This window comes from Somniosus microcephalus, chromosome 4 (assembly GCF_052327205.1).
Source record: "Somniosus microcephalus isolate GS21.2 chromosome 4, FLI_Smic_1.0, whole genome shotgun sequence".
Taxonomy (NCBI): domain Eukaryota; kingdom Metazoa; phylum Chordata; class Chondrichthyes; order Squaliformes; family Somniosidae; genus Somniosus; species Somniosus microcephalus.
The window spans coordinates 19,496,093-19,559,131 of record NC_140990.1 but is presented as its reverse complement, the minus strand read 5'-3'; the positions used below and the strand labels follow the sequence as shown (position 1 = coordinate 19,559,131).

At 47.8% G+C, this 63,039-nt stretch overlaps 1 protein-coding gene and 1 long non-coding RNA gene across 2 annotated transcripts in view; one reads left to right on the top strand and one right to left on the bottom strand.

Moving 5' to 3' along the window:
• The first annotated feature begins 27,488 nt into the window (after positions 1–27,488).
• Positions 27,489–37,387, top strand: LOC147118363 (uncharacterized). The gene is made up of 2 exons (XR_015077815.1): positions 27,489–27,654; positions 36,747–37,387. It is a non-coding gene; the product is annotated as an uncharacterized LOC147118363 (long non-coding RNA).
• Positions 37,388–61,399: 24,012 nt separating this feature from the next.
• The window catches only part of mrpl52 (mitochondrial ribosomal protein L52), a 16,089-nt gene continuing 14,449 nt past the window's right edge, over positions 61,400–63,039 (bottom strand). The window contains exon 5 of the mRNA XM_085983895.1: positions 61,400–61,436. Coding sequence (XP_085840021.1) covers positions 61,400–61,436 — 37 coding nt within the window. The remainder of the gene's footprint in view (positions 61,437–63,039) is intronic.

The window sequence follows — 63,039 nt, the reverse complement described above, 5'->3', positions numbered from 1 at the left end:
GCGGTCGGAGGGCTCGCAGCCAAGTCGGCTGCTGGGGCTGGTCAGTCATTTCAAAATTTAGCCAATAAAATTGATATACCTATCAATTCATTCCATGAAAAGTGATGAGTTAAGATAGTAACTATAGGCTTTTATTGGCTAAATAACAGAGCCCACCCTCATGGGTGATCGGTTCCAGCAAGGAAGAATACTAGCCAAGCAATCACCTTTATACCTGGGCAAGCAGGCGGAGCCATGGGCGGAGTCAGCTGAGGTATGCCTAGGTATAACAGTGTGCGAGGCAAGAGGTAACCTTGTGTAGGTGATAACAACAGTGTAACAATAACAGTGGTTTACCACAGCCGATAAGGCTCGTCTACTCGGCACTTCTGGCTGAAGATGGTTGCAAACGCTTCAGTCTTGTCTTTTGCACTCACCGAGTGATGCATCAAGGAGCCCTAGTAAAACTGAAGTCAATGGGAATCCGGTGAAAAACTCTCCAGTGGCTGGAGTCATACCTAGCACAAAGGAAGATGATTGTGGCGGTTCATGGTCAATCATCACAGCGCCAGGACATTGCTGCAGGAGTTCCTCAGGGCAGTGTCCTAGGCCCAGCCATCTTCAGCTGCTTCATCAATGACCTTCCCTCCAACATAAGGTCAGAATTGGGGATGTTCACTGATGACGGCACAGTGTTCAATGCCATTCACAACTCCTCAGATAATGAAGCAGTCCATGCCTGGACGACATTCAGGCTTGGGCTGATAAGTGGCAGGTTACATTAGCACCTCAGAAGAGCCAGGCAATGACTATCTCAAACAAGCGAGAGTCTAAACACTGCCCCTAGACATTCAACGGCATTACCATCGCCGAATCCCCCACCATCAACATCCTGGGGGTCACCATTGAACAGAAACTTAACTGACCAACCACATTAATACTGTGGCAACAAGAGCAGATCAGAGGCTGGGTATTCTGCGGCGAGTGTCGCACTTCCTGACTCCCCAAAGCCTTTCCACCATCTGCAAGGCACAAGTAATGCGTGTGATGGAATACTCTCCACTTGCCTGGATGAGTGCAGCTCCAACAACAGTCAAGAAGCTCGACACCATCCAGGACAAAGCAGCCCGCTTGACTGGCACCACATTCACCACCTTAAATATTCCCTCCCTCCACCACCGGCGCACCGTGGCTGCAGTGTGTACCATCGACAAGATGCACTGCAGCAACTCGCCAAGGCTTCTTCGGCAGCACCTCCCAAACCCGCAACCTCTCCCACCTAGAAGGACAAGGGCAGCAGGTGCATGGGAACACCACCACCTCCAAGTTCCCCTCCAAGTCACACACCATCCTGACTTAGAAATATATCGCCGATCCTTCATCGTCGCTGGGTCAAAATCCTGGAACTCCCTCCCTTACAGCACTGTGGGAGTACCTCCACCACACGGACTGCACTGGTTCAAGAAGGCGGCTCACCACCACCTTCTCAAGGGCAAGTAGGGATGGGCAATAAATGCTGACTTTGCCAGCAAAGCTCACATCCCATAAACAAATAAACTAAAATGTATTTAATTAACTTGATTTAAATTGACAAACTGCCATGATGGGATTTAAACTCACATCTCCAGATTTTTAGTCCAGACCTCCAGGATTACTAGTCCAGTAACAGAACCACTGCGCTACCGAACCTCCTAACCCCACAGTTTAGGGCCCAGGCAGCAGAAGAAACGGCCACAAATAGAGGATCGATTAAAATCGTGGATGCGCGAGAGGCCCGAATTGGAGGAGCGCAGAGATTTCCGAGGGTTGTGGGTTGGAGGAGGTTACAGAGATAGGGAGGGGGGAGGCCATGGAGGAATTTAAAAACAAGGATGAGATTGTTAAAATTGAAATTATAAGACTTCCATTTCCTCCCTCAGGAAAGTGTAATCGTCCTCCAATATCTGCCTCTTCCTTCATTTGATAAATGTCAGGAATTTGCATTTTGAGACCATTTCATCCTGGTTCAGCTTTGGCCTATTATTTAATCGGACCTATTATTCTCCCTCCTGTTCTTCAGTCCCATCACGTATACGTTGGGATGTGATTTACTCAGGCTGAATCTGTTGTTCACAGAAGCGTGTTGCACAGATTTCAAGTTAAGTTTTAATCGGATGTATTAATGTTACGACAGTGAACATTATCTTCTGTTTAACATCATAAACAGAGATCCCTATTAAGGACCATTGACTGGAAAGAAATTCACTGACTGGAACCATAGAATCATAGAACGATACTGCAAAGAAGGAGGCCATTCGGCCCATTGTGCCTGTGCCTGTGCCGGCTCTTTGGTAGAGCGATCCAATTAATCCCACTCCTCTCCTCTGTCCCCACAGCCCTGTCATATTTTTTCTCCTCAAGTATTTCTCCAATTCCCTTTTGAAAGTTATTATTCAATCTGCTTCCACCAGCCTCTCAGGCAGCGCGTTCCAGATCACAACAACTCGCTGCGTGAAATTGTTTACCTCATGTCGCCTCTGGTTCTTTTGCCAATCACCTTAAATCTGTGTCCTCTGATTATCGACCCTTTTGCCAGTGGAACCGGTTTCTCCTTATTTACTCTATCAGAACCATTCATGATTTTGAACTCCTCGATCGAATCCGAAGTCCCTCATCCCTGGTACCATTCCAGTAAATCTAGACTATTGTAGCGTTTGTGTTGCACAGATGGAGAAGATCAACTTCACAGCTTAGAAAGATAGGAAAGAAAAATGAAGTTAAGCTGTTGGGGTTTGTAATGGATGATGGCAAATTCATGTGTGACACTGTCAGTTTAGTGGTCTTACAGTGCCCCCTGATGACTTGTATTTATAGAGCGTCTTTAACATAGTAAAACATCCCAATGCGCTTCACAGGAGCGTAAATCAGACAAACTTTGACACCGGGCCACCTAAGAAGATATTAGCACAGGAGACCAAAAGCTCGGTCAAAGAGGCAGCTGTTAAGAAGCGTTTAAAAAGAGGAGAGAAAGTTCAGAGAGGTTTAGTGAGGGAATGCCATAGCTTAGGGCCCAGGCAGCTGAAGGTACGGCCGCCAATGATGGAGCGATTAAAATCAGGGATGCTAAAGAGTCATAGAGTCATAACGACACAGAAGGAGGCCATTCGGCCCATCGAGTCTGTGCCGGCTCTCTGTAGAACAATCCAGTCAGTCCCATTCCCCTGCTCTATCCCTGTAGGCCTGCAAGTTTGTTTCCCTCAAGTACCTATCCCAGTCTCCCCTTGAAAACATCGAGTGTCTCCGCTTCCACCACTTCCGTTGGCAGCGAGTTCCAGGTCCTCACCACTCGCTGCGTAAAAAAGTTTTTCCTCACATCCCCCTGTATCTCTTGCCCAAAACCTTAAATCTGTGTCCCCTAGTCCTTGTACCATCAACTAGTGGGAACAGACTTTCCCCATCTAGCCTATCCAAACCCTTCATAAGAGGCCAGAATTGGAGGAGTACAGATACCTCGGAGGGTGGTGCGACTGGAGGAGGTTACAGAGATAGGGACCATAAACTCAAGACCATAAACTGGCATCGCTTCGCGTATGAATTTGTGTTGATTTTTGTTTAAATTATGACATCATCCATTACAAACCTGAATCACCCTAACTCCATTTTTCTTTCATATTTTACTAAGTAGGAAGTTTCTGTTCTCTATCTCACAACACCCCCTCTAACCACTGCCCCTTGACATTCAACGGCATTACCATCGCCAAATCCCCCACCATCAATATCCAGGGGGTCACCATTGACCAGAAACTTAACTGGACCAGCCACATAAATACTGTGGCAACAAGAGCAGGTCAAAGGCTGGGTATTCTGCGGTGAGTATCTCACCTCCTGACTCCCCAAAGTCTTTCCACCATCTACAAGGCACAAGTCAGGAGTGTGAAGGAATACTCTCCACTTGCCTGGATGAGTGCAGCTCCAACAACACTCAAGAAGCTCGACACCATCCAGGACAAACAGCCAGCTTGATTGAACCCCCATCCACCACCTTAAACATCCATTCCCTCCACCACCGGCGTACCGTGGCTGCAGTGTGTACCATCCACAAGATGCACTGCAGCAACTCGCCAAGACTTCTTCGGCAGCACCTCCCAAACATAGAAACATAGAAGATAGGAGCAGGAGTAGGCCATTCGGCCCCTCGAGCCTGCTCCGCCATTCAATGAGATCATGGCTGATCATCCAAATTCAGGACCCTGTCCCTGCCTTCTCCCCATATCACCTTGATCCCTTTAGCCTTAAGAAATATATCCAACTCCTTCTTGAATATATTTAATGAATTTGCCTCTACTGCCTTCTGTGGTAGAGAATTCCACAGGTTCACCACTCTCTGGGTGAGGAAATTTCTCCTCATCTCTGTCCTAAATGGCTTACCCCTTATCCTTAGATCAGGCTTGGGTTGATAAGTGGCAGGTAATATTCGCGCCACAGAAGTGCCAGGCAATGACCATCTCCCGCGACCTCTTCCACCTAGAAGGACAAGGGCAGCAGACGCATGGGAACACCACCACCTCCAAGTTCCCCTCCAAGTCACACACCATCCTGACTTGGAAATATATCGCCGATCCTTCATCGTCACTGGGTCAAAACCCTAGAACTCCCTCCCTAGCAGCATTCTGGGAGTACCTTCACCACACGGACTGCAGCGATTCAAGAAGGTGGTTCACCACCACCTTCTCGAGGGCAATTAGGGATGGGCACTCAATGCTGGCATTGCCAGCGACGCCCACATCCCATGAACGAATAAACAAAAATGCATTTAATTAACTTGATTTAATTTGACAAACTGCCATGGTGGGATTTAAACTCACATCTCCATATATATAGTCCAGAACTCCAGGATTACTAGTCCAGTAACAGAACCACTGTGCTACCAAACCCCCAAATCCCACAGTTTAGTGCCCAGGCAGCAGAAGGCACGGCCATCCATGGTGGAACGATTAAAATCGTGGATGCAAAAGAGGCCAGAATTGGAGGAGCGGAGAGATCTCGGAGGGTTGTAGGGCTGGAGGATGTTACAGAGTTAGGGAGAGGCGAGGGCCATGGAGGGATTTAAAAACAAGGATGAGAATGTTAAAATTGAAATTATAGGACTTCCATTTCCTCTCTCGGGAAAGTGTAACCGTCCTCCAATATCCATTTGTTAAATGTCAGGAATTTGCATTTTGAGACCATTTCTTTCCAGTTCAGCTTTGGCCTATCACCTAATCGGACCTATTTTTCTCCCTCTTGTTCTTCAGTCCCATCACGTATATGTTGGGATGTGACTTACTCGACCGTGTTGCACAGATTTCAAGTTAAGTTTGCATCGGATGTGTTAATGTTACGACAGTGAACATTTTCAGTCTGTTTAACATCATGAACAGAGATCCCTATTGAGGACCATTGACTGGAAGGAAATTCACTGACTGGAACCATAGAATCACAGAACGATACAGCACAGAAGGAGGCCATTCGGCCCATCGTGCCTGTGCTGTCTCTTTGGTAGAGCGATCCAATTAATCCCACTCCTCTGCTCTTTCCCCACAGCCCAGTCATATTTTTTCTCCTCAAGAATTTCTCCAATTCCCTTTTGAAAGTTATTATTGAATCTGCTTCCACCAGCCTCTCAGGCCGTGCGTTCCAGATCACAACCACTCGCTGCGTGAAATTGTTTACCTCATGTCGCCTCTGGTTCTTTTGCCAATCACCTTAAATCTGTGTCCTCTGATTATCGACCCTTCTGCCAGTGGAACCGGTTTCTCCTTATTTACTCTATCAGAACCATTCATGATTTTGAACACCTCGATCGAATCCGAAGTCCCTCATCCCTGGTACCATTCTAGTAAATCTAGACTATTGTAGCGTTTGTGTTGCACAGATGGAGAAGATCAACTTCACAGCTTAGAAAGATAGGAAAGAAAAATGAAGTTAAGCTGTAGGGGTTTGTAATGGATGATGGCAAATTCATGTGTGACACTGTCAGTTTAGCGGTCTTACAGTGCCCCCTGCTGACTTGTATTTATAGAGCATCTTTAACATAGTAAAACATCCCAATGCGCTTCACAGGAGCGTAAATCAGACAAACTTTGACACCGAGCCACCTAAGAAGATATTAGCACAGGAGAACAAAAGCTCGGTCAAAGAGGCAGCTTTTAAGAAGCGTTTAAAAAGAGGAGAGAAAGTTGGGGAGTTTTAGGGAGGGAATGCCGGAGCTTAGGGCCCAGGCAGCTGAAGGCACGGCCGTCAATGGTGCAGCGATTAAAGTCGGGGATGCTCAAGAGTCATAGAGTCATAACGACACAGAAGGAGGCCATTCGGCCCATCAAGTCCGTGCCTGCTCTCTGTAGAACAATCCAGTCAGTCCCATTCCCCCGCTCTATCCCCGTAGCCCTGCAAGTTTATTTCCCTCAAGTGCCTATCCAGTCGCCCCTTGAAAACATCGAGTGTCTCCGCTTCCACCACTTCCGTCGGCAGCGAGTTCCAGGTCCTCACCACTCGCTGCGTTAAAAAGTTTTCCCTCACATCCCCCTGTATCTCTTGCCCAAAACCTTAAATCTGTGTCCCCTAGTCCTTGTACCATCAACTAGTGGGAACAGACTTTCCCCATCTAGCCTATCCAAACCCATCATAAGAGGCCAGAATCGGAGGAGTGCAGATACCTCGGAGGGTGGTGCGACTGGTGGAGGTTACAGAGATAGGGAGAGGGCGAGGCTTTGGAGGGATTTGAAAACAAGGATGAGAATGTTAAAATTGATATTATACAACTTCCATTTCCTCTCTGAGGACAGTGTAACTGCCCAGATAAAGAACAGAAACTTCCTACTTAGAAAAATATGAAAGAAAAATGGAGTTAGGGTGATTCAGGTTTGTAATGGATGATGTCATAATTTAAACAATAATCAACACAGATTCCTACGCGAAGCGAGGCCAGGTTAGTGGTCTTACAGCGCCCCCTGGTGATTTATCTTTATACAGCACCTTTAACGTAGTAAAATGTCCCAAGGCCCTTCGCAGGAGAAGTTCTCAAACCAAAACTGACACCGAGACACATAAGGAGATATTCGGACAAGTGACCAAAAGCTCAGTCGAAGAAGTAGGTTTTAAGGAGCGTCGTAAAAGAGGAAAGTGAGGTAGAGAATCGGAGAGGTTTAGGGAGGGAATTCCAGAGCTTATCCATCTACCGGGATGTTGTCGGGGCCCACAGCCTTTGCTGTATCCAGGGCGCTCAGCAGTTTCCTGAGATCCCGTGGAGTGAGTCCAATTGGCTGAAGAATGGCTTCTGTGATGGTGGGAAACTCAGGAGGAGGCCGATAAGCCTCGTCCGCTCGGCACTTCTGGCTGAAGATGGTTGCAAATGCTTCAGCCTTGTCTTTTGCACTCGCCGAGTGTGGCATCAAGGAGCCCTGGTGAAACTGAAGTCAATGAGAATCTGGGGAAAAACTCTCCACTGGCTGGAGTCATACCTAGCACAAAGGAAGATGGTAATTGTAATGTATGTACCTTTAAGGGGAGAACTACTTTTTACAGCTCCTGTATACTGTAGTACCGGCAGTGACCACACCTGTATATAAACCCTGAGTAGGGATCTGTTAAGTTAGTTCTAGAGTAACCCTCATTCAGTAAACACCTGTTGATTGTTCCCTGCAGTCTCTTGTCTAATTATTGAAGGACACAACATCAAGATACACGGATCTAACAGTTCTGGTGGTTGAAGGTCAATCATCAGAACCCCAGGACATCGCTGCAGGAGTTCCTCAGGGCAGTGTCCTAGGCCCAACCATCTTCAGCTGCTTCATCAATGACCTTCCCTTCAACATAAGGTCAGAAATGGGGATGTTCGCTGATGTTTGCACAGTTTTCAGTGCCATTCACAACTCCTCAGATAATGAAGCAGTCCATGCTCGCATGCCAGAAGACCTGGACGGCATTCAGGCTTGTTAATGTTAATGGCAAGTAACATTAGTGCCACAGAAGAGACAGGCAATGACTATCTCCAAGAAGCAAATGTGTAACCACTGCCCCTGGACATTAAACAGCATTACCATCGCTGAATCCCCCCACCACCAGCATCCTGGGGGGTCACCATTGACCAGAAACTTAACTGGACCAGCCACATAAATACTGTGGCTACAGGAGCAGGTCAGAGGCTGGGTATTCTGCAGCGAGTGTCTCACCTCCTGACTCCCCAAAGCCTTTCCACCATCTACAAGGCACAAGTAAGGAGTGTGATGGAATACTCTCCACTTGTCTGGATGAGTGCAGCTCCAACAACACTCAAGAAGCTCGACACCATCCAGGACAAAGCAGCCCGTTTGATTGGCACCCCATCCACCACCTTAAACATTCACTCCCTCCACCACCGGCGCACCGTGGCTGCAGTGTGCACCATGTACAAGATGCACTGCAGCATCTCACCAAGGCTTCTTCGGCAGCACCTCCCAAACCCGCGACCTCTTCCACCTAGAAGGACAAGGGCAGCAGGCGCATGGGAACACCACCACCTCCAAGTTCCCCTCCAAGTCACACACCATCCTGACTTAGAAATATATCGCCGATCCTTCATCGTCGCTGGGTCAAAATCCTGGAACTCCCTAACAGCACTGTGGGAGGGCCTTCACCACACGGACTGCAGCGGTTCAAGGAGGCGGCTCACCACCACCTTCTCAAGGGCAATTAGGGATGGGCAATAAATGCTGGGCTTGCCAGCGATGCCCACATCCCGTGACCGAATAATAAAAAAATAGTAAAGATCGAAGGGATCACTGGAGAAAGCCCAGGACACAGCATGGACCTGAGTGGGAGCAGCGCCAGTGGAGGCAGCAGCTTAAAGGGAGCTGAGCGGCGACTTAAAGAAAACCAAAGAAACAAGGAGCGACGTCACAGGACAGCAGGTGGCGGAGTATAAATCGAGCGGGAGGCCCAGAGAAAGCGCAGACTGGAGCAGTGGCAGCAGTGAGGAGGTGGAGAACCTCCAGCGAAAACAACAGCGACAAAAGCAACAACTGCAAAACAGCTAAAGCGACGTCACAACCGGGGAAGGAGCTGACTGGTGAGTAGCTGGTAAGTGTTTCTAGTTAATAGTCTATTAAGTAAAGGCATGGCAGGGCAGCTCAGTCCCGTGCCCTGGACAACCACGTGTGCAGGAGGTTTCAGAGTTTCGGAGCTTGAGCGGCGGCTGGAGTCACTGCAGTACATCCGCGAGGCTGAGAGTTACGTGGATAGCATGTTTCTAGAGGTGGTCACCCCGCAGCTTAAGAGTGTGCAGGCAGAGAGGGAATGGGTGACCGCCAGACAGAAGAGGAGGACCAGGCAGGTAGTGCAGGAGGCTCCGGAGTGCATCGTGTTCTCCAACCAGTATTCTGTTCTGAGTACTGGTGAGGGCGATGGTTCCTCTGGGGAGTGCAGCCAGAGTCAAGTCCACGGCACTGCGGGTGGCTCAGCTGCACAGAGGGGGAGGAAGAAGAGTGGAAGAGCAATAGTGGTAGGGGATTCGATAGTTGGGGGAACAGACCAGCGTTTCTGCGGCCATAGACATGACTCCAGGATGGTATGTTGCCTCCCTGGTTCCAGGGTCAAGGATGTCACTGAGCGGCTGCAGGACACTCTGAGGGGGGAGGGTGAACAGCCAGAGGTCGTTGTTCATATCGGTACCAACGACATGGGTAGAAAGAGGGATGAGGTCCTGCAGGCAGATTTCAGAGAGCTAGGAAAGAGATTAAAAAGCAAGACCTCAAAGGCAGTAATCTCTGGATTACTCCCGGTGCCACGCGCTCGTGAGTATAGAAATAGGAGGATAGAACAGATGAATGTGTGGTTGGAGAGAAGGTGCAGGAGGGAGGGCTTCAGATTCCCGGGGCATTGGGACCGGTTCTGGGGGAGGTGGGACCTGTACCTCAACAAGGCCGGAATCAATGTCCTCGTGGTGGGGGGGGTTTGCTTGTGCTGTTGGGGGAGGGTTTAAACTAATTTGGCAGGGGGATGGGCACCAGGATGTAACATTAGAAAGTGGAAATAAAGTGCTCACAGGACTGGGAGAGGCAGAGAGCACTAAAGTAAGAAATAGTACAGTATTAGTTGGGGTCAGACTAAGAGAGAATACAAGAAGGTCTAGGATGGGTTTACAGTGTATGTATGTGAACGCACGAAGCGCAGTAAACAAGGCCAGTGAGCTGCCGGCACAAATAGCCACATGGGAATAAGACCTGGCTCAAAAAAGGACAGGATTGGGTATTAAATATTCCTGGTTATAGAGTGTTCAGGAAGGATAGGGAAGGAAAGATTGGAGGTGGGGTGGCAGTATTGGTTAAGGAGAATGTTACAGTGCTGGAGAGGGAGGATGTCCTGTTGGGGTCAAGGACAGAATCTAGTTGGTTAGAGTTAAGAAACAGTAGAGGTGCCATTTCACTACTAGGTGTATTCTATAGACCACTAATTAATGGGGAAGATATGGAGGAGCAAATTTGCAGAGTAATTACAGAGAGGGGCAAGAACTATAGAGTAGTGATAATGGGCGACTTCAACTATCCTAATATAGACTGGGATCGTAATAGTGTAAAGGGCAGAGAAGGGGAAGAATTTCTGAAGTGTGTTCAGGAGAACTTTCTTGATCAGTATGTTTCCGGCCCAACGAGGGAGGAGACATTGCTGGATCTGGTTCTGGGGAATGAGATGGGTCAAGTGGAGCAAGTGTCAGTAGGGGAACATTTAGGAAACAGTGATCATAGAGATAAACATAGAGATAGGAACAGGAGTAGGCCATTCGGCCCTTCGAGCCTGCTCCGCCATTCAATGAGATCATGGCTGATCCTCGTCTGAGATCATAGCTGATCTTACCAGTTCAGTACCCCGTCCCCGCCTTTTCTCCGTAACCCTTAATCCCCTTAGCCTTCAGAAATATATCCAATTCTCTCTTGAAAATATTTATTGAATTAGCCTTCACAGCCCTCTGTGGCAGGGAATTCCACAGGCTCACCACTCTTTGAGTGAAGAAATTCTTCCTCATCTCTGTTTTAAATGATTTGCCCGCTATTTTTAGACTGTGGCCCCTGGTTCTGTGCTCCCTGGCCATTGGAAACATTCTCTCTGAATTCAGCCTGTCCAGGCCTGCCATAATTTTATATGTTTCGATGAGATCCCCTCTCAATCTTCTAAACTCCAGTGAGTACAAGCCCAAACTATTTAATCTCTCTTCGTAGGTCATTCCCGCCATTCCAGGTATCAGCCTGGTGAATCGCCGTTGCACTCTTTCCATGGCAAGAACATCCTTCCGCAGATGGGGCGACCAAAACTGTACACAATACTCCAGATGCGGTCTCACCAGCACCTTGTACAGCTGTAGTAAGGTATCCCTATTCCTATACTCGAACCCCCTTGATATGAAGGCCAACATACCATTTGCCTTCTTAATCGCCTGTTGCACCTGCATGCTCTCCTTCAGTGACTGGTGCACAAGAACACCCAGGTCCCTCTGCACTTCCCCATCTCCCAATCTATTGCCATTTAGATAATAATCTACCCTCCTGTTTTTACCCCCAAAGTGGATAACCTCGCATTTATCCACATTATAGTGCATCTGCCACGTATCCGCCCATTCCCCCAACCTGTCCAAATCGCACTGTAGCCTCCTGACATCCTCATCAGAGCCCACCCCTCCTCCTAGTTTAGTGTCGTCAGCGAATTTGGAAATATTGCATCCAATTCCCTGATCCAGATCATTTATATATATTGTGAACAGCTGGGGTCCCAGGACAGATCCTTGCGGCACCCCGCTGGTCACTGCCTGCCACTCCGAAAACGAGCCGTTTATTCCAACTCTCTGTTTTCTATCCGCCAGCCAGTTCTCTATCCACGTTAATACTTTGCCCCCAATCCCATGAGCCTTAATTTTGCATGACAATCTTTTGTGTGGAACCTTATCGAAGGCTTTCTGGAAGTCAAGGTACACCACATCCACTGGCTCTCCCCCATCTATTTTACCAGTTACTTCCTCAAAAAATTCCAGCAGATTAGTCAAACACGATTTACCCTTTGTAAATCCATGTTGACTCTGTCCGATCCTTTCCCCATTTGTCAAGTGCTCCGCTATTTTATCCTTAATAATGGACTCTAGCATTTTGCCCACAACCGATGTAAGGCTTACTGGTCTATAATTCCCTGCTTTCTCTCTACCCCCCTTTTTAAATATTGGGGTAACATTAGCTACCCTCCAATCCACGGGTACTGTTCCCGAGTCAATGGAGTTCCGGAAGATGATCCTTAGAGCATCTGCTATCTCCAGGGCCACCTCCTTAAGTACCCTAGGATGTAGTTTATCAGGCCCCGGGGATTTGTCGGCCTTCAGTCCCCTCAACTTACCCAACACCATATCCCTAGAGATACTAATTTCTGTCAGCTCCTCCCTCTCATTAGTCCCTATGTTTGCCGATATTCCTGGGAGGTTATTTGTGTCCTCCTTTGTGAATACAGAACCAAAGTATGAGTTTAATTGGTCTGCCATTTCCTTATTCTCCATTATATATTCTCCCGAATCGGACTGCAGGGGACCGACTTGGGATTTTACCAGTCTTTTCCTCCTGATATACCGATAAAAGCTTTTGCAGTCTGTCTTTATTTTTGCTGCAAGTTTACTTTCGTATTCTATTTTCCCCTTCCTGATTAATCCCTTTGTCCTCTTCTGCTGTATCTTGTACTGCCCCCAATCTTCCGGTCTGGTGCTTTTTTTTGCCAGTTGATATGCCCTTTTTTTTGATTTTATGCTGTCCCTAATTTCCCTCGTTATCCACGGTTGAGTCACCTTTTTAGGTTTATTTTTATGCCAAACCGGTATAAACATGTTCTGGAATTCTTCCATTCTATCTTTGAATGCTTGCTATTGTCTATCCACTGTCAATCCCCCCAGAAACACCACCCAATCAATCTTACCCAATTCCCGTCTCATACCCTCGTAATTCCCTTTATTTAAGTTCTGGACCTTAGTCTCTGATTCAATTTCCTCACTCTCCATCTCGACTGAGAGCTCGATCATATTATGATCGCTCTGACCCAAGGGGCCTCGTACAAGAAGATTGGTGATAAGTCCCTTCTCATTGCACAATACCCAGTCTAAAATGGCCTGATCTCGAGTCGGCTCCTCGACATATTGGTCCAGATAACCGTCCCGAAAACATTCCAGGAATTCCTCCTCCTCAGAATTTTTACTAATTTGGGTAGTCCAATCAATATGTAAATTAAAGTCACCCATGATGACAGCTGTGCTCTTATCGCACGCTTCTCTAATTTCCCTTTTTATGCCTTCCCTCACCTCCATATTACTATTTGGAGGCCTATATATCACACCCACTAACGTTTTTCTCCCCTTGCTATTTCTCATTTCTACCCATACAGATTCCGTTTCATCCGAGTTAATATCCTTCCTTTCCATTGCATTAATCCCCTCCTTTACCAGCAATGCTACCCCACCTCCCCTACCTTTTTGCCGATCCTTCCTAAATATTGTATATCCCTGGATGTTAAGTTCCCAGCCTTGCCCACCCTGCAGCCACGTTTCTGTAATCCCAATCAAATCATACTTGTTTACCTCTATTTCCACAACTAATTCATCCACCTTGTTCCTAATGCTTCTAGCATTAAGATACAAAGCCTTCAGGCTTGCTTTTTTCACACTCTCATTATGAATTAGTTTGGCCCTTTGTGTTTCTCTCCTTTGCTTATTGCTTCTCACCTTTCTACCATCTATTTCTGACTTCATATGACTTCCCTCTTTTCCACTACCTAGGTTCCCATCCCCCTGCCAAATTAGTTTAAATCCTCCCGAACCATCCTAGAAAATATTACCCCGAGGACATCGGCTCCCTCACAGTTCAGGTGTAGACCGTCCCCTTGGTACAGGTCACTCCTCCCCAAGAACTGGTTCCAATGCCTCAAGAATTTAAATCCCTCTCCCTTGCACCACTGCTCAAGCCACGTATTTAGCTTATCTATCTTACTCTCTCTAATCTTATTAGCTCGTGGCACTGGTAGCAATCCAGAGATTACTACCTTTGAAGTCCTACTTTTCAATTTAGCTCCTAACTCCCTAAATTCAGCTTGTAGGACCTCCTCCCTCTTTTTACCTACATCGTTGGTACCTACATGTACCACGACAACTGGCTGATCCCCCTCCCCCTTCAGAATGCTCTGCACCCGCTCCGAGACATCCTTGACCCTTGCACCAGGGAGGCAACATACCATCTTGGAGTCTCGGTCTCGGCCACAGAAACTCCTATCTATCCCCCTAATCCATAGATTAGCTATGGAAAAGGATAGGGAGCTATCTAGAGTAAGAAAGTTTAACTGGGGGAAGGCCAATTTCAGTGGGATGAGAATGGATCTGGCCCGGGTAAATCGGAATCAAAGATTGGCAGGTGGAACTGTAATGGAACAATGGGCTGCCTTTAAAGAGGAAATAGCTCAGGTACAATCGAGGCACATTCCCATTAGGGGGAAAGTCAGGGCAACCAAAGTCACGGCTCCCTGGATGACGAAAGAGATAGAGAATATGATGAAGCAGAAAAAGAGTGTGTATGACAGATGTCAGGTTGTAAATACATCTGAGGATCAGGCTAAATATAGAAAGGTCAGAGGAGAAATGAAAAAGAAAATACGAGGGGCAAAGAGGGAGCATGAGAATAGAATGGCAGCTAACATAAAAGGTAATCCAAAAGTCTTCTATAGACATATAAATAGTAAAAGGGTAGTAAGAGGAGGGGCTGGGGCCGATTAGGGACCACAAAGGAGACCTACGCACGGAGGCAGAGGGCGTGGCTGAGGTACTAAATGAGTACTTTGCTGCATCTGTCTTCACCAAGGAAGAGGATGCTGCCATAGACATAGTGAAGGAGGATGTAGTACAGATACTCGATAGGATAAAAATTGCTAAGAGAAGGTATTAGAAAGGCTGGCTGTACTTAATGTAGTTAAATTACCAGGAGCAGATGGGATACATCCTAGGATGCTGAGGGAATTGAGGGAGGAGGTACTGGCCATAATCTTCCAATGCTCCTTAGGTACGGGGATGATTCCAGAGGACTGGAGAATTTCAAATGCTACACTCTTGTTCAAAAAAGGGTGTAAAGATAAACCCAGCAACTACAGGCCAGTCAGTTTAACGTCGGTAGTGGGGAAGCTTTTAGAAACAGTAATCAGGGACAAAATTAACACTCACTTGGACAAGTGTGGATTAATTAAGAAAAGCCAGCATGGATTTGTTAAAGGCAAATCGTGTTTAACTAACTTGATCGAGTTTTTTGATGAGCTAGAGAGGGTTTATGAGGGTAACCTGGTTGACGTGGTGTACATGGATTTCCAAAAGGCATTCGACAAAGTGCCACATAATAGACTTGCCAGCAAAGTTGAAGCCCATAGAATAAAAGGGACAGTGGCTGCATGGATACAGAACTGATAGGAAACAGAGAGTAGTGGTGAACGGTTGTTTTTTGAAATAGAGAATGGTATACAGTGGTGTTCCCCAGGGGTCGGTACTAGGCCCACTGCTTTTCTTGATATATAATAATGACTTGGACGTGGGTGTGCAGGACACAATTTCAAAATTTGCAGATGACACAAAACTTGGAATTCATAGAGTCATAGAGTCATAACGACACAGAAGGAGGCCATTCGGCCCCTCGAGTCCATGCCGGCTCTCTGTAGAGCAATCCAGTCAGTCCCATTCCCCCGCTCTATCCCCGTAGCCCTGCAAGTTTATTTCCCTCAAGTGCCTACCCAGTCTCCCCTTGAAAACAATGAGTGTCTCCGCTTCCACCACTTCCGTCAGCAGCGAGTTCCAGGTCCTCACCACTCGCTGCATTAAAGTGTTTTTCCTCACGTCCCCCCTGTATCTCTTGCCCAAAACCTTAAATCTGTGTCCCCGAGTCCTTGTACCATCAGCTAATGGGAACAGCTTTTCCCCGTCTAGCCTATCCAAACCCGTCATAATCTTGTACACATCTATCAAATCATCCCGCAACCTTCTTTGCTCTAATGAAAACAAATCCAGCTTCTCCAACCTGTCCTTGTAGCTAATCCCCGGATCCATTCTGGTAAATCTCCTCTACACCCTCTCGAGGGCCTTCACATCCTTCCTAAAGTGTGGTGACCAGAACTGGACGCAATAATCCAGTTCTGGCCTAACCAGTGCTTTATAAAGGTTCAGCATAACTTCTCTACTTTTGTACTCAATACCTCTATTTATGAAGCCCAAGATCCCATATGCTTTGTTAACCACTCTCTCAATATGTCCTGCCACCTTCAGGGACCTATGCACATTAACTCCCAGGTCCCTCTGTCCCTGCACACTCTTTAAAACTGTGCCATTAAGTGTATATTGCCTCTCCCTGTTCCTTCTGCCAAAATACATCACCTCACACTGCTCTGTATTAAACTCCATCTGCCACTTGTCTGCCCATTCTCCTAGCCTTTCTATGTCCTGTTGCAGTCGATTGGTATCATCCTCACTGTTTACCACACCCCCAAGTTTGGTGTCATCGGCAAATTTAGAAATTCTACTTTGTATTCCAATGTCCAGATCATTTATATATATCAAAAAGATCAGTGGTCCCAGCATTGACCCTTGGGGAACACCACTGTCTACCATCCTCCAGTCTGAAAAACAGCCATTTACCACACTCGCTGTTTTCTGTCCTTAAGCCAATTCCTTATCCAAGCTGCCACTGACCCACCTATTCCATAAGCCTCAATTTTATTAATCAGCCTTCTATGTGGTACTTTGTCAAACGCCTTCCAAAAATCCATGTAGACAACATCCTTTGCATTCCCTTCATCGATCCTCCCTGTTACTTCATCAAAAAATTCAATTAGATTAGTCAAACATGATCTGCCTTTTACAAATCCGTGTTGGCTCTCCTTAATTAGCTTAAAGTATAGTGAACAGTGAGGAGGAGACTGATAGACTTCAAGAGGACATAGACAGGCTGGTGGAATGGGCGGACATGTGGCAGATGAAATTTAACGCAGAAAAGTGTGAAGTGATATATTTTGGTAGAAAGAATGAGGAGAGGACATATAAGCTAAAGGGTACAATCCTGAAGGGGGTGCATGAACAGAGAGACCTGGGGGTATGTGTGCACAAATCATTGAAGGTGGCAGGGCAGGTTGAGAAAGCTTACGGGATCCTGGGCTTCATAAACAGAGTCATAGGGCTTGATTTTGCCAGGGCCGAGGAGGTGGGATTGGAGGCGTGTGAGGTGTTAAAATCGCAAAAAATGGCAGGCGGGCCTGATCCTGCTTTCATCCTGCCTCCGAGCAATTTTCCCAGAATCGGAGTTTCAGACCCCATTTCCATCCCGACTCCAAGAGGTGAGATACGCCCTTAAGGCCCTTAACAACCACTTAATTGCCTCTATAATCCTATTCTGAGAGGCCTTTCTGATTTTAACACTTTTCCCCCGTGCTGCACGTCTCCTCTGGAACTCGCCAGTTAATCCTGGCGGCCTCACAAGTGGATTGCTTATTAACAGCTGCAGCTCCACCATTAAAAAGGAGTTTTCAGCGATCATCATTTACAGGTGGCAGAACTTTGTTGTTTCAGGTCTGGGAGAACTTTTAACAGGCCTACTCATTGTTCTGGAAGTTTGGAGCTTGACACCCATCTCCAGTGTGACCTCCTGGGAAACCCCTCTCCCCACCTTGACTGAGGTGTGGAGATGCCGGAGTTGGACTGGGGTGGACAAATGTAAGAAGTCACACAACACCAGGTTATAGTCCAACAGTTTTATTTGAAACCACAAGCTTTCGGAGCGCTGCTCCTTCTTCAGGTGAAGTGGAGAGATGCATAAAGACACAGCTTATATAGTCAGAGAATAATGTCAGATGATTACAGGTAATCTTTCTAACTGCCATTTATCACACCTCGGCAGAGGTGTGATTATCTCTCTGCCGAGGTGTGATAAATGGCAGTTAGAAAGATTACCTGTAATCATCTGGCATTATTCTCTGACTATATACACTGTGTCTTTATGCATCTCTCCACTTCACCTGATGAAGGAGCAGCGCTCCGAAAGCTTGTGATTTCAAATAAGACTGTTGGACTATAACCTGGTGTTGTGTGACTTCTTACACCTTGACTGAGCGTTTCCTCAACTGCGGTATATACCAGAAGTTTGGGGACCATTTATTTCCTTTCCTCCTGGACATCAGATTCAGACGAAGACCAGCTGTGGCTGCAGCAGAACCCTGAACAGCAGCAGCACCAACAGCAGGAACAACAACAGGAGCGGCAAGCTGCTGCTCACCCACCTGAAGCTGCACAGGCCAGAAGGCACCAACACACGACCACATTGTTGCCCAGGATGCAAGGGACGCACTCATGTTGGCCAGATTTGCTTAGCCTGCACAATCAAACACTTTTGTCTCACACCTTCTTACCAGAGCATCGACAATGGACAAGAACCTGCAGATTCCTATCACTCTGACCACCATACTGACAATTGCAAGTCACTCTAAGCCCTCAATGTGGAAGTTCCATTTGCGAAATGACACAGGCCACAACTTCAACAATTTGCCATCAGAAATTTTTATCACAACAAGCAATTGATGGCATTTCATAAATAAACACAACATTGCACCCAAGTGACTACCCTTGTGACTACTTGTGCATTATCTTCCTCTTACGCGTGCTCCTACGTGGTGCTTCCCCTGTGGCTTCAGCAGATGTGGAGGCCCCTTGCTCACTTTCTTGCTGCTCCTGTCTCAACACCTTTGGCGGGCATCCTCTGGGGTTACGATCCTGTGAGGGCTCGGCAACAGTCTGCTGTTCCTACGGCTGTGCAGGGGCTGAGACACCCATCTCATTTGGGTGAGGACTCTGGTGGGGCTCTGACCGAGGGCTTTGCAGTGGCATCGTCATGTGAGCGCTTGGAGAGGAGCTCCCACTTTCTTGTTGTCTGTCACCAACATCCCTCTCATGGGTCAGCCCCACTTCAGAGCTAGCAAGTGGCTTGACAGCACATTGCTGCACTTCAGGAGGCCCATGAGGACCCGTTTCTGCACTGTAAGTCCCACTCCAGAAGGTCTGGTTTCTATGCTCAATAGCTGACCATTGCTCCTCAAGAGATGCCAGTCTATTCTGAACAATGACCATGTTTTCAACACTCTGGCGACTTCCTCCTCCATGGCCATAGCCATCCTCTCCTCTACCGTAGCCATCCTTTCCACGGAGGTTGCCATCCTTTCTGTGGTGATGCGTTCATGCACCAATGCCTCCACAATGGCTCTGCTCATGTTCGCGATGGACTCCTTCATTCGCTCCACACTCACAGCGACCCTGGACACAAAACCTGCCAGAGACTCCTGCACCTGTTCCTGGAGTTCCAGCACCACTCCCCTTCTGGATGGACCCGGAGGCACAGGGCCGACATGCAGCTGAGCCGAGCTGGCAGAGTCCTGCACCCTCCAATTAGGACTCTCCACTGCTGTCCCTGTCTCCACCATCTGCTGATGCTCACTTGTGATCTGTGATACTCCAGGTGACAACACTACTCTATCTCGCAAAGATACCACTGAAGTGTGAGTGTCTGCGCTGATGCTGGGTGCGCTGAATTCTGCTGACACTGTGCCCTCAGAGGTTGCAGCTTCCTCTGAGGAGTCTGGAAGCTCAGGCTCTTCCTCCTGGACAGTGGGGATGGGGGCTCTCGATGGTCCTGTGGGGGAGTAAAGGAAAGAGTTAGAGATGTGAGGTCAAGGTTACATGAACATTGAATAGTGCAGATGATCATAAGTCAATCTGTTGGAGCATCAAATTCATTATCAGTCACTCATGCAATGTCAATGAGAGAGATGCCAAACTATTCTGTCACCAACTTGCTGTGATGCGCCCGTCTGTCCATCCCCCACTTGGGAAACCTCCTCAATCCCGGCGATTTCCAGGGCCGCCTCCTCCCAGGCGGTGAGCTGGGCTACTGAGGGTGGCCCTCCTCCTGTCCTCGCTCTTTTCTCCTTATTGTGGGCTCTCTTTTCCTGCAATGAGAGACACAAGTGGGGTTTGAGTGAGAATGAAGGAGTGAGTGTAGAGAATCCATAGCATAGATGCTTAGAAGGAGACAAAGGGCCCTCCCTGTGTGTTGTAAGTTGTTGTCATTGCATCACAGTGATAGGGAGTGTGAGGGCTGCATGGTTGAATAGTTAAGTGAATGTGACCATAGAGAGAGAGGGAATGGGTAAGGGTGCAGGGATGTAAGTTTCAAGTGGGATGTGGAGGAAGAGGTTGACAAAGCAGAGTGCTGGTGAGGAGAGGCGATGGGGATCAGATTGAGGGTGATGGGAAAGTCATACTCACTTTTCCTGTGCGGAGAAGGTCATGAAATCTCTTCCTGCACTGCAGCCAGGTTCTGCGGCTCGTCGATATGGAGTTGACCTCCTGGGCCACTTGCAGCCACACAGCTTTAGTCTGCTGGGGAGGCTTCTTCCTCCCTGAGGAAGGGAAGAGCACCTCCTTATTAGATCTTGCTCCCTGCACCAGAGCTTGGAGGGAGGGCTCATCAAATCGAGGTGCGCACTTTTGCTTGCTGGTGGACATGGTCGGTAAATGAAGTCCGTCATACAATTTCCAAAGCGTTTCCAGTCTCCAGAAGAAGCAAGGCTGCTTGCAGGCCTTAAATCCAGCAGCACTGATGACGTCGTCGGAGGCGACTTTCTGGATGGAAAGATTAATTGGGCCAGGGGTTCCCTCACGCTGGAAATCAATTGCCTAATTAGGGGAAAATCGCAATTTTTCAGCACTTCACTTCAGAGTCGGGGTCCTGACACGATTCCCAGCTGACACGCCTCAGTCCGCCCACACTGGCAAAATCCAGCCCATAGAGTCCAAAAGCAAGGAAGTTATGATGAACCTTTATAAAACACTGGTTCGGCCTCAACTGGAGTATTGTGTCCAATTCTGGGCACCGTACTTTAGGAAGGATGTGAAGGCCTTCGAGAGGGTGCAGAAAAGATTTACAAGAATGGTTCCATGAATGAGGGACTTCAGTTACGTGGATAGACTGGAGAAGCTGGGGTCGTTCTCCTTAGAGCAGAGAAGGTTGAGAGGAGATTTGATCGAGGTGTTCAAAATCATGAGGTGTCTGGACAGAGTAGATAGAGAGAAACTGTTCCCATTGGTGGAAGGGTCGAGAACCAGAGGACACAGATTTAAGGTGATTGGCAGAAGAACCAAAGGCGACATGAGGAAAAACTTTTTTACGCAGTGAGTGGTTAGGATCTGGAATGCACTGCCTGAAAGGGTGGTGGAGGCAGATTCAATCACTGCTTTCAAAAGGGAATTGGATAAGTAACTGAAGGAAAGAAATTTGCAGGGCTATGGGGGTAGGGCGGGGGATTGGGACTAGCTGAAGTGATCTTGCAGAGAGCTGGCATGGGCTCGACAGGCCGAAGGGTCTTCTTCCGTGCTGTAACGATTCTATGATGTTATGACTCTATGAATGTCCCATCAGATGCTCCCAGGGCAGGTACAGCACGGGTTAGATACAGAGTAAAGCTCCCTCTACACTGTCCCATCAAACACTCCCAGCGCAGGTACAACACGGGTTAGACACAGAGTAAAGCTCCCTCTACACTCTCCCATCAAACACTCCCAGGGCAGGTACAGCATGGGTTAGATACAGAGTAAAGCTCCCTCTACACTGTCCCATCAAACACTCCCAGGGCAGGTACAGCACGGGTTAGATACAGAGTAAAGCTCCCTCTACACTGTCCCATCAAACACTCCCAGGGCAGGTACAGTACGGGTTAGATACAGAGTAAAGCTCCCTCTACACTGCCCCATCAAACACTCCCAGGGCAGGTACAGCACAGGTTAGATACAGAGTAAAGCTCCCTCTACACTGTCCCATCAAACATTCCCAGGGCAGGTACAGCACGGGTTAGATACAGAGTAAAGCTCCCTCTACACTGTCCCATCAAACACTCCCAGGGCAGGTACAGTACGGGTTAGATACAGAGTAAAGCTCTCTCTACACTGTCCCATCAAACATTCCCAGGGCAGGTACAGCACAGGTTAGATACAGAGTAAAGCTCCCTCTACACTGTCCCATCAAACATTCCCAGGGCAGGTACAGTACGGGTTAGATACAGAGTAAAGCTCCCTCTACACTGTCCCATCAAACATTCCCAGGGTAGGTACAACACGGGTTAGATACAGAGTAAAGCTCCCTCTACACTGTCCCATCAAACACTCCCAGGGCAGATACAGCAGAGGTTAGATACAGAGTAAAACTCCCTCTACACTGTCCCATTAAATACACCCAGGGCAGGTACAGCCCGGGTTAGATACAGAGTAAAGCTCCCTCTACACTGTCCCATCAAACACTCCCAGGGCAGGTACAGCACGGGTTAGATACAGAGTAAAGCTCCCTCTACACTGTCCCATCAAACACTCCCAGGGCAGGTACAGCATGGGTTAGATACAGAGTAAAGCTCCCTCTACACTGTCCCATCAAACACTCCCAGGGCAGGTACAGCACGGGTTAGATACAGAGTAAAGCTCCCTCTACACTGTCCCATCAAACACTCCCAGGGCAGGTACAGCACGGGTTAGATACAGAGTAAAGCTCCCTCTACACTGTCCCATCAAACACTCCCAGGGCAGGTACAGCATGGGTTAGATACAGAGTAAAGCACCCTCTACACTGTCCCATCAAACACTCCCAGGGCAGGTACAGCACGGGTTAGATACAGAGTAAAGCTCCCTCTAAACTACGGGGGCCACGAGGGGTACCTTCTCTCCCCGGGCGCAGAAGATCGGGGCGACAGCCGGTAGTGCCGCCGCTAACCTCGCGCAGAATTTTGCGGGCGGCGCTCAATTTGCGCCTCCGGTGGGAATTTCTCCCCCCGTTGTTTCAGGAAGCGAGTGCTTTTGATCATCGACAAGGGGCAGGAGTCAGCAAACAACAAGACTGTGAGCTCCTGATAAAAAGGCCCAATTGTGCAAGGGGATAAAGCAGATGCAGTAAAGCGTTCTGAAGCGCCAAGTAGCATTAAGCAGGAAATGACACGTTCTACATAGTGCTGCAGGCCTGATCCGTGCCTTTGGGCTGGATTTTGTCAATGGGGAGCTTTTGGAGGCGGGACTCCCACTTGTCGGGTTGATGTCCCGCCTCCATCGAGTTGTGGCCAACCCACGCTATATTCCCTTGATTGACTTTGTTAAGCCCGCCCAGCGGGCCTAGCAGGCCAATTAAGGGAAAGCCGGTTACAGAGAACGTCAACATCTGACTCTTCATCTGTCAAACATTTTTGACAGAAGAAATGTCATGTTTGCGAGCTCTGCGAAGCTGTCAAACACTGACAATCTGTCTTCTAACTTGAGTCCTTCCACTCAGGCTGAGTTCGAGAGCTCTCCAGACCAGAAAGCAGAGGCTGCAGCTTTTGACAGTTCAGCGGCCATTCTGCTTTCTGTGCCGGTGAGCTGAGGGACTCCCGAGACCTGAAGGGAGGAGGCCTGCAGGGAGAAGTAAAGGTAAGTAAAACTTATTAAAAACACTTTACACACGCCTCACACACTTAGCTCTGCACACATGCACCCATCGCTCACCTGCACACCGGACATCTCGGCCCCTCCGACCCCCTCAGACCGACAGCCCACCTCGCTGACCCTGGTGAGGTTCGGAGCAGTCAGGAAGCCCACACTTCAGGGCTCAAAATGGGGATTCTCCAAAAATTGGCACTAACCCCCCACCCGCCTCCTGGGAAGATGGCACGGGGGCGGGTTGGGGGCGGAATGGGTACCCGGCCCCCAGATTCTGCCATTTTCCTGGCAGTCTCGCCTCCGAACCCGCCTCCCCAGGGCTGGTAAAATTGCCTCCAAAGCTACCTCTAGACTTGACTATTCCAACGCACTCCTGGCTGTCCTCCCACATTCCACTCCACGTAAACATGGGGTCATCCAAAACTCGGCTGCTGTGTCCTAACTCGCACCAAGTCCCATTCACCCATCGCCCCTGTGCTCGCTGACCTACATTGGCTCCCGGTTAAGCAGCGCCTCGATTTCAAAATTCTCATCCTTGTTTTCAAATCCCTCCATGGCCTCGCCCCTCCCTATCTCTGTAATCTCCTTCAGCCCCACAACCCCACCTAGATACCTGCGCTCCTCCAATTCTGCCCTCTTGAGCATCCCTGATTATAATCGCTCCAGCATTGGTGGCCGTGCCTTCTGTTGCCTGGGCCCTAAGCTCTGGAATTCCCTGCCTAAACCTCTCCGAAGCTGAACAAACAGAAGCCTGATCTACCTTCGTAAAAGAAAACAAACTGAGTACCGAACGTACCTTATAGAGATAGAACTTTGTTAAGCTCAGGGATCTGTGCCGTGAAAAGTCAAGTTGGAGATAAAATATATGTTACACTACTTTCAAGTAGTAAGGGGGATAAATGGCCCAATTTTATTGGATGGGATTGTCTTATAAGAATGGGACCCTACGTAGCTTCGATTAACCGTGCCTTATGGTCTCGATTCGAAAATGACCCAAAACCTCTTAACAACTTGTATTTATTTAGTGCCTTTAATGTAGTCAAATGTCCCAAGGTGCTTCACAGGAGTGTAATCAAACAAAATTTGTCTCTGAGCAACATAAGGAGATATTAGGACAGGTGACCGAAAGCTTGGTCAAAGAGGCTGCTTTTAAGGAGTGTCTTAAAGGAGGAGAGAGAGGTAGAGAGTCCGAGATGTTTAAGGAGGTACTTCCAGAGCTTAGGGCCCAGGCAGCTGAAGGCACGGCCGCCAATGGTGGAGCGATTAAAATCGGCGATACTCAAGCGGTCAGAATTGGAAGAGCGCCGAGATCTCAGAGGATTACATGGGATATACGGCACAGAAACAGGCCATTCGGCCCAACCAGTCCCTGCCGGCGTTTATGCTCCACTCGAACCTCCTCCCGTCATTCCTCATCAAAATCTAGCAGCATAACCCTCTGTTCCCTTCTTCCTCCCTTGTCTAGCCTCCCCTTAAATGCCCGGATACTATTCGCTTCAACCGCTCCCTGTGGTAGCGAGTTCCACATTCTCACCACTCTTTGGAGGGTTGGCGGCCGTGCCTTCTGTTACCTGGGCCCTAAGCTCTGGAATTCCCTCCCTAATCCTCTCCGCCTCGCTACCTCTCTTTCCTCCTTTAAGACGCTCCTTAAAACCGACCTCTTTGACCAAGCTTTTGGTCACCTGCCCTAATTTATCCTTATGTGGATCGGTGTCAAATTTGTTGTCTTATACTCCTGTGCAGTGCCTTGGAATGTTTTACTACATTAAAGGTGCTATATAAATATAAGTTGTTGTTGTTGATTCACAACCCTCTGAGAAGAAATTTCTCCTCATCTCAGTCCTAAAAGGCCGACCCCTTATTCTGAGACTGTGACCCCTGGTTCTAGACTCCCCAGCCAGGGGAAACATAGAAACATAGAAACATAGAAGATAGGAGCAGGAGTAGGCCATTCGACCCCTCGAGCCTGCTCCGCCATTCAATGCGATCATGGCTGATCATCCAAATTCAGTACCCTGTCCCTGCCTTCTCCCCATATCCCTTGATCCCTTAAGAAATATATCCAACTCCTTCTTGAAACATCCTCCCTGCATCTACCCTGTCAAGCCCTGTAAGAATTTTGTATGTTTCAATGAGATCACCTCTCATTCTTCTAAACGCCAGTGAATATAGGCCCAGTCTACTCAATCTCTCTTCATAGGACAATCCCCCCATCCCAGGAATCACGAGTCTAGTAAAAGGAAGATTGATGTTAATTAGACAGTGATTGACGATGTACTATCACTAAATGATGTCCGTTTGTGAATAATATGCATTGCAGGTGGAGCCTGTGACAGTGTTGTTTACTACCACAGTCTATCGTATGGTTCTGGATTGTTTATACCCTGAACAGGTTCTGATAGTTTGTGGTTTTCGACTGTTTATGCTGTGAATTTGTTTTTAATTCACTGCTGTGGGTTGTTGCTTTAGAATGATTATGCTTTGAACGTGCTTTTTGCACTGGCGTTGGTGGAGTTTGGCTTCAGAATGTTTAACTCTCTCAAAATCTCTTTGTTGCTCTGCTGTTTAATGAGATACGATAGTTTAGATTCCGAGACTTCTCTTAACTGTTGCTTGGTGACGCAGTGTCGAATTGTTATGCTCTGCACATGCTTTGAAAGAAAGTTTTTAATTAAAAAAGTAAGACGGTTATGGTGATGCTCAATGCATCAAAACCGATGGAAAATATTTAATGGCCATCAATATAAGATAGTCACTAATAAATCCAATCTGGAATTCAGGAGAAACTTCTTCACCCAGAGAGTGGTGAGAATGTGGAACTCGCTGCCACAGGGAGTGGTCGAGGTGAATAGCAGAGATGCATTTAAGGGGAAGCTGGATAAACACATGAGGGAGAAAGGAACAGAAGGATATGTTGATGGGGTGAGATGAAAAGGGGCGGGAGGAGGCTCGTGTGGAGAATTGACCCCGGCACAGACCTGTTGGGCTGACTGGCCTGTTTCTGTGCTGTACATTCTATGTAATGAATGACAGATTCTGCTCTTAATTAAAAGTGCTTTATGTCATAATATCTGAGCTGAGGTACAGAGGGATCTGGGGGTCCTCGTACATGAAACACAAAAAGTTAACATGCAGCTACAGCAAGTAATTAAGAAGGCAAATGGAATGTTGGCCTTTATTGCAAGGGGGCTGGAGTATAAAAGTAGGGAAGTCTTACTACAACTGTACAGGGCGCTGGTGAGACTGCACCTGGAGTACTGCGTACAGTTTTGGTCTCCTTATTTAAGGAGGGATATACTTGCGTTGGAGGCAGTTCAGAGAAGGTTCACTAGGTTGATTCCTGAGATGAAAGGGTTGTCTTATGAGGAATGGTTGAGCAGGTTGGGCCTATACTCATTGAAGTTTAGAAGAATGAGAGAGGATCTTATTGAAATATATAAGATTCTGAGGGGGCTTGACAGGGTAGATGCAGAGAGGATGATTCCCCTCGTGGGGGAATCTAGAACTCGGGGGCATAGTTTCAGAATAAGGGGGCATCCATTTAAATCGGAAATGAGGAGGAATTTCTTCTCTCAGAGGGTCGTGAATCTTTGGAATTCTCTTCCCCAGAGAGCTGTGGAGGCGGAGTCATTGAATATATTTAAGGTGGAGATAGACAGACTTTTGAACTTTCGGGGAGTCAAGGGTTATGGGGAGCGGGCAGGAAAGTGGAGTTGAGGCCACGATCAGATCAGCCATGATCATATTGAATGGTGGAGCAGGTTTGAGGGGCCAAATGGCCTACTCCTGCGTCTATATCTTATGTCCTTATGTTCTTATGTTTAACATCTCCTTCAGACAGAATTGTTGTGCTGTTTATTCCTACTGTGAAATAGCTTTTTTGAGTGTGTGAAGAATCTGAGGAGCGTAAAATTAAATACACCGCTTCTGCTGAAATGACTCAAAGGCTTCATGAATAAATAAGGGGTTTTGTTAAATCAAGATCAGAGTCCAGATAATAGTTCGCCTCAGTTGCAGACTGAAAAAGCATTACGCATTTGACTCATACACATCATTGCGACAGTTTTTATGCAGACATTCGGTGAATAGAGTGGGAGTAGGTGCACTGATATTTGGAAATGGAGCCAGTCTGAACATAACACCCAGTAAGTACGAAAGAATATTATGAATACAAGCGACAGTAATTATCATTTGCTCCAGTCATAGATTGAGATTACAAAAAAAAATACTGCGGATGCTGGAAATCTGAAATAAAGACTGAAAATGCTGGAGATACTCAGCAGGTAAGGCAGCATCTGTGAAGAGAGGGAAACAGAGTTAACGTTTCAGGTCGATGACCTTTCGTCAGAACGGGAAAAAAGCAGGAAATGGAACAGATTTTGAAGCAAGTTTAGGGGCTGGGAAATGGGAGAGGGGATGAAAGGACAAAAGGGAAGGTCTGTGATAGGGTGGAAGGCAGGAGAGATTAAGAGACATTAAGAGATATTCAAGGTGAGACGAGATGGTAATGGGACAGGTTAAGAAACAAAGGATGGCTCTAGATGAAGTGTGAATTGCGCTGGCAGAATGAAAGACAGCTGCCACGTGGGGGAGAAGAACACAAGGCACAAACAAAAAGTGTGGATAAAAAATATATATATGATCGGGGCCGAGGTTATGATCTGAAATTGTTGAACTCTATGTTGAATCCAGAAGGCTGTAAAGTGCCTAATCGAAAGATGAGGTGCTGTTAGATTGAGATTCGCTATTTCATTAGAATCATAAAAAAAGACTTGCATTTCTATAGCGCCTTTCACGACCACCAGACATCCCAAAAGCGCTTTACAGCCAATTAAGTACTTTTTGAAGTGTAGTCATATAGGAAACATAGAATGATACAGCGCAGAAGGAGGCCATTCAGCCCAGTGTGCTTGTGCCGGACTTATTAAAGCGTCCCCTCAGGTGTAAACAGCACAAGATTCAGCACCGTTCCTGCATGTAGGCATTTTGCCTGAAGGATACAGAATGGTGCCAGACCTGAGGGACTTCAGTTATGTGGAGAGTCTAGAGAAGCTGCGATTCTTCCCCTTGCAGCAGAGAAGGTTACGGGGAGATTTAACAGAGGTGTTCAATATTATGAGGGGTTTCGATAGCGTAGTGAGGGAGAAACTGCTTCTACTGCCAGAAGGGACCTGGGAGTTCATGTGCACAGGTCCCTGAAGGTGGCAGGACATATTGAGAGAGTGGTTAGCAAAGCATATGGGATCTTGGGCTTCATAAATAGAGGTGTTGAGTACAAAAGTGGAGAAGTTATGCTGAACCTTTATAAAGCGCTGGTTAGGCCACAACTGGAGTATTGCGTCCAGTTCTGGTCACCACACTTTAGGAAGGATGTGAAGGCCCTTGAGAGGGTGCAGAGGAGATTTACCAGAATGGTTCCAGGGATGGGGGATCTTAGCTACAAGGACAGGTTGGAGAAGCTGGATTTGTTTTCATTAGAGCAAAGAAGGTTGAGGGGTGATTTGATCGAGGTGTACAAGATTATGACAGGTTTGGATAGGCTAGACAGGGAAAGGCTGTTCCCACTAGTTGATGGTACAAGGACTAGGGGACATAGATTTAAGGTTTTGGGCAAAAGATACAGGGGGGATGTGAGGAAAAGCTTTTTTACACAGCGAGTGTTGAGGACCTGGAACTCGCTGCCGACGGAAGTGGTGGAAGCGGAGACACTCGATGTTTTCAAGGGGAGACTGGATAGGCACTTGAGGGAAATAAACTTGCAGGGCTACGGGGATAGAGCGGGGGAATGGGACTGACTGGATTGCTCTACAGAGAGCCGGCACGGACTTGATGGGCCGAATGACCTCCTTCTGTGCCGTTATGACTGAGACTGAGCATAGCACTTGGTGCAAAATGGTGCGACAAATTACTTCTTAAAATTAATTCACCGGCTGGGGAGTTCCCCAGCATTATAGATATTCAGTAAGAAGACTATGTTCTGGCGAGGCAGTAGGATAACGTTGAAATAGCACATCAGCCCCTGCACTTTCCAATCCGTTCTCACAGTGAGAGTTTGGCAGAGTGTTTTCTGGTGAGCCTGTTAATCACTGTGTGCATGATGCAGTTGGGTACAAGCTAATATTCAGAACTGGCATGAAACTTATTGTATAACTGAGTAAGTAGGTTTATATATATATATATATATACATATTAGATTAGTTAGAGTTGCAAAAATATAGAAATTCATTTGTTTAATTGTTTTCCAGAAAACTGTTGAAAGTACTTCTATTAACTACGAGTATATAAAAAAGAAAAAGATTAGTGAAGACAAATGTAGGTCCCTTACAGTCAGAAACGGGAGAATTTATAATGGGGAACAAGGAAATGGCAGAGCAATTAAACAAACACCTTGGTTCTGTCTTCACGGAAGAGGACACAAATAACCTCCCAGAAATGCTAGGGAAGCAAGGGTCTAGTGAGAAGGAGGAATTAAAGGAAATTAGCATTAGTAAAAAAAATAGTGCTGGAGAAATTAATGGGACTGAAAGCTGATAATTCCCCAGGGCCTGATAATCTGCATTCCAGAGCACTAAAAGAGGTAGCCATGGAAATAGTGAACGCATTGGTGGTCATCTTCCAAAATTCTATAGATTATGGAACAGTTCCTGCAGATTGGATGGTGGCAAATGTAACCCCGCTATTTAAAGAAGGATGGAGAGAGAAAACAGGGAACTAGAGACTGGTTAGCCTAACAGCAGCAGTAGGGAAAATGCTAGAGTCTATTATAAAGGATGTGATAACAAGACACTTAGAAAATATCAATGGGATTAGACAAAGTCAACATGGATTTATGAAAGGGAAATCGTGTTTGACAAACCTACTGGATTTTTTTGAGGATGTAACTGGTAGAATAGATAAGGGAGAACCAATGGATGTGATGTATTTGGATTTTCAGAAGGCCTTTGATAAAGTCCCACATAAGAGGTTAGTGTGCAAAATTAAAGCACATGGGATTGGGGGTAATATGGATTGAAAATTGGTTAACAGACAGGAAACAGAGAGTAGGAATAAATGGGTCTTTTTCGGGGTGACAGGCAGTGACTAGTGGGGTACCCCAGGGATCAGTGCTTGGGCCCCAGCTATTCGCAATGTATATTTCAATGATTTGGATGAGGGAACCAAATGTAATATTTCCAAGTTTGCTGACGACATGAAACTAGGTGGGATTGTGAGTTGTGAGGAGGATGCAAAGAGACTTCAAGGCGATTTAGACAAGTTGAGTGAGTGGGTAAATATATGGCAGATGCAGTATAATGTGGATAAATGTGAAGTTATCCACTTTGGTAGGAAAAACAGAAAGGCAGAGTATTATTTAAATGCTGCTAGATTGGGAAATGCTAATGTACAAAGGGACCTGGGTGTACTTGTACACCAGTCACTGAAAGCAAACATGCAGGTGCAGCAAGCAGTTAGGAAGGCAAATGGTATGTTGGCCTTCATTGCAAGAGGATTTGAGTACAGGAGCAAGGATGTCTTACTACAGTTATACAGGGCCTTGGTGAGACCACACCTGGAGTACTGTGTGCAGGTTTGGTCTCCTTACCTAAGAAAGGATATATTTGCCATAGAGGGAGTGCAGCGAAGGTTCACCAGACTGATTCCTGGGATGGCAGGACTGTCGTATGAGGAGAGATTGGATCGACTAGGCCTGTATTGACTAGAGTTTAGAAGAATGAGAGGGGATCTCATTGAAACGTATAAAATTCTGACAGAGCTAGACAGACTGGATGCAGGGGGGCCTAGAACGAGGGGTCACAGTCTCAGGATACGGGGTAGGACATTTAGGACTGAGATGAGGAGTAATGTCTTCACTCAGAGGGTGGTGAACCTGTGGAATTCTCTACCACAGAAGGCTGTGGAGGCCAAGTCACTGAATATATTCAAGAAGGAGATAGATAGAATTCTAGACACAAAAGGCATCAAGGGGTATGGGGAGAGAGCGGGAATATGGTATTGAGATAGAGGATCAGCCATGATCCTATTGAATGGCGGAGCAGGCTCGAAGGGCCGAATGGCCTGCTCCTGCTCCTATTCTTCTATGTTTCTACGTTCCTAACTGGAGAAACAGAAAATCACGCCTGACATGATTGCTTTGCCAATTTTTAAAAAAATGTTCCGTGCAAAGTTTATAAGAGTGACCCTGAGCTTCCGGTCGCCTGTCACTTTAATTCTCCGCTCCACTCCCACTCTGACCTCTCTGTCCTCGGCCTCTTACACTGTTCCAACGAAGCTCAACGTAAGCTCGAGGAACAACACCTCACCTTTCGATGAGGCACTTTACAGCCTGCCGGACTCAATATCGAGTTCAGCAATTTCCGACTATAACCCCTGCCCCCATTTTTCAGGCTGTTGATGATTCTGCCTTCCCCATTTGCAACATTTAATCTCACCTACCTCCTACCCTAGCACGGAATATTCCTTCAGTTCCTTCCTCCCCTCCCCTCCCCCCTTTCCCTGCCTCTGAACCTGCTTAAAATCGGTTCCATCTCTAACCTTTCCCAGTTCTGATGAAGGGTCCCAGACCTGAAACGTTAACGCTGTTTCTCTCACCACGGATGCTGCCTGGCCTGCTGAGTGCTTCCAGCATTTTCTGTTGTTATTAATGAATGCTAATATTTGGTTTCTAAGGGTCAGTAAGTTCATTGGCAAACTGTGTTGTCAGGCAATCTGGCGAAATCTGATCGATCCTTAGTTGGACAAGTGGTCTTCAGAACACTATCAGTAAGATAATATTGTGGCAAAACCACTGAATGACTCTGGCTAACTGTATATAATTCTCTTTAACGATGTTCTAACACCAGCCTAAACCTGTACCATTGTGTTAGGCATTACTGTGTTTTGTATATAGAGTTTGCATGTACGGGGCGTGCCCCCTTTAAGAGCGCGGGAAAACGCGGGCGAATGCGATGACATCACGTCGCAAACCACGGGGCTGCCCAGTCAGTCCTCGTGGCATCTCCATTGAGTAAAGACCTGTTTAATTGTTCTCTTGTGTCGATCTCCGTTATTCGTTGGAATTCGTTAATTCCAACAATATCAGATATGGTGGGTTCGATGTCAGTGAGGTATTCAGATATTCGTGACAGTAGTAGATTTAATGAAATGCGACATGGTAGACTGGCTGAAATTACATGTACACAGAACTTACAGCACAGGAACAGGCCATTGGGCCCAACATGTCTGTACTGGTGTTGATGCACCACGCGAGCCTCTGCCCACCCCCTCCTCATCTCACCCCATCAACATATCCTTCTATTCCTTTTGTGTGTTTATTAATGATCTAGACAAGGGAACTAGATGTAATATCTCCAAATTTGCAGACGACACAAAGCTGGGTGGGCGTGTGTGCTGTGAGGAGGATGTAGAGAAACCCCAGTATGATTTGGACAGGTTGGGTGATTGGACAGAAGCATGGCAGATGCAGTATAATGTGGATAAATACGAGGTTATCCACTTTGGTGTCAAAAACAGGAAGGCAGATTATTATCTGAACGGCAATAGATTGGGAAAAGGGGAAGTGCAATGAGACCTGGGTGTTCTTGTGCACCAGTCGCTGAAGGTAAGCATGCAGGTGCAGCAGGCGGTTAAGAAGGCAAATGGTATGTTGGCCTTCATAGCGAGAGGATTCGAGTACAGGAACAAGGATGTCTTGCTGCAGTTGTACAGGGCCTTGGTGAGACCACATCTTGAGTATTGTTTGCAGTTTTGGTCGCCTTATCTGAGGAAGGATGTTCTTGCCATGGAAGGAGTTCAGCGAAGATTCACCAGACTGATACCTGGGGCGGCAGTAATGACGTATGAAGAGAGATTGGGTCGATTGGGCTTGTATTCGCTGGAGTTTAGAAGAATGAGAGGGAATCTCATTGAAACTTATAAAATTCTAACAGGACTAGACAGACTAAATGCAGGAAGGATGTTCCCAATGGCGGGGGAGTCCAGAACCAGGGGTCACAGTCTAAGGATAAGGGGTAAGCCATTTAAGACAGAGATGAGGAGGAATTTCTTCACCCAGAGAGTGGTGAACCTGTGGAATTTTCTACCACACAAGGCAGTTGAGGCCAATTCATTAAATATATTCAAGAAGGAGTTAGATGTGTTTCTTAAGGCTAAAGGGATCAAGCGGTATGGGGAGAAGGCAGGGACAGGGTACTGAATTTGGATGATCAGCCATGATCTCATTGAATGGCGGAGCAGGCTCGAGGGGCCGAATGGCCTACTCCTCCTATCTTCTAAGTTTCTATGTTTCTGTCTCGCCTCCCCTTAAAGGCATCTGTGCTATTCGTCTCAATCACTCTCTGTGGTAGCGAGTTCCACATTCTCACCACTCTCTGGGTAAAGACGTTCCTCCTGAGTTCCCGATTGGATTTACCTGTTCCATCTCTAACCTTTTCCCGTTCTGATGAAGGGTTCCAGACCTGAAACGTTAACTCTGTCTCTCTCTCCACCGATGCTGCCTGGCCTGCTGAGTGCTTCCAGCGTTTTCCGTTGTTATTTATCATTAAGGCCCCCTAGCCCTGGACTCCCCCCACATGTGGAAACGTCTTCTCTCCGTCTACCCTATCGAACCCCTTCATCGTTTTTAAGACCTCTATTAGGTCACCCCCTCAGCCTTCTCATTTCGAGAGAAAAGTGCCCCGGCCTTTCCTGATAGTTATAGCCTCTCTGTTAAACATAGAAACATAGAGAAATAGGAGCAGGAGTAGGCCATTCGGCCCTTCGAGCCTGCTCCGCCATTCAATATGATCATGGCTGATCCTCTATCTCAATACCACTTTCCCGCTCTCTCCCCATACCCCTTGATGCCTTTTGTGTCTAGAAATCTATCTCCTTCTTAAATATATTCAGTGACTTGGCCTCCACAGCCTTCTGTGGTAGAGAATTCCACAGGTTCACCACCCTCTGAGTGAAGAAATTTCTCCTCATCTCAGTCCTAAATGTCCTACGTCGTATCCTGAGACTGTGACCCCTCGTTCTAGACCCCCCCAGCCAGGGGAAACATCCTCCCTGCATCCAGTCTGTCTAGCCCTGTCAGAATTTTATATGTTTCAATGAGATCCCCTCTCATTCTTCTAAACTCTAGTGAATACAGGCCTAGTCGACACTGGTTCTGGTATCAACATTGTAATTATGATCACAGAATTATAAAACAACTCAATAATTGCCGACAGAATCTGATAGAATTGCCGACCATGTGTTTCTGCCACTGGGTACTATCTTAAACTCCATTGAGTGCACACTGATATGGGTATAGGCCCATTGCGCCTAACATTTCTGTTAGAAAATGTAGTATAGAGTCATAGAGTTATACAGCACAGAAAGAGGCCCTTCGGCCCATCGTGTCCATGCCGGCCATCAAGCCCTGTCTATTCTAATCCCATTTTCCAGCATTTGGTCCGTAGCCTTGTATGCTATGGCATTTCAAGTGCTCATCTAAATGCTCTTGAATGTTGTGAGGGTTCCTGCCTCTGCCACCCTTTCAGGCAGTGAGTTTCAGATTCCAACCACCCTCTGGGTGAAAAAGTTTTTCCTCAAATCACCTCTAAACCTCCTGCCCCTTACCTTGAATCTATGCCCCCTGGTTATTGACCCCTCTACTAAGGGGAAAAGTTCCTTTCTATCTACCCTATCTATGCCACTCATAATTTTGTACACCTCAATCAGGTCCCCCCTCAGCCTTCTCTGCTCCAAGGAAAACAAACCCAGCCTGTCCAGTCTCTCTTCATAGCTGAAGCAATGGCCGGGGAGTCCAGAACCAGAGGTGACAGTCTAAGGATATGGGGTAAGCCATTTAGGACAGAGATGAGGAGAAATTTCTTCACCCAGAGAGTGGTGAACCTGTGGAATTCTCTACCACAGAAGGCAGTTGAGGCCAATTCATTAAATATATTCAAGAAGGAGTTGGATATATTTCTTAAGGCTAAATGGATCAAGGGATATGGGGCGAAAGCAGGGACAGGGTACTGAATTTGGATGATCAGTCATGATCGCATTCAATGGCGGAGCAGGCTCGAGGGGCCGAATGGCCTACTCCTGCTCCTATCTTCTATGTTTCTATGATCGGTGATATATTTCCAGGTCAGGATGTTGTGTGACTTGGAGGGGAACTTGGAGGTGGTGGTGTTCCCATGCGCCTGCTGCCCTTGTCCTTCTAGGTGGAAGAGGTCGCGGGTTTGGGAAGTGCTGCCGAAGAAGCCTTGGCGAGTTGCTGCAGTGCATCTTGTAGATGGTACACACTGCAGCCACGGTGCGCCGGTGGTGGAGGGAGTGAATGTTTAAGGTGGTGGATGGGGTGCCAATCAAGTGGGCTGCTTTGTCCTGGATGGTGTCGAGCTTCCTGAGTGTTGTTGGAGCTGCACTCATCCAGGCAAGTGGAGAGTATTCCATCACACTCCTGACTTGTGCCTTGTAGATGGTCGAAAGGCTTTGGGGAGTCAGAAGGTGAGACAACTGTATTACATCCATTAAGTCTGTAGAAGCAGCGAATTATGGCCTCAGTTTTGAGAACATGGGCAGTTTACTGATTAATTCTGATTAATTTTGCTTAAAAAGGACAGACTTATATCCTGAAATATATTAAGAGCGTCCTCTATTCACAGGGAGTATGGAACAGCGACCAGGACAGAATCGTGCTATCACGACATTGAAGAACAAAAACCTTGCTTGATTGTATTTTGATGTCCAGCCTGAATAATGTTTACAGCTGATAACAGTGTACAGTCTGCCCAAGGACAACAGTTCATACGTAAAATACACTTGTGTGTTTGTGTTAGTTTAGTGACTCTTTCTGTTTGCCTAATCTCTCCCCTTCGCCTTTGAACTGTAGTGTCCCTCCTTGAGAACATTCTGTGATATCTAGAAAATGAAACAGCTTTAAACGCTTATTATCGCTTTGACGTTATCGAGGTTGTATTCACAGTACAAGGTGGATTGCAAACAAAACAAAAGATGACTCTAGAGTTTTTAGGATCTTGTTTCTTAACCTGTCCCATTACCATCTCCTTTTGCCTTGAATATCTCTTAATGTCTCTTAATCTCTTCCGCCGTCCATCCTATCACAACCTTCCCTTTTGTTCTTTCATCCCCTCTCCCTTTTCCCAGCCTCTACACTTGCTTAAAAATCTGTTCCATTTCCTGATTTTTTCCAGTTCTGACGAAAGGTCATCGACCTGAAACGTTAACTCTGTTTCTCTCTTCACAGATGCTGCCCGACCTGCTGAGTATCGCCAGCATTTTCTGTTTCTACTTCAAAAATACTTAATTGCCTGTAAAGCACTTTGAGACGTCCGGTGGCCATGAAAGGCGCTATATAAATGCAAGTCTTTCTTTCTTTCGTTCTAAATTCTCGGATTGGGATTGGGCTTGTGTTGAAACGGACAAATGGAGCAATGCCATCCGAATATGTTGAACAGCGGTCCAGTCACGTCGCAACAGTAATCTTCAACCCATTGACAATAAACAGGTTCGGCACGCCATTAAAAAAAAAGACTATCAACGCCTGATGTTCAGTTCCATCGCAGTCACTGGAACCAAATATCAGGCACGGCGGATAACAGCCGCCCGAGACAAATTTCTAGGCTTTTAAATTTCATGTGAGCACCTTTGCACTTAAGTAATTCAGGAAGATCATTTTGAGGCTGAAATACTGAACTCCAATTGTATAAATAAAATATCGAATATATTTTTTCTTAACTTTCTACTGTTGAGGGATGCAACGTTATATGAAAATGCATTTTTGCAGCTTTAGCGAAGTGTTGTTACGTTTTTAATAAGAATTTATATGATGTACTTCCATCATTTCCCTCCGCTATTCCTTGCAAATAAAATACATTTTCACAACAACTGCGGTTGGTTGTTATTTACTTTTGGTGATTTTGAGTTGGAAGTGTGGGATGCATTTAGACACAGATTTGTGATAAGTGCGTTATTTTACCTTCTTATGGATGCTCACTACTAAAACAAAAAGGAAATACGTCTTTGATATGATCTTAATGCAGTATATCATATAAACACTCACACAACACACATAAACATATAAACACTCACACAACACACATAAACATATAAACACTCACACAACACACATAAACATAAATACTCACACAACACACATAAACATAAACACACACACAACCCACATAAACATAAAAACTCACACAACACACATAAACATAAACACTCACACAACACACATAAACATATAAACACTCACACAACACACATAAACATATAAACACTCACACAACACACATAAACATATAAACACTCACACAACACACATAAACATAAACACTCACACAACACACATAAACATATAAACACTCACACAACACACATAAACATATAAACACTCACACAACACACATAAACATATAAACACTCACACAACACACATAAACATATAAACACTCACACAACACACATAAACATATAAATACTCACACAACACACATAAACATAAACACTCACACAACACACATAAACATAAATACTCACACAACACACATAAACATAAACACTCACACAACACACATAAACATATAAACACTCACACAACACACATAAACATATAAACACTCACACAACACACATAAACATAAATACTCACACAACACACATAAACATAAATACACACACAACCCACATAAACATAAAAACTCACACAACACACATAAACATAAACACTCACACAACACACATAAACATATAAACACTCACACAACACACATAAACATATAAACACTCACACAACACACATAAACATATAAACACTCACACAACACACATAAACATAAACACTCACACAACACACATAAACATAAACACTCACACAACACACATAAACATAAACACTCACACAACACACATAAACATAAACACTCACACAACACACATAAACATATAAACACTCACACAACACACATAAACATATAAACACTCACACAACACACATAAACATATAAACACTCACAACACACATAAACATAAACACTCACACAACACACATAAACATAAACACTCACACAACACACATAAACATAAACACTCACACAACACACATAAACATATAAACACTCACACAACACACATAAACATATAAACACTCACACAACACACATAAACATATAAACACTCACACAACACACATAAACATAAACACTCACACAACACACATAAACATACACATAAACATTCACACTCACACACACACACTCACTCACACACTCACACACACTTATACACACTCACACATTCACACACCCACACTCACTCACACACACTCACTCACACACACACACACATACACACTCACACATTCACACACCCACACTCACTCACACACACTCACACACTCACTCACACACACTCACACACACACACACACTCACACACACACTCACATACACACTCACACATTCACACACCCACACTCACTCACACACACTCACTCACACACACTCACACACTCACTCACACACACTCACTCACACACACTCACACACTCACACACAAACATACACACTCACACACACACTCACACACACTCACACACACACCCACCCTCACTCACACACACTCACTCACTCACACACTCACACCCACACTCACACACTCACACACACACTCACACACACTCACTCACACACACTCCCACTCACACCCACACTCACACACTCACACTCATACCCACACTCACACACTCACACACACACTCACACACTCACTCACACAAACTCACTCACACACACTCACTCACTCACACACACTCACACACACTCACACACACACTCACACATTCACACACCCACACTCACTCACACACACTCAATCACACACACTCACAGACTCACACACAAACATACACACTCACACACACACTCACACATATACTAACACTCACACCCACACCCACACACACTCAATCACACACACTCACTCACACACACTCACACTCACACACAATCACACACTCACACACAAACTCACACACACACTCACACTCACACACATACACACCCACACACACCCACACACACAATCACACTCACACACACACTGAAATGTACACACACTCATAAACACACCCACACACACTCACACTTACACACACACACTCAAATATACACACATCCACACTCACACACACCCACACACACTCAAATATACACACACTCGCACACATGCTTACACGCTCAAATATACACACACTCAAACATACACACACTCACACTCACTCACACACTCACACACGTACACACTCACACACCCACACACACTCAAACATACACACACTCACACACACACTCACACACACACTCACACTCACACACACACTCACACACACACACACTCACACACCCACACACACACTCAAACATACACACACTCACACATACACACTCTCACACACACTCACACACACACTCTCACTCACACTCACTCACACACACACTCACTAACACACACACTGACAAACACACACACTCACACTCACTCACACACACACTCACACTCACACCCACAAACTCACACTCACTCACACACTCACACACACTCACACACTCACACACACTCACACACTCACTCACACACACTCACACATTCACACACACAAACACACACACACTCACGCTCACTTACACACTCACACTCAATCACACACACTAACACACACACACTTACACACTCACACACACACACACACTCACACACACACTCACACACTCACACACACACTCACACTCACTCACGCTCAGAGACACACACACTCACACACACAAACAAAAACACTCACACACATACACACTCACACACACACTCACACTAGCTCACACACTCACTCCCACACTCTCACACACACACTCACACACACACAAACACACACACACACACTCACACACACACACACTCACTCACACACACTCACTCAAACATTCACACACTCACTCACGCATTCACACTCTCACACACTCACTCACACACACTCACTCACACATACTCACACTCACACTCACACTCACACACTCACACTCTCTCACATGCACACACACTTACTCACACACTCACACTCACACAAACTCACTCACTCACACACACTCACGCACACACTCACACTCACACACACTCACATTCACTCATGCACACACTTACACTCACACACACGCACACACTCATACACACACTCGCACACACTCACACACACTCACTCACACACACTCACACACAGACACACACACTCTCACACACACACAAACTCACAGACACACTCACACACACACACTCACTCACATGCTCACTCACACACACTCTCACACACACTCACACGCACACACTCACACTCACACACTCACACTCACACACACACACTCACTCACTCACTCGCGCAGTTAGTTACACACACACACACACTCACACACTCACACTCACACATTCACACACACACTCACTCACTCGTGCAGTCACTTACACACACACACTCACACTCACACACACTCACACACGCACGCACACACTCACACTCACACACACACTCACACACTCACACTCACACACACTCACACACTCACACAAGCACACAAACACACACTCACACACACACACACTCACACACACACACAATTACACACGCTCACTCACAAACTCACACTCACTCACACACACGCTTACACACTCACACTCACTCACACAAACACACACACACACATACACACTCACTCACACACTCACACACACACTCACACTCACTCACACACACACTCACAAAATCACACACACAAACTCACACACACTCACACACACACTCACACTCACGCACACACACTCACAAACACAAACACACAAATACACACATTCACACACACACACACACTCACACTCACTCACACACTCACACACACACTCGCACACACAAACACACACACAAACTCACACACACACTCACACATACTCACTCACACTCACACACACACACAAATTCACACTCACTCACTCACACATACAAACACACACTCACACATACATACTCTCACACACACTCACACACACTGACAAACACACACACTCACACACACACACTCACACTCACACCACACACTCACACACACAAACTCACACTCACTCACACAAACACACACTCACACACACACACTCACTCACACACTCACACACACAAACACACTCCTCACTCACAAACACTCACACACTCACTCACACTCACACACACAAACACACTCCCTCACACAAACACTCACTCACACACACACTCACATGCACACACACACTCACACACACACTCACACACTCACACACTCACACTCACACACACTCACTCACACACACACTCTCACACACACACTCACACACACACTCAACCATACATAAACTCACACATACACACTCTCACACACACTAACACACACACTCTCACTCACACTCACTCACACACACACTCACTAACACACACACTCACACACACTCATTCACACTCTCACACACTCACTCACGCACACTCACACACACTCACAAACACATACACTCACACACACATACACTCACACTCACACCCACACACTCACACCCACAAACTCACTCACACACTCACACACACTCACACACTAACACACTCACTCACACACACTCACACACACAAACACACAAACACACACACTCACACACACACACTCACTCATGCACACACTCACAGTCACACTCACTTACACACTCACACTCACACACACAGACACTCAATCACATACACTAACAATCACTCACACTCACTCACACACACTTACACACTCACACACACACTCACAAACTCACACACACACTCACACTCACTCACACACACACTTACACTCACACGCAAACAAAAACACTCACACACATACACACTCACACACACACTCACACACAAACAAAAACACTCACACTCACACTCACTCACACACACTCACTCACACATTCACACACTCACTCATTTACACTCTCACACACTCACTCACTCACACACACTCACACTCACTCACGCACTCACACTCACACACTCACACTCTCTCACATGCACACACACTTACTCGCACACTCACACACACTCACACTCACACTCACACACACTCACTCACTCACACACACACTCACACTCACACACACTCACTCATGCACACACTTACACTCACACACACACGCACACACTCATACACATACTCACACACACCCACACACACTCACTCACACTCACTCACACACAGACACACACTCTCACACACACACACTCACACACACACTCACACACACACTCACACACACACACACTCACACTCACTCACACACACAAGCACACTAACACACACACAAGTAAACTAACACACACTCTCACACACACACTCACACTCACTCACACACACAAGCACACAAACACACATTCACACACACACACTCACACACACACACAATTACACACTCACACACACACTGACTCACACACTCACACACACACACTCACACACACTCACACACTCACACACACATTCACACACACACACTCACACTCACTCACACTCACTCACACCCTCACACACACACTCACACACACAAACACACACACAAACTCACACACACACACTCACACACACTCACACACTCACTCACACTCACACACACCACCACACTCCCTCACACAAACACTCAATCACACTCACACATTCACACTCACACACACAAACACACACTCACTCACACACACTCACTCACACACGCACTTACACACTCACACTCACTCACACAAACACACACACTCACTCACACACTCACACACACTCACACACACTCACTCACAATCACTCACACACACGCACACACTCACTCACTCACACACACTCGCACGCACACTCACACACTCTCACACTCACTCACACAAACACACAAACTCACACACTCATGCACACTCACACACACAAACACACTCCCTCACAAAAACACTCACTCACACACACTCACACACACACTCACACACTCTCACACTCGCACACTCACTCACACTCACACACAAATTCACACACACTCACACACACACTCGCACACACAAAGACACTCCCTCACATAAACACTCACTCACACACACACACTCTCACACACTCTCACACACACACACTCACACACACATTCACATGCACATGCACACACACAAACACACACTCACACACACAAAAAACCAGACACACACATTCACTCACACTCACTCACACACACTCACACACTCCCTCACACTCACACACACAAACACACACACTCACACACTCACGCACACTCACACACACAAACACACTCCCTCACACAAACACTCACTCACACACACACACTCACACGCACACACACGCACTCACATACTCACACACACACTCACTCACACACTCTCACACACACACACTCACACGCACATACACACTCACACACTCACACATTCACACTCACACACGCACACACACACTCACACACACACTCACACACACACACTCACACATACTCACATACTCACACATTCACACTCACACATTCACACTCACATGCACACACACTCACACACGCACACACACACTCGCACACACACGCACACACACACTCACTCACACACTCTCACATACACACTCACACATGAACACACACTCACACATGCGCACACACACTCACATGCACTCACACACACACTCACACACACACTCTCACTCACACACACACTCACTCACACAGACTCACTCACACAGACTCACTCATACAAAAAGACACATACACACACTCACACATACACATAAATATACACAAATACTGTACAGACAGTCACACAAACATAGACACACACACACAGGCACACACATGCATTTGTTCTCTCTCTGTGCAGGTTAAGAAGTCGATCTATACATCTACACCTCCATCGGAGTGTCTAGTCTCCAGTGCCTATGGTGTGTGTGAGGGATAGTGAGAGAGAGAGAGTTGTATCTTTTTATTACAATACCAAATTGCAAAATAAAACTACGAACGCTGACATGGACCAGATGGGCCGAATGGCCTGTGTCTGTGCAGTAGACTATGTCATTCTAGGTAAAACTTGTCATCCCTAATCCGTGTTCTAATGGACACTGCAGGAAACTATCCGCAGTTCGTCTTTAATATAACTAAACTGTTGATCGGACCCGGAGGGGCGTCTGTCAGTCACCGAACCACCAGCTGCTTTCTCTGCTTCCTGTGCGAGGCTTAAATAGTTTGGGTTCGAGGTGGCTCCATGATGAACCCACCTAATTTCGGAAACAGCTCATTCCCAAGTGTTGTAATTATCAAATCTTGCTATTGTTCTTTTATCAACTGATTTTAAAATTCTCATTCTTTGTTTCCAAATCCCTCCATGGCCTCGCCCTTCCCTTTCTCTGGAACCTCCTCCAGCCCCACAACCCTCCGAGATCTCTGAGTTTCTCCAATTCTGGCCTTTTGTGCATCCCTGATATTAATCACTCCACCATTGGTGGTCATGCCTTCAGCTGCCTGGGCCCCTAAGCTCTGGAATTACCTCCTTAAACCTCTCGGTCTCTCTACCTCTCTTTCCTCTTTAAGTCACTCCTTAAAACCTACCACTTTCACCAAGCTTTTGGTCACCTGCCCTAATAGCTCTTGATGTGGCTCGGTGTCAAATTTTGTTTGATAACACTCCTGTGAAGCGCCTTGGGACATTTTGCAATGTTAAAGGCGCTTTATAAATAAAGGTTGTTATGAATCTCATCATCATGAAGAAATGACTCATGAAATAACACTGTACAGCCAGCTGGTGGCGCCGTCCAAGGCATATAAATACTTGGGCATGGGCCCAGCTTGACCAGGGACATTTTGTAAACAGGAACTAGTGAAAGACAACTAGACCTCCATGTTTTGAAACAAGTTGATTAAAGCCTTGTTTTATACTCGAACCAAATGCTCAGCAGTCATTTTACATCAAAACTTGTTGTTGATTTTCCCGGTCTTACACTGACCTCGACACTGAAATGCAAAAATCCCAGAAGACAAAGATGTAAGACTTTCCTCTCAGCTCTTTGGAAATATTTCAAAAAGACAAGTGTCTCCTTTACTGAACATTGCAACTATTAGTTAGAGATATTCTAAAACCGTTTTCTCCTGATCATATGAGCCTGTTACTAAAGCCGGCCTTATAGCTGTTACTATCAGTTACTGAAATGGGGCTATGGCAAATCTGGCCATATTTGACCTTCAAGGCTAATATTATGCAAGTTTATTTACTTTAGGAAGGATATCAAGGCCTTGGAGAGGACGCACAAGAGATTTACCAGAAAGGTGCCAGGGATGAGGGACTTCAGTTATGTGGATAGACTGGAGAAGCTGGGATTGTTCTCCTTAGAGCAGGGAAGGTTAAGAGGAGATTTAATAGCGATGTTCAAATCATGAAGAGGTTTTGGCAGAGTAGATGAGGAGAAACTGATTCCACTGGCAGGAGGGTCGGTAACCAGAGGGCAAACACATTGAAGATACTTGGCAAAAGGTCCAGAGGGGAGATGAGATGCTGGTTGAGGGATTAATATTGGGCACCAGGATTTCTTCTTCGTCTCTCCCTCAGTACTGACCCTCCGACAGTGCAGCGCTCCCTCAGTACTGACGCTCCGACAGTGCGGTGCTCCCTCAGTACTGACCCTCCGACAGTGCAGCGCTCGCTCAGTACTGCCCCTCCGACAATGCAGTGTTCCCTCAGTACTGCCCCTCCGACAGTGCAGCACTCCCTCAGTACTGCCCCTCCGACAGTGCAGCGCTCCCTCAGTACTGCCCCTCCGACAGTGCAGCGCTCCCTCAGTACTGCCCCTCCGACAGTGCAGCACTCCCTCAGTACTGCCCCTCCGACAGTGCAGCGCTCCCTCAGTACTGCCCCTCCGACAGTGCAGCACTCCCTCAGTACTGCCCCTCCGACAGTGCAGCGCTCCCTCAGTACTGCCCCTCCGACAGTGCAGCGCTCCCTCAGTACTGCCCCTCCGACAGTGCAGCGCTCCCTCAGTACTGCCCCTCTGACAGTGCAGCACTCCCTCAGTACTGCCCCCTTTGACAGTGCAGCGCTCCCTCAGTACTGCCCCTCTGACAGTGCAGCGCTCCCTCAGTACTGCCCCTCTGACAGTGCAGCGGCCTCGGTACTGACCCTCGGACAGTGCATCGCTCCCTCAGACTGACCCTCCGACACTGCAGCGCTCCCTCAGTACTGCCCCTCCGACAGTGCCGCGCACCCTCAGTACTGCCCCTCCGACAGCCTAGCGCTCCCTCAGTACCGCCCCTCCGACAGTGCCGTACTCCCCCAGTACTGCCCCTCCGACAGTGCGGCACTCCCTCAGTAATGCTCCTCCGACAGTACACTGCTCCCTCAGTACTGCCCCACTGACAGTGCAGTGCTCCCTCAGTACTGCCCGTCCGACAGTGCAGCGCTCCTTCAGTACTGCCCCTCCGACAGTGCAGTGCTCCCTCAGTACTGCCTCAGTACTACCCCTCCAACAGTGCGGCGCTCCCTCATTACTGCCCCTCTGACAGTGCGGCGCTCACTCAGTACTGCCCCTCCAACAGTGCGGCGTTCACTCAGTACTGCCCCTCTGACATTGTGGCGCACCCTCAGTACTGCCCATCAACAGTGCAGCGCACCCTCAATACTGCCCCTCCGACAGTGCAGCGCTCTCTTGGTACTGTAGCTCCGACAGTGCAGCGCTCCCTCAGTACTGTCCTTCCGACAGTGCAGTGCTCCCTCAGTACTGCCCCTCCGACAGTGCAGCGTTCCCTCAGTACTGCCCCTCCAACAGTGCAGTGCACCCTCAGTACTGCCCCTTCGACAGTGCTGCGCACCCTCAGTACTGCCCCTCCGACAGTGCAGCGCTCCCTCAGTACTGCCCCACTGACAGTGCAGCGTTCCCTCAGTACTGACCCTCCAACAGTGCAGCGCTCCATCAGTACTGACCCTCCGACAGTGCAACACTCCCTGAGTACTGGCTCGCTGACAGTGTAGTGCTCCCTCAGTACTATCCCTCCGACATTTCAGCACTCACTCAGTACTGCCCCTCCGACAGTGCAGCGCTCCCTCAGTACTGTCCCTCCGACAGTGCAGCACTCCCTCAGTACTGACCCTCCAACAATGCAGCGCTCGCTCAGTGCTGATCCTCCGACAGTGCAGCGCTCCCTCAGTACTGCCCCTCCAACAGTGCAGCACTCCCTTAGTACCACCCCTCCAACCGTGCAGTGCTCCCTCAGCACTAACCCTCCGACAGTAAAGCGCTCCCCCAGTACTGTCCCTCCGACAGAACAGTGCTACCTCAGTACTGCCCCTCCAACAGTACAGCGCTCCCTCAGTACTGCCCCTCCGACAGCGCAGCGCTCCGTCAGTACTCACCTTCTGAAAGTGCAGCACTCCCTCAGTACTGCCCATCTGACAGTGCGGCGCTCCCTCAGTACTGCCCCTCCGACAGTGCCGCGCTCCCTCAGTACTGCCCGTCCGACAGTGCAGTGCTCCCTCAGTACTGCCCGTCCAACAGTGCAGCGCTCCCTCAATACTGACCCTCCGACAGTGCAGCTCTCCCTCAGTACTGCCCCTCCAAAAGTGCGGCGCTCCCTCAGTACTGCCCCTCCGACAGTGCAGCACTCCCTCAGTACTGCCCCTCCAAAAGTGCGGCGCTCCCTCAGTACTGCCCGTCCGACAGTGCAGTGCTCCCTCAGTACTGCCCCTCCGACAGTGCGGCGCTCCCTCAGTACTGCCCGTCCGACAGTGCAGCGCTCCCTCAGTATTGACCCTCCGACAGTGCGGCACTCCCTCAGTACTGCCCCTCCGACAGTGCAGCGCTCCCTCAGTACTGCCCGTCTGACAGTGCGGCGCTCCCTCAGTACTGCCCGTCCGACAGTGCAGCGCTCCCTCGTTACTGTCCATCCGACAGTGCAGCACTCCCTCAGTACTGACCCTCCAACAATGCAGCGCTCGCTCAGTGCTGTTCCTCTGACAGTGCAGCACTCCCTCAGTACTGACCCTCCAACAATGCAGCGCTCGCTCAGTGCTGTTCCTCCGACAGTGCAGCTCTCCCTCAGTACTGCCCCTCCAACAGTGCAGCAGTCCCTTAGTACCGCCCCTCCAACCGTGCAGTGCTCCCTCAGTACAGACCCTCCGACAGTAGAGCGTGCCCCCAGTACTGACCCTCCGACAGAACAGTGCTACCTCAGTACTGCCCCTCCGACAGTACAGCACTCCCTCAGTACTGCCCCTCCGACAGCGTAGCGCTCCGTCAGTACTCACCTTCTGAAAGTGCAGCGCTCCCTCAGTACTGGCCCTCTGACAGTGCAGCGGTCCCTCAGTACTGCCCCTCCGACATGTGCAGTGCACCCTCAGTACTGCTCCTCTGACTGTGCAGCACTCCCTCGGTACTGCCCCTCGGACAGTGCAGCGCTCCCTCAGTACTGACCCTCCGACAGTGCAGCGCTCCCTCAGTACTGACCCTCCGACAGTGCAGCGCTCCCTCAGTATTGCCCCTCCGACAGTGCAGCGCTCCCTCAGTACTGCCCCTCCGACAGTGCAGCGCACCCTCAGTACTGCTCCTCCGACAGTCCAGCGCTCCCTCAGTACTGCCCCTCCGACAGTGCAGCGCTCCCTCGGTACTACGCCTCGGACAGTGCAGCACTCCCTCAGTACTGCCCCTCCGACAGTGCAGCGCTCCTTCGGTACTGCCCCTCGGACAGTGCAGCGCTCCCACAGTACTGACCCTCTGACAGTGCAGCCCTTCCTCATTACTGCCCCTTGACAGTGCAGTGCTCCCTCAGTACTGCCCCTCCAACAGTGTGGCGCCCTCTCAGTACTGCCCCCTCTGACAGTGCCGCGCTCCCTCAGTACTGCCCCTTCCGACAGTGCGGTGGTCCCTCAGTACTGCCCCTCCAACAGTGTAGCACTCCCTCAGTACTGCCCCTCCGACAGTGCAGCGCTCTCTCAGTACTGACCCCTCCGACAGTGCAGCGCTCCCTCAGTACTGACGCCTCTGACAGTGTGGCGCTCCCTCAGCACTGCCCCCTCTGACAGTGCAGCGTTCCCTCAGTACTGCCCCTCCAACAGTGTGGCGCTCCCTCAGTACTGCCCCTCCGACAGTGTAGCACTCTCTCAGTACTGCCCCTCCGACAGTGCAGCGCTCTCTCAGTACTGACCCCTCCGACAGTGCAGCGCTCCCTCAGTACTGACGCCTCTGACAGTGTGGCGCTCCCTCAGCACTGCCCCCTCTGACAGTGCAGCGTTCCCTCAGTACTGCCCCTCCAACAGTGTGGCGCTCCCTCAGTACTGCCCCTCCGACAGTGTAGCACTCTCTCAGTACTGCCCCTCCGACAGTGCAGCGCTCTCTCAGTACTGACCCCTCCAACAGTGTGGCGCTCCCTCAGTACTGCCCCCTCCGACAGTGCAGCACTCCCTCAGTACTGGCAACCAGGGGAATGTCAGCCTATATTTTGTGCTCGAGTCTCTGGAGTGGAGGCTCGAACCCACGATCTTCAAATAAGGGTCAAAATTGCCAAGGCAGGTGTTCGACTGAGTGCGAACTCGCTTTCAGCTGTTTTCCGAAGTGAAAATAGATCACCCACCACAACCATATTGACGTCACGGTGGAAAATGTGAGACTGTTCAATGTGAGTAATTAATTGGTTTCAGAACACTGATGGGGGAATTAATTTTAACATCAATGAAATGGCACAGGAGCATGATGTGTTTGATGTATCGCGCTAGCATTTACATAATGCTTCCCTTTATCATAGAATCATAGAAACCTCGAATGGTTACAGCACCGATTCTCATCTAGTCCCACTCCCCCGCCCTTTCCCCGTAACCCTGCAAATATTTTACTTCAGGTACTTATCCAACTCCCTTTTGAAAGCGGTGATTGAATCTGCCTCCACCACCCTCTCAGGCAGTGCATTCCAGATCCTAACCACTCGCTGCATAAAAAAGTTTTTCCTCATGTCGCCTTTGGTTCTTCTGCCAATCACCTTAAATCTGTGTCCTCTGGTTCTCGACCCTTCCACCAATGGGAACAGTTTCTCTCTATCTACTCTGTCCAGACCCCTCATGATTTTGAACACCTCCATCAAATCTTCTCTCAACCTTCTCTACTCTAAGGAGAACAACCCCAGCTTCTCCAGTCTATCCACGTAACTGAAGTCCCTCATCCCTGGAACCATTCTTGTAAATCTTTTCTGCACCCTCTCTAAGGCCTTCAAGGGGTTGTTTTCTTTGGAACAGAGGAGGCTGAGGGGAGATTTAATTGAAGTGTATAAAATTATGAGGGGCCTAGATAGAGTGGATAGGAAGGACCTATTTCCCTTAGCAGAAGGGTCAATAACCAGGGGGCACAGATTTAAAGTAATTGGTCGGAGGTTTAGAGGGGATTTGAGGGGAATTTCTTTCACCCAGAGGGTGGTGGGGGTCTGGAACTCACGGCCTGAAAGGATGGTAGAGGCAGGAACCCTAGCCACATTTAAAAAGTGCTTGGATGTACACTTGAAGTGCCGTAACCTACAGGGCTACGGACCAAGTGCTGGAAAGTGGGATTAGGCTGGAGAGCTCTGTGTCGGCCGGCACAGACACGATGGGCCGAATGGCCTTCACTCTGTGCTGTAAATTTCTATGATTCTATGATTCACATCCTTCCTAAAGTGCGGTGCCCAGAATTGGACACAATACTGCAGTTGGGGCCGAACCAGCGTTTTATAAAGGTTCATCATAACTTAAAAATAACAACAGAGAATGCTGGAAAAACTCAGCAGGTCAGGCAACATCCGTGGAGAGAAATTTGAGCTGACGTTTCGGGTTGAAACCCTTCTTCAAAACTGGAAAGAAAATAAAAAGATCGAAGGCAAAGCTGCGATCGAACAAAAGAAGAAAAGGAGACAATAAAAGGTATGTGAAGCCAGATGAGATGGCAATGGGCCCGTGGAGACAAAAGGCAGCTGAGATTAGGTGTGAAGTGTACTGGCAGGATAAGGACAGCTGCCAGGTGAGAGAGAGAAACAAAAGGAAAGGAGGGGCGGGGGGGAAAGGAGGACCCAAAACAAAGGGGTGGAAAAAATTAAAAGGTAAAAAGTAATAGGGGCCGAGGTTATGGTCTGAAATTGTTGAACTCGATATTGAGTCCGGATGACTGCAAAGTGCCTAATCAGAAGATGAGGTGCTGTTCCTCGAGTTTACACTGAGCTTCCGTGGAACAATGCAAGAGGACAAGGACGGTGAGGTCCGAGTGGGAATGGAGCGGTGAATTAAAATGACAGGCGACCGGAAGCTCGGGGTCACCCTTACGGACTGAACGGAGGTGTTCCGCAAAGCGGTCACCCAATCTGCGTTTGGTCTTACTTTGATCATAACTTCCTTGCTTTTGGACCCTGCCTCTATTTATAAAGCCCAGGATCCGGTATGCTTTTTTAACCGCTTTCTCAACCTGCCCTGCCACCTTCAACGATTTGTGCACACATACCCCCAGGTCTCTCTGTTAGTGCACCCATTTTTAGGACTGTACCCTTTAGTTTATATTGCCTATCCTCATTCTTTCTTCCAAAATGTATCACTTTGCACTTTTCTGCATTAAATTTCATCCTTTGAAGGTTGTATGCCTCTATGTTAATAAAGGCTTTCTATATGTGCGCACTTCCTGTACCGCTTCCTGTCGTTTTGGCTAAGCTTTTATGCAGAATTTAAGCTAACTGTGCTCGTACATAGAATGGAAAACCTGTACCTCATGGCTGTCATTGCAGCATCTGTCCAGGGGGTGGTGCTATGCAAACGGGTGTCTGAACTCGCAATTACAATACTTGTAACAGTTTTAATATTAATAACAGTGATAACAGCAATAACTGTACAAATAATAATGGTCATAACAGCACAGAAGGAGGCCATTCAGCCCATCGAGTCTGGCCGGCTCTCTGTAGAGCAGTCCAGTCAGTCCCATTCCCCCACTCTATCCCCGTAGCCCTGCAAGTTTATTTCCCTCCAGTGCCTATCCAGTCTCCCCTTGAAAACATCGAGTGTCTCCGCTTCCACCACTTCCGTCGGCAGCGAGTTCCAGGTCCTCACCACTCGCTGCGTAAAAAAGGTTTTCCTCACATTCCCCCTGTGTCTCTTGCCCAAAACCTTAAATCTGTGTCCCCTAGTCCTTGTACCATCAACTAGTGGGAACAGCCTTTCCCCGTCTAGCCTATCCAAACCCGTCATAATCTTGTACATCTCTATCAAATCAGCCCTCAACCTCCTTTATTCTAATGAAAACAAATCCAACTTCTCCAACCTGTCCTTGTAGCTAAGATCCCCCATCCCCGGAACCATTCTGGTAAATCTCCTCTGCACCCTCTCGAGGGCCTTCACATCCTTCCTAAAGTGTGGTGACCAGAACTGGACGCAATACTTCAGTTGTGGCCTAACCAGCGCTTTATAAAGGTTCAGCATAACTTCTCTACTTTTGTACTCAACACCTCTATTTATGAAGCCCAAGATCCCATATGCTTTGCTAACCACTCTCTCAATATGTCCCGCCACCTTCAGGGACCTATGCACATTAACTCCCAGGTCCCTCTGTCCCTGCACACTCTTTAAAACTGTGCCATTAAGTGTATATTGCCTCTCCCTGTTCCTTCTGCCAAAATGCATCACCTCACACTTCTCTGTATTAAACTCCATCTGCCACTTGTCTGCCCATTCTGCTAGCCTTTCTATGTCCTGTTGCAGTCGATTGGTATCATCCTCACTGTTTGCCACACCCCCAAGTTTGGTGTCATCGGCAAAATATTCAAAATATCAATAATAGCAAAACTACCACTAATAGTAGCAGCAATAATGATAGATAGTTACACTAACATTAATAATGAGGTAGTCACCAAGAAATCCAATGGGGAATTCAGAAGGAACTTCTTTACCCAGAGAGTGGTGAGAATGTGGAACTCGCTGCCACAGGGAGTGGTAGAAGCGAATAGTATCGATGCATTTAAAGGGAGGCTGGACAAGCATAAGAGGGAGAAGGGAATGGAGGGTTATGCTGATAGAGTTAGATGAGGAAAGACGGGAGGAGGCTCGAGTGGGGCATAGACTGGGTGGGCTGAATGGCCTCTTTCTGTGCCGTATATCCGATGTAATCTTATGTAGTAATATTGATAGGAGCACTACTAATAACCTGTGGTGATAGCAACAGCATCACTGCTTCTGCTAATACAATAGCAAAATACTGCGGATGCTGGAAATCTGAAATAAAAACAGAAAACGCTGGAAATACTCAGCAGGTCAGGCAGCATCTGTGAAGTGAGAAACAGAGTTAACGTTTCAGGTCGATGACCTTTCATCAGAACTGGAAAAAAGCAGGAAATGGGACAGATTTTGAAGCAAGTTTAGGGGCTGGGAAATGGGGGCGGGGAGGAAAGAACAAAAGGGAAGGCCTGTGATAGGATAGAAGGCAGGAGAAGTAAAGAGATATTAAGGGATATTCAAGGCGAGAGCAGATGGTAATGGGACAGGTTAAGAAACAAAGGATGGTTCTAGATGAAGTGTGAATTGGGCTGGCAGAATGAAAGACAGCTGCCATGTGGGGGAGAAGAACAAAAGGCACAAACAAAAAGTGTGGATAAAAAATATATATGATCGGGGCCGAGGTTATGATCTGAAATTGTTGAACTCTGTGTTGAGTCCGGAAGGCTGTAAAGTGCCTAATCGGAAGATGAGGTGCTGTTCCTCGAGTTTATGCTGAGCTTCCGTGGAACAATGCAAGAGACCAAGGACGATGAGGTCTGAGTGGGAATGGAGCGGAGAATTAAAGTGACAGGCGACCCGAAGCTCGGGGTCCCCCTTACGGACTGAACTGTTTTTGCTAATCTGTTCCTATGTTCGGAATCACGTTTAATTAGAGACACCAGTTTATTGGAAGGCACTGCCTGATAGGGTGGTGGATGCAGATTCAATAGTCGCCTTCAATCGAATCATAGAATGGTTACAGCACAGAAGGAGGCCATTCAGCCCGTTGAGCTTGTGCCAGCTCTCTGCAAGACCACTTCAGCGAGTCCCACTCCCCGCCCTTTCCCCGTAACCCTGCACATTTCTTTACTCCAGGTACTTATCCAATTCCCTTTTGAAAGCAGTGATTGAATCTGCCTCCACCACCCTCTCAGGCAGAACATTCCAGATCCTAACCACTCGCTACATAAAAAAGTTTTTCCTCATGTCGCCTTTGGTTCTTCTGCCAATCACCTTAAATCTGTGTCCTCTGGTTCTCGACCCTTCCGCCAATGGGAACAGTTTCTCTCTACTCTGTCCAGACCCCTCATGATTTTGAACTCCTCGATCAAATCTCCTCTCAGCCTTCAAAAGGGAGTTGGATAAATATTTGAAGGAGAAACAATTGCATGGAATATGGGGAAAGAGCAAGGGGGAGTGGGACTAAGTGGATTGCTCTTCGAAAGAGCCGGCGCGGGCTTGAGGGGCCGAATGGCCTCCTTCTATGCTGTACTAATCTATGATTCTCTATTCGAAATATTTACTTGGAGGTGGTGGTGTTCCCCTACGCCTGCTGCCCTTGTCCTACAAGGTGGAAGAGGTCGCGGGTTTGGGAGGTGCTGCCGAAGAAGCCTTGACGAGTTGCTGCAGTGCATCTTGTAGATGGTACACACTGCAGCCACGGTGCGCCAGTGGTGGAGGGAGGGAATGTTTAAGGTGGTGGATGGGGTGCCAATCAAGCGGGCTGCTTTATCCTGGATGGTGTTGAGCTTCTTGAGTGTTGTTGGAACTGCACTCATCCAGGCAAGTGGAGAGTATTCCATCACACTCCTGACTTGTGCCTTGTCGATGGTGGAAAGGCTCTGGGGAGTCAGGAGGTGAGACACTCGCCGCAGAATACCCAGCCTCTGACCCGTTCTTGATCTTCCCTTCTGTTACGAAGCTGCCCTCTGCCTCCAATACCAGCCAGTCCCTGCTATCGTGTCGCTGCACGTATCAAGGCATAGGTTGTTATTGAATTTGCAACTTACTCTTTGAGCAACCATTAAGTTAAGAAAGCGGGTCAGGCAGACAGGATGTGGAGTGGCAGGTGTTATTGACATTGGCTGGGGTGGGGGAGGGTGGATGGAAAATGTGAAAAAGCATGTCCGTCGCTGCAAGATAAGATCTGAAGCGTGGTTCTTGCAGCCAGTTTCAAACAATCGCACCGCCTCGCAGTCGGGCCACTCAACCAGAATTCAGTTACACCGCGCAAGGGGGGGGGCGAGGAGCGATTTGCAAAATGCACAGTACGAAAAGGCAAGCCAGTGTCACGCACTTCCCCTCAAACCCCATCGTGCAGAAGTAAAATGCGGAACAACAACGTGTATTTATATCGTGCCTTTATCATAGAATCACCGAAATGTACAGCACAGAAGGAGGCCATTCGGCCCATCGTGTCCGTGCCGGCCGATAAAGAGCTATCCCCCCTAATCCCACTTCCCAACTCTTGGTCCGTAGCCCTGTAGGTTACGGCACTTCAAGTGCATATCCAAGTACTTGTTAAATGTGGTTAGTGTTCCTGCCTCTACCACCCCTTCAGGCAGTGAGTTCCAGACCCCCACAACCCTCTGGGTGAAGAAATTACTCCTCAAATCCCCTCTAAACCTTTGCCCAATTACTTTAAATCTGTACCCCCTGGTTTTTGACTCCTCTGCTAAGGGAAATAGGTCCTCCCTATCCACACTATCTAGGCCCCTCATAATTTTATACACCTCAATTAAATCTCCCCTCAGCCTCCTCTGTTCCAAAGAAAACAACCCCAGCCTGTCCAGTCTTTCCTCATAGCTAGAATTCCCCAGCCCAGGCAACATCCTGGTAAATCTCCTCTGCACCCTCTCTAGTGCAATCACACCCTTCCTGTAATGTGGTGACCAGAGCTGCATGCAGTACTCTAGCTGCAGCCTAACTAGTGTTTTATACCGCTCAAGCATATTTATATTCATCTCCTCACCGACAATCCCGTAGCATCGTGAAATGGCGATAAAATGGCGGCGGCCGCTCTTTCGCCAGCTGGTGGCGGGTCCCGCGCCGGCCGTCATATTGCTCTCCCCCTTTGCGCTGCCCTGGAAAAAAATGGCGGTGTGGTGACGTCAATCGGCGAACGATGCCGACTTAACGTCACCCACGTGAACTTCGTTGAATTCAGCGCTGGGTCCTAAGCATGCCTGGTTGACCTGGCTTCCAAGCAGGATGACAGTGGCGATGTCTGCAGTTCCTAATGGGATGCACACATCATTCAGGTAAGTTTGAGTTTAAGAGTTTGGACGGGGTTTTTTAAAATTTTATTGAAGTGGTAGCTCGCTGCAATTGATGTGAAAAGTTTTTTAAGTGTGTAGGAATTGCTGCTGGATGCTTGCAAGGGCTCGGATGGTAAATGAAGACAGAACATGCTGCGAATGCTCAGCAGGTCAGGCAACCTCCGTGGAGAGAAAAAACAGAGTTCACGTTTCAGGTCGACGTGCTGCCTGGCCAACTGGAGTATTTCCAGCATTTAATGCTGTCATTTCACATTTACAGCATCCGCTCGCAGAGGGAAGAGGAAGACGCAGAAGAGGAGGATTCAGACGGAAGGATGCATCCCAGACAGCCCCTTTGTGGCCAGGGTATCCAGGATTCAAGCATTCCCACTGGCTGGGCAGGCTGCATTTCTTGGGTCATAGAGTCATAGGGGGCGAAATTCGGTATCGCCCCCTTTGGGGTGCAATTATCGGCCGGGCACAAAGTTTAGCGCCTGGCGCTAATTATCGCCTCCGACTGCAATCTTGGCTTCTCTCGCCCCTGGAGGTGATTGGAGCGCTAAATCAGGCACTACACACCTCTCTTAAGGTGCTAACGCCGAGGAGCGAGGCGCTACCTCAGAGCGCTGGCGAAGCTCATGTGATGTCAGTCAGCAATGGAACACAGACACACTGGTGCCGGCCAGTTCTTAAAGGGGAGGGTTGATCTTGCTCTCCATCCACACCCTGCTCATTGCAGCCTTGAATCTCGGCCTGGAGAGACCTGGACATCAAATCTGCTGGAAAGAACAATGGAGAGGCCCAGGGAAAGAGCTCAGAGTGCAGCCCCCACATCTCTTCTAAATCGATGTAAGGAAGGTCAAATCAAAATGAACCTGCAAAGTGCTGCTCAGTACCCAAAACTCCTTCACACAGCGTTGAATCTCTCCAGAAGTCTCCCTCTCTCTTAGAATGTGTGGTGCAAAAATGTCGCCGACAAAAAAAGGCAGGAAGTGGTCGCCTTTAAATAGCGCTCCCCCAGTCCCTTCCTGACTGCAAAACGCTCCCGCTCAACCTGTCGTTGCTAGCGGCAGGCGGTAAGGCAGGGGACGCCACTCAATATCCGGTCCGGGGTGCTACCGGGGCGTTGTGCGCTCGACTGACGTCACGATCTGTGGACGCAGGAGATCGTGGCGGTAGTGTTTAGCGCCGCCGCAAAATGTCTAGTTAATTTTGCGAGCGGTGCAAACATCGCCGCGCCCGGGCGCTAACGGGAGGCGCTAATCAACCAAAATTTTCCCCCATAGAGTCATAATGACACAGAAGGAGGCCATTCGGCCCATCGAGTCCGTGTCGGCTCTCTGCAGAGCAATCCAGTCAGTCCCATTCCCCCGCTCTATCCCCGTAACCCTGCAAGTTTATTTCCCTCAAGTGCCTATCCAGTCTCCCCTTGTAAACATTGAGTGCGTCCGCTTCCAACACTTCCGTCGGCAGCGAATTAAAAAATCCATTAAGATCATGCACAGCAATTCTACAAAATGAGTAAGGAAAGAAAGACGTGCATTTATATAGCGCCTTTCACGACTACCGGACGTCTCAAAGCGCTTTACAGCCAATGAAGTACTTTTGGAGTGTAGTCACTGTTGTAATGTGAGAAACGCGGCAGCCAATTTGCGCACAGCAAGCTCCCACAAACAGCAATGTGATAATAACCAGATTATCTGTTTTTGTTTATGTTGGTCAAGGGAGAAATATTGGTCCCAGGACACCGGGGGATATCTCCCCTGTGCCTCTTCAAAATAGTGCCATGGGATCTTTTACGTCCACCCGAGAGAGCAGACGGGGCCTCGGTTTAACATCTCATCCGAAAGACGGCACCTCCGACAGTGCGGCACTCCCTCAGTACTGCACTGGAGTGCCAGCCTAGCTTTATGTGTAGCTTTGTGTGTAGTATATGCAGTGTCGGCACAAAGTTTGCAACATTATGTCATATTTGCAAGCTTTCATCTTCGGTGAATCTTATCAAGTTGCATTTTGACTCCATCTTTCTGGTTGACCTTGGCAATGCCATGTCACGTGGCCTTATCATGTTGCACCTCTCCAATGCAAAATCTTGGAGCAGTGCTTATTACCAGCAGGATGTATTCCTGTCAATGGGCAGCGTGTTTTTTTTTGTTTCGAAAATATAGTGGGAAAAATTCGGTATTGCCCATTTTGGGGCGCTAATATCGGCCGGGCACAAAACCTCCGACTACAAAATTCGCCTCTGTCGCCCGCTGGAGGGGAATGGAGTGCTAAAGCAGGCGCTACACACCTCTCTTAAGGCGCAAACGTTGGGGAGCGAGGCGCTACCTCAGAACGCTCCCGAAGCTCAGGCGATGCCCGTTACCATGGAAGCCAGACAGACTGGCGCCGGCCAGTTCTTAAAGGGGAGGGGCCATCTTGCTGGCCAGCCACACCCTGCTCATTGCAGCCTTGAATCTCGGCCTGGAGAGACCTCGAAAGCAATTGTGTTGGAAGCACGAATGGCTAGGCCCAGGGAAAGAGCCTGACGTTTAGGAACCTCAAAAGTGGTGCTGAGGGCCAAAACTCCTTAAGACAGCGTTGAAACCAAAAATTCTGTCGACAAGAAACATCAGGAAACGCCCGCCTTTAAATAGCGCTCCCCCAGCCCCTTCCCGACTTGAAAACGCTCCCCTCTCCCTGTCGTTGCTAGCGGCAGGCGCTAAGGCAGGGGGCGCCACTCAATATCTGGTCCGGGGCGCTACCGGGGCATTGCATGCTCGACTGATGTCACGATCTGCCGACGCAGGAGGTCGAGGCGTTAGTGTTTAGCGCCGCCGCAGAATTTCTGGTCAATTTCGCGAGCGGTGCTGAAATCGCCAAAAGGGAGGCGCTAACCAACCGAATTTTACCCCCAGTAATTTATTTGTAAAAATGTGTTGAAATACATTAGAGTATGATCCACAGATCATATTTTATATCATACCGTCCAGGTTCAACATGGCAGCCTCATTCGCTTCATGCCAGTTACATTTCAAATGTTATGTACATTTACATTTCAACAATTTGGTACATACGGCCGAAGGGGAGGGTTTTACACTGGTTCCAGCCCCTCGGTCTACACTGGCAGGAGGGCCTTAAACTGTGGCCCTTCCCCCATCGTCTCTCAGCACGCACTCCTGGGCCTTGGAATGCGCCAGTCTGCGACACTCGGCCGTGGACAACTCCTTACTCTGGAAGACCAGCAAGTTTCGGGCAGACCAAAGGGCGTCTTTCACTGAGTTGATGGCCTTCCAGCAGCAGTTGATGTCGGTCTCGGTGTGCGTCCCAGGGAACAGCCCGTAGAGTCCTGTGTTACCGAGCTGCCCGGGACGAACCCTCGACAAACGTGCTTGGGCCCCAGCTATTCACAATATAGATCAATGATTTGGATGAGGGAACCAAATGTAATATTTCCAAGTTTGCTGACGACACGAAACTAGGTGGGATTGTGAGTTGTGAGGAGGATGCAAAGAGGCGTCAAGGCGATTTAGACAAGTTGAGTGAGTGGGCAAATACATGACAGATGCAGTATAATGTGGATAAATGTGAAGTTATCCACTTCGGTAGGAAAAACAGAAAGGCAGAGTATTATTTAAATGGTGATAGATTGGGAAATGTTGATGTACAAAGGGACCTGGGTGTCCTTGTACACCAGTCACTGAAAGCAAACATGCAGGTGCAGCAAGCAGTTAGGAAGGCAAATGGTATGTTGGCCTTCATTGCAAGAGGATTTGAGTACAGGAGCAAGGATGTCTTACTACAGTTATACAGGGCCTTGGTGAGACCACACCTGGAGTACTGTGTGCAGTTTTGGTCTCCTTACCTAAGAAAGGATATACTTGCCATAGAGGGAGTGCAGCGAAGGTTCACCAGACTGATTCCTGGAATGGCAGGACTGTCGTATGAGGAGAGATTGGGTCGACTAGGCCTGTATTCACTAGAGTTTAGAAGAATGAGAGGGGATCTCATTGAAATGTATAAAATTCTGACAGGGCTAGACAGACTGGATGCAGGGAGGATGTTTCCCCTGGCTGGGGGGTCTAGAACGAGGGGTCACAGTCTCAGGATACGGGGTAGGACATTTAGGACTGAGATGAGGAGAAATTTCTTCACTCAGAGGGTGGTGAACCTGTGGAATTCTCTACCACAGAAGGCTGTGGAGGCCAAGTCACTGAATATATTTAAGAAGGAGATAGATAGATTTCTAGACACAAAAGGCATCAAGGGGTATGGGGCGAGAGCGGGAATATGGTATTGAGATAGAGGATCAGCAATGATCAGATTGAATGGCGGAGCAGGCTCGAAGGGCCGAATGGCCTACTCCTGCTCCGATTTCTCTATGTTTCTAAAGACCAGTGAATCTCTTTCCAGACCTTCTTTGCCAAGGCACATTCCAGAAGGAGCTGGATGACGGTCTCGTCACCCACCGCAGCCTCCTCGAGGACAGTCAATGGAAAGTGTGTTATGTAGTTTCGCATTTTTAGGAGCAAGGATTTTTCTGTCATTCGAGCGCACTCCATCGCTGAAGCCTTTGAGCCTCACGTGTGGGCGTTACTGGCCAAATCCACCGGTGTTGCCCTGGTTGAAGCTAAGCCGTGTAAGAGTTAAGATTCAGTCATCAGGTTGTTAAGGAACAATCCTGTGATCCAACCACAATCAACACTCATTCTTATGCAAAGCTATTTGATGATTAAGCGGTCTAGCAGTGCCCCCTATTGGCGGTGAGCCTTGGTGTCATATTTTCAATTCAATTCAATTCAATTCAATTCAATTTTATTTGTCATATATGCAGCAGACGTGTGTACTGCACAATGAAATGTTGATTTTTACGAGTCCTCCCAACATTGGAATAAATATGGCATAACAATGATAAAAATACTAATAGAAATACTAATAGAAAGACAGTAATAATAAATAAAACAACAGTAATAAATAATAATAAAGTAATCGTTCATGAGTCTTATGGCCTGGGGGTAGAAGCTGTTTCGAAACCTGTTGGTACGAGACCGTATGCTTCGGTATCTCTTACCGGACGGGAGCAGGGTGAAGAGGTTGTGGCTGGGGTGACTCGCGTCTTTAATGATTCTCAGGGCCTTCCCCCGGCACCTCTCGGGGTAGATATCCTGCACAGCAGGTAGTTTAATTCCTATAGTATGTTGTGCAGCTTTCACTACCATCTGTAGAGCCTTGCGGTCTGTGGTGGTGCAGTTGCCATACCAGGTAGTGATGCAGCCGGACAGGATCCTCTCGATGGTGCACCGGTAGAAGCTGGTGAGAATCTGGGGGGCCATTCCAAATTTGACCCTGAAATGAGCTTCCGAACACATATCCGCAGCATAACTAAGACCGCCTACTTCCACCTCCGTAACATCGCCCGTCCCTGCCCCTGCCTCAGCTCATCCTCTGCTGAAACCCTCGTCCATGTCTTTGTTACCTCTAGACTTGACTATTCCAACGCACTCCTGGCTGACCCCCCACATTCCACCCTACTTAAACTTGAGGTCATCCAAAGCTCGGCTGCCCGTGTCCTAACTCGCACCAAGTCCCGTTCGCCCATCCCCCCTGTGCTCGCTGACCTATATTGGCTCCCAGTTAAGCAGCACCTCGATTTCAAAATTCTCATCCTTGTTTTCAAAACCCTCCATGGCCTCGCCCCTTCCTATCTCTGTAATCTCCTCCAGCCCCACAACCCCCCGAGATATCTGCGCTCCTCTAATTCTGCCCTCTTGAGGAGCCCTGATTATAATCGCTCCAGCATTGGTGGTCGTGCCTTCTGTTGCCTGGGCCCGAAGCTCTGGAATTCCCTGACTAAACCTGTCCGCCTCTCTACCTCTCTTTCCTCCTTTAAGACGCCCCTTAAAACCTACCGCTTTGACCAAGCTTTTGGTCACCTGCCCTAATTTATCCTTATCTGGCTCGGTGTGAAAATTTGTTTGATAATGCTCCTGTGAAACATAGAAACATAGAAAATAGGAGCAGGAGTAGGCCATTCGGCCCCTCGAGCCTGCTCTGCCATTCAATGCGATCATGACTGACCATCCAAATTCAGTACCCTGTCCCTGCCTTCTCCCCATACACCTTGACCCCATTAGCCTCAAGAAATATATCTAACTCCTTCTTGAATATATTTAATGAACTGGTCTCCACTGCCTTCTGTGGTAGAGAATTCCATAGGTTCACCACTCTCTGGG